This window comes from Tachyglossus aculeatus, chromosome Y4 (assembly GCF_015852505.1).
Source record: "Tachyglossus aculeatus isolate mTacAcu1 chromosome Y4, mTacAcu1.pri, whole genome shotgun sequence".
Lineage (NCBI taxonomy): Eukaryota > Metazoa > Chordata > Mammalia > Monotremata > Tachyglossidae > Tachyglossus > Tachyglossus aculeatus.
Window position 1 is genome coordinate 10211712 of NC_052096.1, and position 69442 is coordinate 10281153.

At 54.6% G+C, this 69442-nt stretch overlaps 4 protein-coding genes across 5 annotated transcripts in view; 1 reads left to right on the forward strand and 3 right to left on the reverse strand.

The window, feature by feature from the left end:
• Positions 1-475: 475 nt before the first annotated feature.
• Positions 476-26833, reverse strand: CELF3 (CUGBP Elav-like family member 3). Of its 2 annotated transcripts, none has more exons than XM_038768556.1 (12): positions 26658-26833; positions 26094-26176; positions 21082-21130; positions 20680-20805; positions 14111-14190; positions 13832-13975; positions 8372-8501; positions 8091-8240; positions 6713-6778; positions 6228-6374; positions 1131-1274; positions 476-1021 (listed from the first exon to the last, which is right to left on the reverse strand). In XM_038768556.1, exons 1-12 carry the CDS (start codon positions 26800-26802, stop codon positions 894-896), a joined length of 1392 nt encoding a protein of 463 aa, XP_038624484.1. In that variant the 5' UTR covers positions 26803-26833; the 3' UTR covers positions 476-893. The 2 variants fall into 2 exon arrangements, with proteins under 2 accessions (XP_038624484.1, XP_038624483.1); XM_038768555.1 differs by having other exon boundaries at positions 20680-20808.
• Positions 26834-37024: 10191 nt separating this feature from the next.
• On the forward strand, positions 37025-42457 carry RIIAD1 (regulatory subunit of type II PKA R-subunit domain containing 1). The gene is made up of 4 exons (XM_038769063.1): positions 37025-37131; positions 38379-38455; positions 41512-41558; positions 41715-42457. The coding sequence occupies exons 1-4, from the start codon at positions 37054-37056 to the stop codon at positions 41786-41788; spliced, it is 276 nt and encodes a 91-aa protein (XP_038624991.1). The 5' UTR covers positions 37025-37053; the 3' UTR covers positions 41789-42457.
• On the reverse strand, positions 41199-45787 carry MRPL9 (mitochondrial ribosomal protein L9). The gene is made up of 7 exons (XM_038769064.1): positions 45686-45787; positions 44292-44451; positions 42716-42840; positions 42581-42631; positions 42277-42378; positions 42108-42191; positions 41199-42017 (listed from the first exon to the last, which is right to left on the reverse strand). Exons 1-7 carry the CDS (start codon positions 45785-45787, stop codon positions 41853-41855), a joined length of 789 nt encoding a protein of 262 aa, XP_038624992.1. The 3' UTR covers positions 41199-41852.
• Positions 45788-67112: 21325 nt separating this feature from the next.
• Positions 67113-69442, reverse strand: part of TDRKH (tudor and KH domain containing) — a 15571-nt gene continuing 13241 nt past the window's right edge. The window contains exons 9-12 of the mRNA XM_038768823.1: positions 68876-69027; positions 67503-67583; positions 67314-67410; positions 67113-67217 (exon numbers count right to left, since the gene is read on the reverse strand). Of these exons, the coding sequence (XP_038624751.1) occupies positions 67183-67217; positions 67314-67410; positions 67503-67583; positions 68876-69027 (365 nt within the window). The 3' untranslated portion in view covers positions 67113-67182. The remainder of the gene's footprint in view (positions 67218-67313; positions 67411-67502; positions 67584-68875; positions 69028-69442) is intronic.

Sequence of the window (69442 nt, forward strand, 5' to 3'; positions counted from 1 at the left end):
ACGACTGAATGGACGAATGTGTGTCCCGCCCCCCAACAAGACATCACTCCTTGGACGTGTTTGCATTTTTCGGTGGGTTGTTTTTTTCTTTTTTTTTTTCCATCTTTTATTCGGACAGAAAAACCAACTTAATAAAACGCAATAAATAAATAAGTTAAAGCGCCGCGGTTCCCCGCCCCCTTAGCCCTCCCCTCTGCCCCCTACGCCCCCTCCCCACCCCCCCCACCTTCCTCTACAACCTCTTCCTAAAGAAAACGTTGGGGTAATAAATCCCTGGCCCCTTCCCCCCCCCCACCCCACCCCCCCAAATCCCCAGGACCCTCCCTCCCCACCCGCCCCTTCCCCATCGCCACAGAGAGGACGGACGGACGGACGGACGGACGTGGTATTTACAAGGAAAGCGACTGTAAACATTATTTAAGGGTAAGGGGGGCTTCTCCTCGGGGGTCGGGGGGTGGTGATGGGGGGCTGGGGGAGGAGCAGCCCGGGGTGGGGGGGGTTAGAGGCAGTGAGTGGGGCCCCGGGGTGGGCCGGGGAAGGGACGGTTGGGACCCCCAGTCCCAGGCAGCCCGACTGGGGGAGGAGGGAGAGGGGGGCCCAGCCTCTTGGCTGGAGTTTTGGGTGGGGGGACCCTCTCCCCCATTTAGAGCCGACGTTGGCGAGTGGAGGGTTGGGGGTCCCTGGGGGGGGGTCCCTCCTCCTCCTCCTCCTCCTCCTTCTTCTCCTCCTCCTCCTCCTCCGCACGTTGGGCCTTCGAGGGGGCGGGCAGGGCCCAGTGGGCATCGCCCCCCGAAGCTAGGCCTCACCCCCCCGCCCCCCGGCGTCCTCGGGGGCCCGAAGAGGTGGGCTTGGAGGGGCGGGGGGCGTCCCGCCGGACCCCCCCCCCCCAGCTCTCAGTAGGGCCGGTTGGCGTCCTTGGGTCGCTTGAGCTGAACTTTGAGCCGCTTGGTGCCGATCTGAAAGCCGTTCATGGCCTGGATGGCCGCCTGGGCGCTGCCCGGATTGTCGAAACTCACGAAACCTGGGGGAGGGGGCGGGATGGAGCCGGGCCCGGGGGGTCCCAACCGTGACCCCAACCGCCACCTCCTCCGGGGCGCCCTCCGGGCTGGGTGGGTGGGTGGGGGGCTCACCGAAACATTTGCTCTGGTTAGTGGCCCGGTCGACGAAGACCTTGGCAGAAATGACGTGCCCGAAGGGGACGAACATCTGGAGGATCTCCGAGTCCGTGAACTCCTGGGGCAGGTGGTAGATGAAGATGTTGCAGCCTTCGGGGCCTGCGGAGGGGCGGGAAGGAGATGATAAGGGGCCGGGGGACGGATGGGCCGGGGGACGGACGGACGGACGGACGGACAGAGGGGGAGGGGGAGTAGGAAAGGAGATGGAGGGAGGGAGGGAGGGAGGGATGGAGGAAGAGAGTAGGAAGGGAGATGGAGGGAGGGAGATGGAGAGAGGTAGAGGAAGAGAGATGGACGGAGAGAGGGAGAGTAGGGAGGGAGATGGAGGGAGGGAGGTGGAGAGATGGAGGAGGAGAGATGGAGGAAGAGAGATGGAGGGAGGGAGGTGGAGAGATGGAGGAGGAGAGATGGAGGAAGAGAGATGGAGGGAGGGAGGGAGGGAGGGAGAGAAGGAAGGGAGATGGAGGGAGAGAAGGAAGGGAGATGGAGAGGAGGAAGGGAGATGGAGGGAGAGTTGGAAGGGAGATGGAGGGAGAGTTGGAAGGGAGATGGAGGGAGGGAGATGGAGAGAAGGAAGGGAGATGGAGGGAGAGAGAGATGGAGGAAGAGAGATGGAGGGGGGAGAGAAGGAAGGGAGATGGAGGGAAGGAAGGGAGATGGAGGAAGGGAGAGGGAGAGAAGGAAGGGAGATGGAGGGAGAGAAGGAAGGGAGATGGAGAGAAGGAAGGGAGATGGAGGGAGAGTTGGAAGGGAGATGGAGGGAGAGTTGGAAGGGAGATGGAGAGAAGGAAGGGAGATGGAGGGAGAGTTGGAAGGGAGATGGAGGGAGGGAGATGGAGAGAAGGAAGGGAGGTGGAGGGAGAGAGAGATGGAGGAAGAGAGATGGGGAGAGAAGGAAGGGAGAGGGAGAGAAGGAAGGGAGATGGAGAGAGAGATGGAAGAAGGGAGATGGAGGAAGAGAGGGAGAGTAGGAAGGGAGATGGAGGGGGGAGGGAGAGATGGAGGGGCGGAGGGAGAGAGGGAGAGAAGGAAGGGAGATGGAGGGAGAGTAGGAAGGGAGATGGGAGAGAGAGATGGAGGAGGGGAGGGAGAGACGGAGGGAGGGAGGGAGAGACGGAGGGAGGGAGGGAGAGAAGGAAGGGAGATGGAGGGAGAGTAGGAAGGGAGATGGGAGAGAGAGATGGAGGAGGGGAGGGAGAGACGGAGGGAGGGAGGGAGAGACGGAGGGAGGGAGGGAGAGAAGGAAGGGAGATGGAGGGAGAGAGAGATGGAGGAAGGGAGAGACGGAGGGAGCAGGCACTGTTCTAAGCCCTGGGGTCGATACAAGACAATCAGGTTGGGCACAGTCCCGTGTGTGTATATATGCATATATTGTGTATATATGTATTTATCTGTAATTCTGTTTACTTATATTGATGCTATTGATGCCTGTTTACTTGTTTTGATGTCTGTCTCCCCCCTTCTAGACTGTCAGCCCGTTGTGGGCAAGGATTGTCTCTGTTGCTAAACTGTGCTTTCCAAGCGCTTAGTACAGTGCTCTGCACACAGTAAGTGCAAAGTAAATACGAATGAATGAATGAATGAATGAATGAATGAATGGGAGGAGGGAGAGGAACAGCGTGGCTTAGTGGAAAGAGCACGGGCTTGGAAGTCAGAGGTCGTGGGTTCTAATCCTGACCCCGCCCCTTGTCCGCTGTGTGACTTTGGGCAAGTCACTTAACTTCTCTGGGCCTCAGTTACTTCATCTGTAAATGGGGATTAAGACTGTGAGTCCCACGTGGGACAACCCGATTACCTCGTAGCTACCCCAGCGCTTAGAACAGTGCTTGGCACATAGTAAGCGCTTAACAAATACCATTATTATTATTATAAGGAGAGGGAGAGAGATGCAGAGAGGGAGAGAGAGAAGGAGTAAAATAGAGGAGCAGTGTGGCTCAGTGGAGAAGAGCATGGGCTTGGAGTCAGAGGTCATGGGTTCGAATCCCGGCTCCGCCACATGTCTGCTGTGTGACCTTGGGCAAGTCACTTAACTTCTCTGAGCCTCAGTTCCCTCATCTGTAAAATGGGGATTAAGACTGTGAGCCCCATGTGGGGCAACTTGATCACCTTGTATCCACCCCCAGCGCTTAGAACAGTGCTCTGCACATAGTAAGCGCTTAACAAATGCCGTTATTATTATTATTATTATTATTATTAAAATGGAGGGAGAGAGATGGAAGGAAGGAGGGACAGGGAGGGAGATGGATGGAGGGAGAGAAAGGGGAAGAGAGGGAGAGTGCGAGGGAGGAAGGCAGAGGAAGAGACCCGCAGAGATACACAGAGGCTGAGAGACCCGCAGAGATGGAGAGACAGAGACTAAGGAGGATAGAGGGAGGAGACAAACCCCCGGAGGCAGGACAGGGGGAGGACGAGACGGCCTCGCACCCATTTTTCAATCGATCAGTGGTATTTAGTGAGCGCTAAATGCGGAGGACTGTACTAAGCGCCCGGGAGAGTCCGCCAGAAGGGACTGGTCGACACGACCCGTGGCCTGGAGGAGCCGACAGTCCCCTCCTGCTGGAGCGAGGCCGGGTGTGGGACCCCCGGGCCCTTAGGGAAGCAGCATGGCTCAGTGGAAAGAGCCCGGGCTTTGGAGGCAGAGGGCATGGGTTCAAATCCCGGCTCCGCCAATTGGCAGCTGGGTGACTTTGGGCAAGTCACTGCACTTCTCTGCGCCTCAGTTCCCTCACCTGTAAAATGGGGATTAAGACTGTGAGCTTCCCCCTCCCGCCTTACCTCCTTCCCCTCCCCACAGGACATGGATGTATGTTTGTCTATTTATTTATTTTATTTGTACATATTTATTTTATTTTGTTAATATGTTTTGTTTTGATGTCTGTCTCCCCCTTTTAGACTGTGAGCCCGCTGTTGGGTAGGGACCGTCTCTAGACGTTGCCAACTTGGACTTCCCAAGCGCTTAGTCCAGTGCTCTGCACACAGTTAGCGCTCAATAAATACGAATGAATGAATGAATGTGAGCCCCCCGTGGGACAACCTGATCACCCTGTAACCTCCCCAGCGCTTAGAACAGTGCTTTGCACACAGTAAGCGCCCAATAAATACGATTGGATGGATGAACGAATGAATGTGAGCCCCCCGTGGGACAACCTGATCACCCTGTAACCTCCCCAGCGCTTAGAACAGCGCTTTGCACACAGTAAGCACTCAATAAATACTAATGGATGAATGAATGGATGAATGTGAGCCCCCCGTGGGACAACCTGATCAATCAATCAATCGTATTTATTGAGCACTTACTGTGTGCAGAGCAGTGGACTACGTGCTTGGGAAGTACAAGTTGGCAACATATAGAGACAGTCCCTACCCAACAGTGGGCTAACCTCCCCAGCGCTTAGAACAGTGCTTTGCACACTGTATGCGCTCAATAAATACGATTGGATGGATAGATGAATGAATGAATGTGAGCCCCCCGTGGGACAACCTGATCACCCTGTCACCTCCCCAGCGCTTAGAACAGTGCTTTGCACATAGTAAGAGCTTAATAAACGTTATCACTGTTATTATTATTCCCTGCCCTCCCCTGCCCCCCCGGCACACAGTAAGCGCTCAATAAATACGGTTGGATGGATGAATGAATGAATGTGAGCTCCCCGTGGGGACAACCTGATCACCCTGTCACCTCCCCAGCGCTTAGAACAGTGCCTTGCACATAGTAAGAGCTTAATAAACGTTATCACTGTTATTATTATTCCCTGCGCCCCGGCACACAGTAAGCGCTCAATAAATCCGAATGGATGGACGGATGAATGAATGCGAGCCCCCCGTGGGACAACCTGATCACCCTGTCACCTCCCCAGCGCTTAGAACAGTGCTTTGCACATAGTAAGAGCTTAATAAACGTTATCACTGTTATTATTATTCCCTGCCCTCCCCTGCCCCCTGGCACACAGTAAGCGCTCAATAAATCCGAATGGATGGACGAATGAATGAATGGGAGCCCCCCGTGGGACAACCTGATCACCCTGTCAGCTCCCCAGCGCTTAGAACAGTGCTTTGCACACAGTAAGTGTTCAATAAATACGATTGGATGGATAGATGAATGAATGAATGCGAGCCCCCCGTGGGACAACCTGATCACCCTGTCACCTCCCCAGCGCTTAGAACAGTGCCTTGCACATAGTAAGAGCTTAATAAACGTTATCACTGTTATTATTATTCCCTGCCCTCCCCTGCCCCCCGGCACACAGTAAGCGCTCAAGAAATACGATTGGATGAACGAATGAATGAATGTGAGCCCCCCGTGAGACAACCTGATCACCCTGTCACCTCCCCAGCACTTCGAACAGTGCTTTGCACACAGTAAGCGCTCAATAAATGCGATTGGATGGATGAATGAATGAATGTGAGCCCCCCATGGGACAACCTGATCAAATCAATCAATCAATCAATTGTATTTATTGAGCACTTACTGTGTGCAGAGCACTGGACTAAGCGCTTGGGAAGTACAAGTTGGCAACATAGAGAGACGGTCCCTACCCAACAGTGGGCTAACCTCCCCAGCGCTTAGAATAGTGCTTTGCACACAGTAAGCGCTCAATAAATACGATTGGATGGATGAATGAATGAATGTGAGCCCCCTGTGGGACAACCTGATCACCCTGTCACCTCCCCAGCGCTTAGAACAGTGCTTGGCACAGAGTAAGTGCTCAATAAATACGAATGAATGAATGAATGAATGAATGAATGTGAACCCCCGTGGGACAACCTGATCACCCTGTCACCTCCCCAGCGCTTAGAACAGTGCTTGGCACATAGTAAGCGCTTAATAAACGTTATCACTGTTATTATTATTCCCTGCCCTCCCCTGCCCCCCGGCACACGGTAAGCGCTCAATAAATACGATTGGATGAACGAATGAATGAATGGGAGCCCCCCGTGGGACAACCTGATCACCCTGTCACCTCCCCAGCACTTAGAACAGTGCTTGGCATAGGGTAAGAGCTTAATAAGTGTTATCACTGTTATTATTGGGCCCGGCCCTCCGGTCCTTACCTTCTCGCTGCTGCTGTTGCTGCTGCGGCTGCGGCTGTGGCGGCGGGGGCGGGGGCTGGGGCAGGGGCGGCGGGGGCTGTTGGGCGACCAGGGTGGGCGGCTGGGGGAAGGCGGGGCTCACCAGCCCGTAGGCCGTGGGGTAGGCCGCTGTGGGGGGCAGCGGGGGTAGTGAGAGAGCCAGAGGATGGGACCAGGGCCCGCCCCATCCCCAGCTCTGTCCCAGGCCCGTCGGGGGCTCGGGGGTGGCTGCTGTCTAACCTGGTGTCCTTCCGACTGCAGCTGCCACCCCCTCCCCGGTGTGACAATAATAATGATGGCATTTGTGCAGCGCTGACTATGTGCCAAGCACTGTTCTAAGCACTGTAGTGCTGTGGGCCTGCTGGAGGGGGTCCACGGGGCGGCTGCCGTCTAACCTGGGGTCCTTCCTACTGCCGCTCCCGCCCCCTCCCACCCACGTCCCGTCCCGTCCCGTCCCGTCCCCTCACCGGTGTAGTGCTGCATGCCGGCGTAGGCCTGCTGGAGGGGGTCCACGGGGGCGGCCGGGCTCTGGGCTGCCGGGACAAATTGAGGGGAGGGGGCGTCGGCGCCCAGCTCCCCTGGGAGGCTTCCCAGGGGGAAGGGGAGGAGACCCGGGGCCGGGGGCTCTGGGGCAGAAGGGGGCCGGGGGTAAGGGAGGAAACCCTGGGCCCTGGGCCGGGGGCAGGGAGGAGACCCTGGGCCCTGGGCCGGGGGCAGGGAGGAGACCCTGGGCCCTGGGCCCGGGGCAGGAAGGAGATCCTGGGCCTTGGGCGGGGGGCAGGGAGGAGCCCCTGGGCCTTGGGCGGGGGGCAGGGAGGAGACCCTGGGCCAGGGGCTCTGGGGCAGAAGGGGGCCGGGGGCAGGGAGGAGACCCTGGGCCCGGGGGCAGGGAGGAGACCCTGGGCCCTGGGCCGGGGGCTCTGGGGCAGAAGGGGGCCGGGGGGCAGGGAGGAGCCCCTGGGCCCTGGGCCGGGGGCAGGGAGGAGACCCTGGGCCCTGGGCCGGGGGCTCTGGGGCAGAAGGGGGCCAGGGGCAGGGAGGAGACCCTGGGCCTTGGGCCAGGAGCAGGGAGGAGACCCTGGGCCCTGGGCCGGGGGTTGGGAGGAGACCCTGGGCCCTGGGCCGGGGGCAGGGAGGAGCCCCTGGGCCCTGGGCCGGGGGCAGGGAGGAGCCCCTGGGCCCTGGGCCGGGGGCAGGGAGGAGCCCCTGGGCCCTGGGCCGGGGGCAGGGAGGAGCCCCTGGGCCCTGGGCCGGGGGCAGGGAGGAGACCCTGGGCCCGGGGCCGGGGGCTCTGGGGCAGAAGGGGGCTGGGGCAGGGAGGAGACCCTGGGCCTTGGGCCAGGAGCAGGGAGGAGACCCTGGGCCCTGGGCCGGGGGCTCTGGGGCAGACGGGGGCCGGGGGCCGGGAGGAGACCCTGGGCGGGGGGCAGGGAGGAGACCCTGGGCCCGGGGCCGGGGGCAGGGAGGAGGCCCTGGGCCCGGGGCCGGGGGCAGGGAGGAGACCCTGGGCCTTGGGCCAGGGGCAGGGAGGAGCCCCTGGGCCCTGGGCCGGGGGCAGGGAGGAGCCCCTGGGCCCTGGGCCGGGGGGTAGGGAGGAGACCCTGGGCCCTGGGCCGGGGGCAGGGAGGAGACCCTGGGCCTTGGGCCGGGGGCAGGGAGGAGCCCCTGGGCCCTGGGCCGGGGGCAGGGAGGAGCCCCTGGGCCCTGGGCCGGGGGTAGGGAGGAGACCCTGGGCCCTGGGCCGGGGGCAGGGAGGAGCCCCTGGGCCCTGGGCCGGGGGCCCCGGGGCGGAGGGTCCGGGGTGGGCAGGACCGGAGGGTCTCAGGGTCGGGGAGGGACGCTGACCGGGGTAAGGGTGGACGCCGTTGGTGTAGAGGGCATCGGAGCCGGGCTGTCCGGCGGGGGGCTGCGTGGGCACCGGGCTAAAGCTGTTGACGCCCAGCGCGGGGATGGCGGACACGGGCGTGGCGGGGATGGCTGGGGGCGTGCTGGTTCCTGAGGCCCGGGCCAGCGGCCAGGCACGGACAGAGACAGCCGGGGGGGCACGGTGAGACGCTGCGTCTCCGACCCGGTGCCCCCCGTGCCCACCCCCTCCACCCCCGGGTGCCCGCCCGGTGCGACGGTACCTGAGGACGGGGTGATGGGGGTGGCGATGAGCCCGTTGGAAGTGAGGCCGGCCAGCTGCACGGCCGCCATGGGCACCGGGTTGAGGTAGGCGCTGTGGGCAGCCACCAGAGCCGCCTGCTGCTGCATCAGCTGGGCACGGAGAGGGAGCCGGGGTCAAAGGTCAAGCTCCCAAGCCCCCCAACCCCTCCGGTCTCGCCCCCCGGTGATGTGTACCTAGCAGGACTGATGCACCTAGAATGATAACTAATAATACATGATTGTGGTATTGAGCGCTCACTGTGCGCCGGGCACTAAGCGCTGGGGTGCCCTGCCGGAGCTCCAGTCCTTCCTTCTAATAATAATAATAATAATAGTGGTATTTGTTAAACGCTTACTATTGTCCCAGCCACTGCTCTAAGTACGATGGCTCAGTGGAAAAAGCACGGGCTTTGGAGTCAGCGGTCATGGGTTCGAATCCCGGCTCAGCCACATGTCTGCTGGGTGACCTTGGGCGAGTCACTTCACTTCTCTGAGCCTCAGTTACCTCATCTGTAAAATGGGGATTAAGATTGTGAGCCCCATGGGGGACAACTTGATCACCTTGTATCCCCCCCAGCGCTTAGAACAGTGCCCTGCACATAGTAAGCACTTAACAAATGTTATCATTATTATTATTATTAATAATACATGATTGTGGTATTGAGCGCTCACTGTGCGCCAGGCACTAAGCGCTGGGGTGCCCTGCCGGAGCTCCAGTCCTTCCTTCTAATAATAATAATAGTGGTATTTGTTAAACGCTTACTACGTCCCAGCCACTGTGCTGAGTGCGATAACTAATAATACATGATTGTGGTATTGAGCGCTCACTGTGCGCCAGGCACTAAGCGCTGGGGCGCCCTGCCGGAGCTCCAGTCCTTCCCTCTAATAATAATAATAGTGATATTTGTTAAACGCTTACTATGTCCCAGCCACTGCGCTAAGTAAGATGGCTCAGTGGCAAAAGCACGGGCTTTGGAGTCAGCGGTCATGGGTTCGAATCCCGACTCAGCCACATGTCTGCTGGGTGACCTTGGGCAAGTCACTTCACTTCTCTGAGCCTCAGTTACCTCATCTGTAAAATGGGGATTAAGATTGTGAGCCCCATGTGGGACAACTTGATCACCTTGTATCCCCCCCAGCGCTTAGAACAGTGCTCTGCACATAGTAAGCACTTAACAAATGCTATCATTATTATTATTATTAATAATAATACATGATTGTGGTATTGAGCGCTCACTGTGCGCCAGGCACTAAGCGCTGGGGTGCCCTGCCGGAGCTCCAGTCCTTCTAATAATAATAATAATAATAGTGGTATTTGTTAAACGCTTACTACGTCCCAGCCACTGTGCTAAGTGCGATAACTAATAATACATGATTGTGGTATTGAGCGCTCACTATGTGCCAGGCACTAAGCGCTGGGGCGCCCTGCCGGAGCTCCAGTCCTTCCTTCTAATAATAATAATAATAATAGTGGTATTTGTTAAACGCTTACTATGTCCCAGGCACTGTGCTGAGTGCTGGGGTGGACACAAGTCACTTAACTTCTCTGGGCCCCAGTTCCCTCATCTGGAAAATGGGGATTAAAACCGTGAGCCCACCGTGGGACAACCTGATCACCCTGTAACCTCCCCAGCGCTTAGAACAGTGCTTTGAACATAGTAAGCACTTAACAAATACCGTCATCATCATCATCATCACAAGCAAATCGGGTTGAAACAGTCGCTGGTCCCACTTGGGGCTCCGAGTTTCAATCCCCATTTTACAGACATGGAAACTGAGGCCCAGAGAAGTGAAGCGGCTGACCCAAGGTCACGCGGCAAACAAGTGGCAGAGCCGGGATTTGATATCTTAATTCATCTATCTGATTTATTTGTAATGTATTTGTTAATTTCTATTAATGTCTCTGTCCTCTTCTAGGCTGTCAGCTCGTTGTGGGTGGAGAATGTGTCTGTTTATTGTTCTAGGCTCCTCTCCCAAGCGCTTAGTACAGTGCTGGGCACACTATAAGCGCTCAATAAATAGTGATGGCATTTGTTAAGCGCTATGGGTTAGGCATTGTACTAAGCGCTGGGATGGATACAAGCAAATCGTGTTGGGCACCGTCCCAGTCCCGTGTGGGGCTCCCAGTTTCAATCCCCATTTTACAGATGAGGTAACTGAGGCTCGGAGAAGTGAAGTGACCAAGACGTCAGAGGACGTGGTTCCAATCCCGCCTCCGCCACTTGTCTGCTGTGGGACCTTGGGCAAGTCACTTCACTTCTCTGTGCCTCAGTTACCTCATCTGTAAAATGGGGATTTAAGACGGTAAGCCCCACGAGGGACAACCGATTACCTGGTAGCCGCCCCAGCGCTTAGAACAGTGCCTGGCACACAGTAAGTGCTTAACAAATACCATCATTATTATTATCACACAGCAGACAAGTGGAGGAGTCGCAGGATTAGAACCCATGACCTGCCTCCCAAGCCCGGGCTCTCTTCACTACACCATATTGCTTCTCAACTAAAATACAATAAAATAATAATAATAATAGTAATAATAATAATAATAATAATGGCATTTGTTAAGCGCTTACTCTGTGCCAAGCACTGTTTGAGATACAAGGTAATCAGGTGGTCCCAGAGGGGCTCACAGCCTTAATCCCCATTTTACAGATGAGGCGACAGAGGCCCAGAGACGAGAAGTGGCTTGCCCAAAGTCACACAGCAGACAAGCGGCGGAGCCGGGATTAGATGATGATGATGATATTTGTTAAGCGCTTACTATGTGCAAAGCACTGTTCTAAGCGCTGGAGAGGTTACAAGGTGATCAGGTTGTCCCGCGGGGGGGCTCACGGTTTTAATCCCCATTTTACAGATGAGGTAACTGAGGCCCAGAGAAGTTAAGTGACTTGCCCGAAGTCACACAGCTGACAATTGGCAGAGCGGGATTTGAACCCATGACCTCTGACTCCAAAGCCGGTGCTCTTTCCACTGAACCACGCCGCTAATTGTGGTATTTGTTAAGCGCTTACTATGTGCCAAGCACTAGGGTAGATACAAGGTAATCAGTGGGACACGGTCCCTGTCCCATCTGTCCTAGTCTGAATCTCCATTTTACAGATGATGATGAGGATGAGCGCTTAGTACAGTGCTCTGCACACAGTAAGCGCTCAATAAATACGATTGATGATGATGATGACGGTATTTGTTAAGCGCTTACTATGTGCAAAGCACTGTTCCAAGTGCCGGGGAGGTTACAAGGTGACCAGGTTGTCCTGCGGGGGGGTTCACAGTTTTAATCCCCATTTTCCAGATGAGGTCACTGAGGCCCAGAGAAGGGAAGTGACTTGCCCAAAGCCACACAGCTGACAACTGGCGGAGCCAGGATTGGAACCCATGACCTCTGACTCCAAAGCCGGTGCTCTTTCCACTGAACCATGCCGCTAATTGTGGTATTTGTTAAGCGCTTACTATGTGCCAAGCACTAGGGTAGATACAAGGTAATCAGTGGGACACGGTCCCTGTCCCATCTGTCCTAGTCTGAATCTCCATTTTACAGATGATGATGAGGATGAGCGCTTAGTCCAGTGCTCTGCACACAGTAAGTGCTCAATAAATACGATCGATGATGACGATAACGGTATTTGTTAAGTGCTTTCTACGTGCAAAGCACTGTTCCAAGCGCTGGGGAGGTTACAAGGTGACCAGGTTGTCCCGCGGCGGGGCTCACAGTTTTAATCCCCATTTTCCAGATGAGGTCACTGAGGCCCAGAGAAGGGAAGTGACTTGCCCGAAGTCACCCAGCTGACAGTTGGCGGAGCCGGGATTTGACCCCGTGACCTCTGACTCCAAAGCCCGGGCTTTTTCCACCGGGTCACCGAGGTCCAGAGAAGCCAAGTGACTTGCCCGAAGTCACACAGCTGACAGTTGGCGGAGCCGGGATTTGAACCTGTGACCTCTGACTCCAAAGCCCGGGCTTTTTCCACCGGGTCACGGAGGTCCAGGGAAGCCAAGTGACCAGCAGAGACGCGGCGGAGTCGGGATTAGTTCCAGGCCTGTGCTCTTTCCGCTAGGCCGTGCGACGGTAACGGCGGGGTGCTTACTACATGCCACGCAACCCATGACCTCTGACCCCCAAGCCCGGGCCCTCGCCACCGAGCCACTAAGCTTCTCTAAACTGAATCCGACTGAACGAGTCCCAGCGCGGCCCCCCGGGGCCCGGGGCTGAGGGGGTCCCGGGCACCAAGCCACTAAGCTTCTCTAAAATGAATCCGACTGAATAATTCCCAGCGCGGCCCCCCAGGGCCCGGGGCTGAGGGGGTCCCGGACACCGAGCCACTAAGCTTCTCTAAAATGAATCCGACTGAACGAGTCCCAGCGCGGCCCCCCGGGGCCCGGGGCTGAGGGGGTCCCGGGCACCGAGCCACTAAACTTCTCTAAACTGAATCCGACTGAACGAGTCCCAGCGCGGCCCCCCGGGGCTGAGGGGGTCCCGGGCACCAAGCCACTAAACTTCTCTAAACTGAATCCGACTGAATGAGTCCCAGCGTGGCCCCCGGGGCCCGGGGCTGAGGGGGTCCCGGGCACCAAGCCACTAAACTTCTCTAAACTGAATCTGACTGAACGAGTCCCAGCGCGGCCCCCCCGGGGCCCGGGGCTGAGGGGGTCCCGGGCACCGAGCTGCTAAGCTTCTCTAAACTGAATCCGACCGAACGAGTCCCAGAGCGGCCCCCCGGGGCCCGGGGCTGAGGGGGTCCCGGGCACCGAGCCACTAAGCTTCTCTAAAATGAATCCGACCGAACGAGTCCCAGAGCGGCCCCCCGGGGCTGAGGGGGTCCCGGGCACCGAGCCGCTAAGCTTCTCTAAACCGAATCCGACTGAACGAGTCCCAGCGCGGCCCCCCAGGGCTCGGGGCTGAGGGGGTCCCGGGCACCAAGCCACTAAACTTCTCTAAACTGAATCTGACTGAACGAGTCCCAGCGCGGCCCCCCGGGGCCCGGGGCTGAGGGGGTCCCGGGCACCGAGCTGCTAAGCTTCTCTAAACTGAATCCGACCGAACGAGTCCCAGAGCGGCCCCCCGGGGCCCGGGGCTGAGGGGGTCCCGGGCACCGAGCCACTATACTTCTCTAAACTGAATCCGACTGAACGAGTCCCAGCGCGGCCCCCCGGGGCTCGGGGCTGAGGGGGTCCCGGGTACCGAGCCACTAAGCTTCTCTAAACCGAATCCGACCGAACGAGTCCCAGCGCGGTCCCCGGGGCCCGGGGCTGAGGGGGTCCCGGACACCGAGCCACTAAGCTTCTCTAAAATGAATCCAACTGAATGAGTCCCAGCGCGGCCCCCCGGGGCCCGGGGCTGAGGGGGTCCCGGGCACCGAGCCACTAAGCTTCTCTAAACCGAATCCGACCGAACGAGTCCCAGCGCGGCCCCCCGGGGCCCGGGGCTGAGGGGGTCCCGGGCTCACCGCTTGGGTGTAGGCGCTGTAGGCCCCGAACTGGAGGGCGATGGGGCTGAACAGCCCCCACTGGTTTGCCACCTGCTGCATCCGCCGCAGCCCCCGCTCCTTCTCCGTGTCCGCGAACTTCACCACCAGGCTGGACGACGCGCCCTGCAAGGACGACGACGGGGCTGGACGACGGGGCCCGGGGGGCGATTGGAGGGGAAGGAGCCCCTCACCTGCCACCTGGGACCCGAGGGGTGGGGGTGGGGGTCGCCGGAGTGGGGAGGAGGCTGAGGGTCTCACCGGGAGGGTCCGGCTGCCGTGAAGGGTGTTGATGGCGGCCTGGGCCTCCACGTGGGTCTGGAACTTCACAAAGGCACAGCCTGGAAGAAGGAGGAAGGAGGAGCCTTTAACTGGAGGCCCCTCTCCTCCAAGAAGCCTTCCCTGCCTAAGCGCTCCTTTCCCCTCCTCCGTCGCCCTGACTCGCTCCCTTTATCCAGCCCCACACCACTGTACGTATTTATTCTATTTATTTTATTTGGTTTATCTATTTTGTTGTTCGTCTCCCCTTTCTAGACTGTGAGCCCGCTGTTGGGTAGGGACCGTCTCTAGATGTTGCCAACTTGGACTTCCCAAGTGCTCTGCACACGGTAAGCGCTCAATAAATGCGATTGAATGAATCTGTCATGTGCACAGCACTGTACTAAGCGCTTGGGAAGTACAAGTTGGCAACATATAGAGACCGTCCCTACCCCACAGTGGGCTCACAGTCTCGCTCCCTTTATCCAGCCCCACGCCACTTCCGTCCACGTCTGTCATTTATTTATTTCTAGTCACGTCTGCCAACTCCTCTAGACTGTAAACGCGGTGTGGGCAGGGAATGGGGCCGTTTTAATGTTGTATTGCACTCCCATTCATTCATTCAATAGTATTTATTGAGTGCTTACCGTGTGCAGATCGCTGGACTAAGCGCTTAATAATAATAAATAATAATAATGATAAACTCGTTGTGGGCAGGGAATGGGGTCGTTTTAATGTGGTATTGCACTCCCATTCATTCATTCAATCGTATTTATTGAGCGCTTACCGTGTGCAGAGCACTGGACTAAGCGCTTAATAATAAATAATAATAATGATGGCGTTTATTAGGCCCTTACTATGTGCAAAGCACTGTTCTAAGCGCTGGGGGAAACAAGGTGATACAAGGTGATCAGGTTGTCCCACGGGGGGCTGACAGTCAACCCCCATTTTACAGATGAGGTAACTGAGGCCCACTGGGGGGGATACAAGGTGATCAGGTTGTCCCACGGGGGGCTCACAGTCAACCCCCATTTTCCAGATGAGGTAACTGAGGCCCAGAGAAGTTAAGTGACTTGTCCAAGGTCACCCAGCTGACATTGAACCCATGACCACTGACTCCAAAGCCCGGCTCTTTCCACTTCGCCACGGTGTTGGCAACATATAGAGACGGTCCCTACCCAACAACGGGCTCGCCCAAGCGTTTAGTCCAGCGCTCTGCACACAGTAAGCGCTCAATAAATACGATTGAATGAATGAGGGGCATGAGCGTCAGGACCCTGGAGACCCCCTCCCTCCAAATCCCCGCCCTCTGGGAGAGGGAAAGAGGGAGAGAGCAGGACTGTGAGCCCACTGCTGGGTAGGGACTGTCTCTCTATGTTGCCAACTTGTACTTCCCAAGCGCTTAGTACAGTGCTCTGCACACAGTAAGTGCTCAATAAATACGATTGATGATGATGACGATGATGACGGGGGCAGGGAGAAGACTGGGCCAATCCCGGGGAGCAAGGATGGAGGGTGGAGCCAACGGAGGAGGAGTTAAAGGCTGTCTTCCCACCTGCAATTATTATTATTATTATTATTAATAAATGCCGTCGAGTCGTTTCCCATTCATAGCGACTCCCTGGATAGGCTTTTTCCGGAACGTCCTGTCCTCTGCTATAATCCGCAACTTTTCTAATGGTTCTTCCGTTCCCGTTGTTAAGGCCTCTATCCCTCTAGCTGCCGCTCTGCCTCTTCCATGTTTTCCCTGGACATTTCCTTGCATTCGTGTCTTCTCCAGAGAATTAGTCCTCCTGATTATATTTCCAAAATATGCTCATCTAAGTCGAGTCATTTGGCCATCCAAAGACCACTTTGGCCTAATTGGCTACGTCCCCCCCCCGCCAAAAAAATCACATCTCCTCCAAGAGGCCTTCCCGGACTAAGCCCTATTTGCCCCTATTCGCCTACAATTCTGTGTCGCCTATTGATCAACGGTATTTACTGAGCGCTGGCTGGGAGCAGAGCGCTGTACTAAGCGTTTGGGAGAGTGCAATGCAATAGAATTGGTAGTCACAATCCCCTCCCTCAAGTTCACTTTCATTCATTCATTCATTCAATCGTATTTATTGAGCGCTGGCTGGGGGCAGAGCGCTGTACTAAGCGTTTGGGAGAGTACAATGCAATAGAATTGGTAGTCACAATCCCCTCCCGCAAGTTCACTTTCATTCATTCATTCATTCAATCGTATTTATTGAGCGCTGGCTGGGGGCAGAGCACTGTACTAAGCGTTTGGGAGAGTGCAATGCAACAGAATTGGTAGTCACAATCCCCTCCCGCAGGTTCACTTTCATTCATTCATTCATTCAATTGTATTCATTGAGCGCTGGCTGGGGGCAGAGCGCTGTACTAAGCGTTTGGGAGAGTGCAATGCAATAGAATTGGTAGTCACAATCCCCCCCTGCAAGTTCACTTTCATTCATTCATTCATTCATTCAATCGTATTTACTGAGCGCTGGCTGGGGGCAGAGCGCTGTACTAAGCGTTTGGGAGAGTACAATGCAGTAGAATTGGTAGTCACAATCCCTTCCCGCAAGTTCACTTTCATTCATTCATTCAATCATATTTATTGAGCGCTGGCTGGGGGCAGAGCGCTGTACTAAACGTTTGGGAGAGTACAGTGCAATAGAATTGGTAGTCACAATCCCCTCCCGCAAGTTCACTTTCATTCATTCATTCATTCATTCAATCGTATTTACTGAGCGCTGGCTGGGGGCAGAGCGCTGTACTAAGCGTTTGGGAGAGTACAATGCAATAGAATTGGTAGTCACAATCCCCTCCCGCAAGTTCACTTTCATTCATTCATTCATTCATTCAATCGTATTTATTGAGCGCTGGCTGGGGGCAGAGCGCTGTAGTAAGCGTTTGGGAGAGTACAGTGCAATAGAATTGGTAGTCACAATCCCCTCCCGCAAGTTCACTTTCATTCATTCATTCAATCAATCGTATTTATTGAGCGCTGGCTGGGGGCAGAGCGCTGTACTAAGCGTTTGGGAGAGTACAATGCAATATAATTGGTAATCACAATCCCCTCCCGCAAGTTCACTTTCATTCATTCATTCAATCGTATTTATTGAGCGCTGGCTGGGGGCAGAGCACTGTACTAAGCGTTTGGGAGAGTGCAATGCAATAGAATTGGTAGTCACAATCCCCTCCCGCAAGTTCACTTTCATTCATTCATTCAATCAATCGTATTTATTGAGCGCTGGCTGGGGGCAGAGCGCTGTACTAAGCGTTTGGGAGAGTACAATGCAATATAATTGGTAATCACAATCCCCTCCCGCAAGTTCACTTTCATACATATCTATTCTATTTATTTTATTTTGCTAGTATGTTTGGTTTTGTTCTCTGTCTCCCCCTTTTAGACTGTGAGCCCACTGTTGGGTAGGGACTGTCTCTATATGTTGCCAATTTGTACTTCCCAAGCGCTTAGTACAGTGCTCTGCACATGGTAAGCGCTCAATAAATACGATTGATGATGATGATGATGATGAGTCATTCATTCAATCGTATTTATTGAGCGCTGGCTGGGGGCAGAGCGCTGTACTAAGTGTTTGGGAGAGTACAGTGCAATAGAATTGGTGGTCACAATTCCCTCCCGCAAGTTCACTTTAATTCATTCAATTGTATTTATTGAGCGCTTACTGTGTGCAGAGCACTGTACGAAGCGCTTGGGAAGTCCAAGTTGGCAACATATAGAGTTCACGGTCTCTGTCTAAGCACTTGATATCCGTGTCACCCCCACCCCCACAGCACTTCTGCACATTAATAATAATAGCATTTATTAAGCGCTTACTCTATGCAAAGCACTGTTCTAAGCGCTGGGGAGGTTACAAGGTGATCAGGTTGTCCCACGGGGGGCTCACGGTCTTCATCCCCATTTTACAGATGAGGGAACTGAGGCCCAGAGAAGTGACTTGCCCAAAGTCACCCAGCTGACAAGTGGCGGAGCCGGGATTTGAACCCCTGACCTCTGACTCCAAAGCCCGGGCTCTTTCCACTGAGCCACGCTGCTTCTCCAATAATGATGATGTTGGCATTTATTAAGCGCTTACTTTGTGCAAAGCACTGTTCTAGCCCGGGCTCTTTCCACTGAGCCACGCTGCTTCTCCAATAATGATGATGTTGGCATTTATTAAGCGCTTACTTTGTGCAAAGCACTGTTCTAGCCCGGGCTCTTTCCACTGAGCCACACTGCTTCTCCAATAATGATGATGTTGGCAGTTATTAAGCGCTTACTTTGTGCAAAGCACTGTTCTATCCCCATATACTGTCATTTCCCGGATCTGTCATTTATTTATATTAAAAACGATGGCATTTTTTAAGCGCTTACTATGCGTCTGTCAAGCACTGTATCAATGTCTGTCTCCCCTTCTTGACCGCAAGCTCCTTGTGAGCAGGGATCGTCTCCACCAACTCCACTGCATTGCACTGTATTCTCCCCAGCGCTCTGCGCAGTGCTCTGCACATAGCGAGCGCTCAGCAAATAGCATTGATCGATTAATTGGCAGGAAAGGGGGGTGGCCGGGATGGGAGGGCACGGTCACATTCACGGCCTACCAGGGAAGGGTCGTGGCTCAGTGGAAAGAGCCCGGGCTTGGGAGTCAGAGGTCGTGGGTTCTAATCCCGACTCCGCCGCTTGTCGGCTGTGTGACTCTGGGCAAGTCACTTAACTTCTCTGTGTCTCGGTTCCCTCCTCTGTCAAATGGCGATTAAGACCGTGAGCCCCACGTGGGACAATCTGATGACCTTGTATCCCCCCCCCGCCCCGTCCCCAGTGCTTGGCACATAGTAAGCAGTGTAGCTCAGTGGAAAGAGCCAACGTTGCCAATTTGTACTTCCCAAGCGCTTAGTACAGTGCTCAGCACACAGTAAGCGCTCAATAAATATGATTGATGATGATGATGATGATGAAAGAGCCCGGGCTTTGGAGTCAGAGGTCATGGGTTCGAATCCCGGCTCCGCCACTTGTCAGCTGTGTGATTTGGGGCAAGTCACTTAACTTCTCTGTGCCTCACTTCCCTCATCTGCAAAATGGGGATTAAGATTGTGAGCCCCCTGTGGGACAACCTGATTGCCTTGTAACCTGAACAGTGCTTTGCACATAGTAAGCGCTTAATAAATGCTATCATTATAGTAAGCGCTTAGCAAAAGCCATCGTCATTATTATTATTCCGGAGGTGGTAATGGTGGGTGTGGCGCGGCCACGTACCCCAGGTATGGTCCTAATAATTATGGTATGTGGTAAGCGCTTCCTGTGTGCCGAGCACTGTGCTAAGCGCTGGTAAAGGTGGGTGCGGCCAGCGGAGGGGGGGGCGGGGTCACTTTCAAATACGGTCGTCATCATCAATCGTATTTATTGAGCGCTTACTATGTGCAGAGCACTGTACTGAGCACTTGGGAAGTACAAATTGGCAACATATAGAGACAGTCCCTACCCAACAGTGGGCTCCCGGTCTAAAAGATAATAATGGCATTTATAAAGCGCTTACGATGTGCAAAGCGCTGGGGAGGTCACAAGGGGCTCCCAGTCTTCATCCCCATTTTACAGATGAGGTCACCGAGGCCCAGAGAAGTGAAATGGCTTCCCCAAAGTCACACAACTGACAGGTGGCGGAGCCGGGATTTGAACCCATGACCTCTGACTCCAAAGCCCGGGCTCTTTCCACTGAGCCACGCTCGTCATCGTGGGTGCGGTGAAGCGGGGCGGATTTCGGGCCTGCTAATCGCGGGTGTAGCCAGTCGTGAGGACCGGTCCGGGGGTGGGGGGTGGGTGCAGAGCACTGTGCTAAGCGCTGGTAAAGGTGGGTGCGGCCAGCGGGGGGGGCGGGGTCACTTTCAAATACGGTCATCATCATCAATCGTATTTATTGAGCGCTTACTATGTGCAGAGCACTGTACTGAGCACTTGGGAAGTACAAACTGGCAACATATAGAGACAGTCCCTACCCAACAGTGGGCTCACAGTCTAAAAGATAATAATGGCATTTATAAAGCGCTTACGATGTGCAAAGCGCTGGGGAGGTCATCATCATCATCATCATCAATCGTATTTATTGAGTGCTTACTATGTGCAGAGCACTGTACTAAGCGCTTGGGAAGTACAAATTGGCGACATATAGAGACAGTCCCTACCCAACTCACAGTCTAAAAGATAATAATGACATTTATAAAGCGCTTACGATGTGCAAAGCGCTGGGGAGGTCACAAGGGGCTCCCAGTCTTCATCCCCATTTTACAGACGAGGTCACCGAGGCCCAGAGAAGTGAAATGGCTTCCCCAAAGTCACACAGCTGACAAGTGGCGGAGCCGGGATTTGAACCCATGACCTCTGACTCCAAAGCCCGGGCTCTTTCCACTGAGCCACGCTCGTCATCGTGGGTGCGGTGAAGCGGGGCGGATTTCGGGCCTGCTAATCGCGGGTGTAGCCAGTCGTGAAGACCGGTCCGGGGGTGGGGGGCGGGGGGGCGTGTTCCAGGTGGGATCATGGTGGGTATCGGGGGGCGGGGGGGGGGGGAGGGTCCGGTGGTCACCTTTGCTGGTGCCGTCGGGGCCCCGGAGGACCGTGCACTCGTCGATGTTCCCGAACGGCTCAAACATCTTCCGGACGTCGTCGTCCGTCTGCTGCTTCCCTAGCATCCCCACGAACAGCTTCCGGTCTTCTGGAGGGGAGGGGGCGGCCGAGCGGTGGAGAAGGGGCGGCGAAGGGGGAGAGGGGGTCGCCTGAGTCCTTCGGGCCCCCTCCCCGGGTCCCCCCGAGCCCCCCGGGGCCTCCTGCCTCCCGCGCTGTGTGTCCCCAGGCGGGTGGCGCAACCTCTCGGAGACCCACCGGGGGCCCCTTCAGCCCATCCCCTCCCTTCCTCCGCTCCGACTTTTCCGCGGCCGGAGGAGGGGGATGGGGGTGGGGTGGGGGGGATGGGGGTGTGTGTTTGTACCTCCACGGCTCTCGCTGTCTGCCGGCTTCACCTGGATCGGCCGGTTCATCTGGGGAGGGAGGGAAAGACAGGGGGGTGCTGACACCCCCTCCGCGACCCCCGCAAACCCACGAGCGTCTCTCCGGGACTGGGGAAATGATGGGGGTGGGGGGAGGCCCCCCCGCCCCACCCCCACCATCCACTCCACGCAGGGCTCCGCCCCCCCCCCGCCCCCCCGGGGAAGTGAGGCAGGGAAAGAGGGAAAAGGCCCGGTCCGCGGGGGAAGGACGCTGAAGACCAGTTCCGTGTCCAGGTGTCTAGGCTAGAAAAAGCCCGGGGGGGGGGGGGGAATAGGGGGGTGGGGCCGGGTGTCACGGCTCGGACGACCCCCCCCCCCCTCCCCGCCCGCCTTGGATCCCCGTGACCCGGCAGGGGGGAGGGGAAGGGGCGGGAGGGGGGGGGGGGGGAGAAGACGGCGCTCAAGCTGCACAAAGGGAGCAGATGCCCGGTCGCCGTGGCAACCGGAGAATGCTCTCCATGGCAACCGCCCACTCAGCCTGATTTATCCTGCCCCGTCGCCCCGGCGACCGCGGTGACGTCACCGGCTTTGGCGCTCTACGCGCGGCCCGGGGAGGGGATGGGGGGGCTGGGAGAGGCCCGGGAAAATCGCCGCGCGTGGGCGTGGGCCCGGCCTCTACCCTCCCCATCCTGGGCCCCCCGCGCTCCCGTCTTCCTCCCCCCCCCGGACCCCCCCAGGACCCCGACCGGTGGGCAGAAACCCCGCCCCACTAATCCCCCTCCCCTCCCTCCCCTCGGCTTTCCCTCCCGACAATCCGGGATTATCCGCTCCGAATTAAAGCTCTTTAACGGGGGGGGGGGGGGGGGCTGGGTCCTTCCTTTCCCCGCCCTAGGGAGGGTCTCGGCCAAGCCCCTTCCCCACCCCCCCGCTCGGGGCGGGCTCACCCTCTGCCACACGTGCGCGGATACACACGGGCGCTCCCCCCCCCGCCCCCCCCCGGGCACACTCCTCCTCGATCCCCCCCGCCCCCACTGTGGTCACGCACCACACACACACACTCCGGTCGCCGCTACACAATCCACACGCACACACACACACACACACACGGAGAACCTGGAGACACTCAATCCCCGCAACAAATGCCCCCGTCCGTCCCCAGCCTCCGGCCCCCACCCGGGATGTCCCCACGACGTGTCCCCACAACGACTACAAATGCAGACAGGAACAGAGCCCCGCGGCTCCCCTGCCCCGCCCTCGGCCCCGGGTCGCGCGGTCCTTACACACACACACACACACACACACACACAGAGCAAGCAGAGGATGCGATGATGCCTGGTGCATTCACACAGAGGTAACCACACACACACTCACATGTTCACACACTCCCAAGCACATACAACGCCCCCCCCAGACACACACACACACACACACACAGACACACAGACTGCAAGCAGAGGATGCGATGCCTGGTGCATTCACCCAGACGTCACCACACACACATGTTCACACACTCCCAAGCACATACAACGCCCCCCCCGACACACACGCACACACACACACACACACAGAGCAAGCAGAGGATGCGAGGATGCCTGGTGCATTCACACAGAGGTCACCACACACACACACACACACACACGCACATGTTCACACACTCCCCAAGCACATACAACGCCCCCCCCAGACACACGCATACACACGCACACATGCACACACAGAGACACACAGACTGCAAGCAGAGGATGCGATGCCTGGTGCATTCACCCAGACGTCACCACACACACATGTTCACACACTCCCAAGCACATACAACGCCCCCCCCAGACACACACGCACACACACACACACACACACACAGAGCAAGCAGAGGATGCGAGGATGCCTGGTGCATTCACACAGAGGTCACCACACACACACACACACACGCACATGTTCACACACTCCCCAAGCACATACAACGCCCCCCCCGACACACGCATACACACACACACACACATATACACACACAGAGACACACAGACTGCAAGCAGAGGATGCGATGCCTGGTGCATTCACCCAGACGTCACCACACACACATGTGCACACACTCCCAAGCACATACAACGCCCCCCCCAGACACACACGCACACACACACACACACACACACAGAGCAAGCAGAGGATGCGAGGATGCCTGGTGCATTCACACAGAGGTCACCACACACACACACACGCACATGTTCACACACTCCCCAAGCACATACAACGCCCCCCCAGACACACGGATACACACACAGACACACAGACTGCAAGCAGAGGATGCGATGCCTGGTGCATTCACCCAGACGTCACCACGCACACACACACACACACACACACACACGCACATGTTCACACACTCCCCAAGCACATACAACGCCCCCCCCAGACACACGCCTACACACACGCACACATACAGAGACACACAGACTGCAAGCAGAGGATGCGAGGATGCCTGGTGCATTCACACAGAGGTCACCACACACACACACACACACGCACATGTTCACACACTCCCCAAGCACATACAACGCCCCCCCGACACACGCATACACACACACACACACATATACACACACAGAGACACACAGACTGCAAGCAGAGGATGCGATGCCTGGTGCATTCACCCAGACGTCACCACACACACATATGTGCACACACTCCCAAGCACATACAACGCCCCCCCCCAGACACACACGCACACACACACACACACACACACACAGACTGCAAGCAGAGGATGCGAGGATGCCTGGTGCATTCACACAGAGGTCACCACACACACACACACGCACATGTTCACACACTCCCCAAGCACATACAACGCCCCCCCCAGACACACGGATACACACACAGACACACAGACTGCAAGCAGAGGATGCGATGCCTGGTGCATTCACCCAGACGTCACCACGCGCACACACACACACACACACACACGCACACGTTCACACACTCCCCAAGCACATACAACGCCCCCCCCAGACACACGCCTACACACACGCACACATACAGAGACACACAGACTGCAACCAGAGGATGCGATGATGCCTGGTGCATTCACCCAGACGTCATCACACACTCCCAAGCACATACATCGCCCCCCCCGACACACACACACACACACACATACACAGACAGAGGCCTGGCCTTAGGACCGGTCCAGGACCCCCCCAGGCTCCTCCCCGCCCTCCGTGCTCCTGCTCCTCGGGCCACAGGCGCACCTGGCATCCCCCCCCCCCGGGGCCGCCGGGCCCGGTTTCCCTGGCAACCAGTGCCCAGGGCGACGCCCCGGCCCTCCCTGCCAGCCCCCGGCTACGGGGGTCCTGGCTGCGGCCTAGCCCAGTGCCACACTCGCCATCCCCCTCCCAGCCCCCCAGCCCCGTCCTTCCCATCAAAACGCCATCCCACCCCCCCACCCACCCAGCCCTCGGTCCCCTAGGGATCACGAGCCCCCTTCCCCGGCCGGGCACCCGCTGGGAGCATCGCCCGCCGGATCCTGGAGGGGGGTGGGGGACGGACCTCGTCGTCGTCGTCGTCGTCGTCCCCCGCCCCCTCTCCCGGGCCCGGACCCCTCCATCGCACACACGCCCGCACACGGACACGGACACCCGCCCACCCCCGCGCAGAGGCTGTCAGAAGGATAAACAATGAAAGCATCCGCGGAAGCAGGTGGTGCCGAAAAGACCCGGGGGGGAGGGGACCGGGGGCACCGGGGACGGGGCAGGCGGACAAAGCCCTCAGACATCTGCTCCCCCGGCCCCCGGCTCACGGGGTAGGGGTCACCCCGCGGAGCCCCCCCCCGTCCCTCACCCCACACCCAACCGAACACCCTCCCGGCCCCCGGCCTGAGCATGGGGTCACAACCGTCCCTGGACCGGACCCTCTCCTGTGCCCCCACCCTCCTCCCCGGGATCATCATCAATCGTACTGATTGAGCGCTTACTGCGTGCAGAGCACTGTACTAAGCGCTTGGGAAGTACAAATTGGCAACATACAGAGGCAGTCCCTACCCAACAGTGGGCTCACGGGGCTGGTCTGGCAGCAGAAGAGGACCAGAGACCCAGAGACAGGCAGAGACCCAGAGACAGGCAGAGACCCGGAGATGGGAGAGACAGGAAGGCCCGGAGAGAGAGGCAGGCCTGGGACCCCACAGAGAGAGAGAGAGACAGAAATGGAGGAGCAGAGACCGGGCCAGAGAGGAAGAGAGAGCAAGAGATGGGGGAAAGCGAGACCCCTCCCCTCTGATCGACTGGCTCTGTGACATAACCCTCTCCCCCCACCTTTTCTGCAGCCACCCCCGATTAACCGGGCCAAAGATGTTGTCGGGAGGGGGAAGAAGGCCGACCCCGAGAGAACCCCCTCCCCACCCCCCAACTCCGACAGACCCACGTGCGGAAACGACAGCAGTTCCCACGGTTAACCCGAGCGCGACCCCTCCTCCACTTGAGTCATCTCTTCCTGACCTTTGACCCTTAGGGGTGTGGAGAGTGGTGTTCCTCCCCCCCCCCACCACCCCACACACACCTTCAAGTTATCCCTCACGGATGCTGAAGAGGGGCGGGTCGGAGAGGGGCCACCGGCTTGAAGCAAGCCCTCCAGAGAAGGGATTAGGGGGGGATGCAGCAGGAGGGACCATGGTTAGGCCTCGGGGAGAACTTCCTGGCTATCGGGGGGAGTGGGAGGGGCTGAGGGAGGCTGGGCCGCCCCTCGGAGGGGGAGAGACCCCTCTCCTGGGCGAGACACGGAGGCAGGAGGAGGATCAGCCAGACTCCAGGTGGTCCTGGGTCGCCTAGGAGTCTCTCCACCAGCCCGGGCCTGTAACTCTCTGCAAGGTTGGCCGAGGAGTTGAGACAAAGACGGGAAGGGACGGGGATCGGCGGAGGGGTGGGCCTGGGCCTACTGAGGCTTCGGACGCCCCCTTCCTCGGTTTCCCGGGAGCCCGCCCGCCGTCGCCCACCCCCCCCCGTTCACCCCTCGAGGGGCAGGGACTCACCCCCGGCAGTGTCTTCTGCTCGTGTAGAGCACTCTGGGCCTTCAGAGCTGAGTCTCGGGCACAGTAGGTGAGGAAGGCACATCCTAGAGGTGGAAAGGAATGGGGGGGGAGGGCGGGGCGGGCTCGCTCTCCCAGCCTCTCCTCCCGCCCCCCAATTCTGGCCTTCCCGCTCTGCTTGGGCTGGGTGGGGACAGAGCTGGGGGGCCAGGGATGGTCCCAGGGGTTCTGGGGAGGTTGAGCCCTCTCCCCTCTCCTCCAGCTCCAGGATGGGACGGTGCGGAGGGGAGGAGGAGGAGGAGGTTATCCGGGAGAGGCCGAGGGAGACCAGGTGTGTGGGAGGCCGGAGAAGGGGGGGGGCCACCGGGGACAGGTGTGAGCGTCGTGTCGACTTCCCTCCGGCCCTGCCCCTCCTTCCCCGTCTCCCCCTCCCCCGGCGGAGGGTGACCAGGGCATGAGATTCGGGGAGGGGAGGGGACGGGGGAGGTGGGTGTGTGTATGTGTGTGGGGTTTTTTTGGGGGGGGGTCGGGTCCCTCCCCCTCCCTGTCGGCCCCCGCCCCCCTCACCCTTGTGCACGCCGGTGAATTTATCCTTGATGACGGTCAGCTCGAAGATGCGGCCGAACTGCTCGAAAATGGGCTTCAGGTCCTTCTCGTCCAGGTGCCGCGGGATCTGCCCCACGAACAGTTTGATGGCGTCCGGCTGCTTCATCGGGGCGACGAGAGGAGCTGGGCGGGGGGGCTGGGGGTGGTCAGGGGCTGGTCAGCGGGCCGGGGGGCATCGCCGCTGGCTTTCCCCCCCTCCCCCCCCCCGCCCCCCGGACGACTCCGGCCAAAGTCCGTTGGCGTCGTGGGGGGGAGGGGAACGGGGGGGCCGCCCCCGGCTGCCGGGCCCTGACCGGATTTGGGGGAGCAAGAGGGACCCCCCCCTTTCCCCGCCCCCTTCCCGGGGCAGAATTGGGGCCCGAGGGGCTTTCTGAGGGGTGATGCGTGGTCCTCGCCGGCCGCTCCTCCGGCCCGGCCGCCCCCCGCCCCCTCCCCAGGTCCGGCCCTGCTCCTCCTGCTCCTGCTCCTGCTCCTCCTGCTCCTCCTGCTCCTCCTCCTCCTCCTCCTCCTCCTCCTGCTGCTCCTCGTCCGCCCCCCTCTCGGGCCTGGGCAGGGGGCAGGGGGGCGGTGGGGGCTCCTGGGGCTCCTGGGGCGGGCCGGCCTCTCCCGAGCTGCGCTCCCCGGACCCTCGAGCCTCAACAAAAACGCCCCCCGCCCACCCCCTCCTTCCTCCTCCTCCTCCTCCTCCTCCTCCTCTTCCCCCCGCCCCCATGGCAGCGGTGATGTCAGCCCCGGGGGCCGAATGAAAATTGCCAACCCTGGAGAGGGGCGCAGCGTGGAGGGCTGCCTTGCCCCGCCCCCCCCCACCCCCACCCCTCTCTTCAGGGCCGGCTGCTCGCCCCCCGACCTTCGACCCCCCCAAGCACGCGCTTTCTCCTTCGCGCTCGTGCCCGGGGTGTCCGGCCTCGGCCGGGGAATTTTTAGACGAGCCCTAAACGAAGGAGGCCTATTGTTGCGGGGGGCGGGAGGGGGAGGCTGGAGCTGTCCCCGGTGCTGTTGCCCCCTGCCCCTGGAGGAGGAGGAGGAGGAGGAAAGAGGAGGAGGAGGAAAGAGGAGGAAGTAGAGGAGAAGCAGGAGGAGGAAGAGAGGAGAAAGAGGAGAAGCTGGAGGAGGAGGAAGAAGAGGAGGAGGAGGAGGAAGAGGAGGTGGAGGAAGAAGAGGAGGAGGAAGAGGAGGTGGTGCTGGAGGAGAAGCGAGAGGAGGGGATGCAGGAGGAGGAGGAGGAGGAGAAGCAGGAGAAGCAGGAGGAGGAAGAGAAGGAGGAGGAGGAGGAAGAGGAGGAAGTAGAGGAGAAGCAGGAGGAGGAAGAGAGGAGAAAGAGGAGAAGCTGGAGGAGGAGGAAGAAGAGGAAGTGGAGGAGAAGCAGGAGGAGGAGGAAGAAGAGGGGGATAAAGAGGAGAAGCAGGAGGAGGAGGAGGAAGAGGAGGAGGAAGAGGAGGAGGAAGTAGAGGAGAAGCAGGAGGAGGAAGAGGAGGTGGAGGAGAAGCAGGAGGAAGAAGAGGTGGAGGAGAAGCAGGAGGAAGAAGAGGAGGAGGAAGAGGAGGTGGTGCTGGAGGAGAAGCAAGGGGAGGGGATAGAGGAGGAGGAGAAGCAGGAGAAGCAGGAGGAGGAAGAGAAGGAGGAGGAGGAAGAGGAGGAAGTAGAGGAGAAGCAGGAGGAGGAAGAGAGGAGAAAGAGGAGAAGCTGGAGGAAGACGAAGAGGAGGAGAAGCAGGAGCAGGAAGAGGAGGAGGAAGAGGGGGAGAAAGAGGAGAAGCAGGAAGAGGAAGAGGAGGAGGAGGAAGAGAAAGTGGAGGAGAAGCAGGAGGAGGAGGAAGAGGGGGAGGAAGAGGAGAAGCAGGAAGAGGAAGAGAAGGAGGAGGAAGTAGAGGAGAAGCAGGAGGAGGAAGAGAGGAGAAAGAGGAGAAGCAGGAGGAGGAGGAAGAAGAGGAAGTGGAGGAGAAGCAGGAGGAGGAGGAAGAGGAGGAGGACGCGGGGGAGAAAGAGGAGAAGCAGGAAGAGGAAGAGGAGGAGGAGGAGGAAGAGGAGGAAGTAGAGGAGAAGCAGGAGGAGGAAGAGAGGAGAAAGAGGAGAAGCTGGAGGAGGAGGAAGAAGAGGAAGTGGAGGAGAAGCAGGAGGAGGAGGAAGAAGAGGAAGTGGAGGAGAAGCAGGAGGAGGAGGAAGAGGGGGAGGAAAAGGAGAAGTAGGAGGAGGAGGAAGAGGGGGAGAAGGAAGAGGAGGAAGAGGAGGAGGAAGTAGAGGAGAAGCTAGAGGAGGAAGAGGAGGTGGAGGAGAAGCAGGAGGAAGAAGAAGTGGAGGAGAAGCAGGAGGAAGAAGAGGAGGAGGAAGAGGAGGTGGTGCTGGAGGAGAAGCAAGGGGAGGGGATAGAGGAGGAGAAGCAGGAGGAGGAAGAGAAGGCGGAGGAGGAGGAAGAGGAGGAAGTAGAGGAGAAGCAGGAGGAAGAAGAGAGGAGAAAGAGGAAAAGCTGGAGGAGGAGGAAGAAGAGGAGGTGGAGGAGAAGCAGGAGGAGGAGGAAGAAGAGGTGGAGGAGAAGGAGAAGGAGAAAGAGAAGGAGGAAGAGGGGGAGAAAGGAGAAGCAGGAGGAGGAGGAAGAAGAGGAGGAGGAGGAGAAGCAGGAGGAGGAAGAGCAGGAGGAGGAAGAGAGGAGAAAGAGGAGAAGCAGGAGGAGGAGGAAGAAGAGGAAGTGGAGGAGAAGCAGGAGGAGGAGGAAGACGGGGAGGAAAAGGAGAAGCAGGAGGAGGAGGAAGAGGGGGAGGAAAAGGAGAAGCAGGAGGAGGAGGAAGAAGAGGAGGAGGAGGAGAAGCAGGAGGAGGAAGAGCAGGAGGAGGAAGAGAGGAGAAAGAGGAGAAGCAGGAGGAGGAGGAAGAAGAGGAAGTGGAGGAGAAGCAGGAGGAGGAGGAAGACGGGGAGGAAAAGGAGAAGCAGGAGGAGGAGGAAGAGGGGGAGGAAAAGGAGAAGCAGGAGGAGGAGGAAGAAGAGGAGAAGGAAGAAGAGGAAGAGGAAGTAGAGGAGAAGCTAGAGGAGGAAGAGGAGGTGGAGGAGAAGCAGGAGGAAGAAGAGGAGGAGGAAGAGGAGGTGGTGCTGGAGGAGAAGCAAGGGGAGGGGATAGAGGAGGAGAAGCAGGAGGAGGAAGAGAAGGCGGAGGAGGAGGAAGAGGAGGAAGTAGAGGAGAAGCAGGAGGAAGAAGAGAGGAGAAAGAGGAAAAGCTGGAGGAGGAGGAAGAAGAGGAGGTGGAGGAGAAGCAGGAGGAGGAGGAAGAAGAGGTGGAGGAGAAGGAGAAGGAGAAAGAGAAGGAGGAAGAGGGGGAGAAAGGAGAAGCAGGAGGAGGAGGAAGAAGAGGAGGAGGAGGAGAAGCAGGAGGAGGAGGAAGAAGAGGTGGAGGAGGAGGAGGAAGTAGAGGAGAAGCAGGAGGAGGAAGAGGAAGGAGAGGAGGTGCAGGACAAGCAGGAGGAGGAAGAGGAGGAGGGAGAGGAGGAGGAGGAAGAGGAGGTGGAAGAGAAGCAGGAGGAAGAAGAGGAGGAGGAAGAGGAGGTGGTGCTGGAGGAGAAGCAAGGGGAGGGGATGCAGGAGAAGGAAGAGGAGGAGGAGGAAGAGGAGAAGCAGGAAGGGGAGGAGAAAAGAGGAGAAGCAGGAAGAGGAGGAGGAAGAGGAGAAGCAGGAGGAAGAGGAGGAGCAGGAGGAATAATAATGACATTTGTTAAGCGTTTACTCTGTGCAAAGCACTGTTCTAAGAGCTGGGGTAGATACAAGGTAATCAGGTTGTCCCAGGTGGGGCTTACAGTCCAAATCCCCATTTTACAGATGAGGTAACTGAGGCCCAGAGAAGTTTGGTGGCTTGCCCAAGGCCAAACAACAGACAAGTGGTGGAGCCGGGGTGAGAACCCATGGCCTCTGACTCTCAAACCCGGGCATTTTCCACTAAGCCACGCTGCTTAGTGGAATAGGAAGGCGTGCGAGGGGGGAGGAAGGGCAGAAAGGATAGGAAGAGGAGGAGGAGGAGCAGGAGGAGGAGGAGGAAGAAGAGAGGGAGGAGGAGGAAGAAGAGAAGGAGGAGGTGGAGGAGACCCCTGGAGAAGAGAAGGAGGGAGAGAAGGGGCGGTGGGTAGGGGGAAGGGGAGGGGCGTGGATTGGGGAAAGGGAGGGGACAGGGATGGGGAGATGAGGAGAAGGGAGGAATCGGAGGGATAGGGTGGATTGGGGAAAGGGAGGGGACAGGGATGGGGAGATGAGGAGAAGGGAGGAATCGGAGGGATAGGATGGCCGGGGAAGGGGGGCCTTGGAGGAAGAGAGGTAGAGGCCGGTGTGGGGGAGAGGGAGGGGGAAGAAGGGGATGAGCTGGGAAGGGGGAGGGTCGACGGACGAGGGAGGACGGGGGTCAGGCAGGGGAGGGATTGAGGAGGGGTGGGATGGAGGTGGGAGAGATTTAGGGTACGGGAGAGGGGAGCAGGAGGGTTAGGGTGAATTGATGAAGACGGCGGGCAGACTCACTGTGGGAAGAAACGTACCCCAAATTTCCATTTATCTTCTTTCCCAGGGATTCCCCCAATTTTCCCCAAACGAAGGCCTAGTCCAGACAACCCCCCACTTCCCCAAATCCCCTCTAGATGAGTCCTGTCCCCTGCCCCGCCTCATGCAGACCCCTGCAGCGTGGCTCAGTGGAAAGAGCCCGGGCTTGGGAGTCAGAGGTCATGGGTTCAAATCCCGGCTCCGCCAAGCGTCAGCTGTGTGACTTTGGGCAAGTCACTTCACTTCCCTGGGCCTCAGTTACCTCATTTGTAAAAGGGGGATTAAGACTGTTAGCCCCCCGTGGGGCAACCCGATCACCTTGTAACCTCCCCAGGGCTTGGAACAGTGCTTTGTATATAGTAAGCACTTAATAAATGTCATCATTATTATTATTTATTATCCAGGTGGGGTACGAGGAGATTTTGATTCCCGTCAGAGATGGATGGCAGGTGGAGGTGGGGGAGGGGGTAAGGGGAGGAGATGGGGGGGGTGCAGGCTGGGCTGGTGGGAGGAACGGGATGGGGATGAGAAGAAAAAGTGAGAGTGCCCCCACCCCCCTCCCAGATACTTTCCCCTCCCGCCTGTGGACCACCCACCTACCCCCCTCTTTCCCACTCTCCCCCTAATCGGATCTTCGTATTTAAGGAGCTGCTAAACCGGATCATCTGGGATAGGGGAAGAAGGGGGAGAAGTGTCAGGCTGGGGTCCAGGCCTGGGAAGACTTCCTGGAGGAGGAGCAGAAGGAGGAAAGAAGGGGCAGGGCAGGCAGCTAATCTGTTATTAAGGATTTGACTAGCTCAGAAAGCAGCCTTGGGGGAGGGAATTTGGGGAAGGAAGAAGTGGATGGCTTTTCCCGGTCTGTCTCCCGATTGGCCCAGGAATCCCTGTGATTGACAGCTGATGCCTGGTCTGGGGGATTTATTCATTCAATCATATTTATTGAGCGCTTACTGTGTGCAGAGCACTGCACTAAGCGCTTGGGAAGTCCAAGTTGGCAACATATAGAGATGGTACCTACCCAACAGTGGGCTCACAGTCTAGAAGGGGGAGACAGAGTACAAAACAAAACGTATTAACAAAATAAAATAAATAGAATAAATATGTACAAATAAAATAGAGTAATAAATACGTACAAACATATATACAGGTGCTGTGGGGAGGGGAAGGAGGTAAGGCGGGGGGGAGGGAAAGAGGAAGGAGGGGGCTCAGTGTGGGAAGGCCTCCTGGAGGAGGTGAGCTCTCAGTAGGGCCTTGAAGAGAGGAAGAGAGCTGGATGTGGGAAGGGAGGGCATTCCAGGCCAGGGGGAGGACGTGGGCCGGGGGTCGATGGCGGGACAGGCGAGAACGAGGAATAGTGAGGAGATTAGCGACAGAGGAGTGGAGGGTGTGGGCTGGGCTGGAGAAGGAGAGAAGGGAGGTGAGGTAGGAGGGGGGTGAGGTGATGGACAGCCTTGAAGCCCAGGGTGAGGAGTTTCTGCCTGATGCGCAGATTGATTGGTAGCCACTGGAGATTATTGAGGAGGGGAGTAACATGCCCAGAGCGTTTCTGGACAAAGATAATCCGGGCAGCAGCATGAAGTATGGATTGAAGTGGGGAGAGACACGAGGATGGGAGATCAGAGAGAAGGCTGATACAGTAATCCAGACGGGATAGGATGAGAGCTTGAACGAGCAGGGTAGCGGTTTGGATGGAGAGGAAAGGGCGGATCTTGGCGATGTTGCGGAGGTGAGACCGGCAGGTTTTGGGGACGGCTTGGATGTGAGGGGTGAACGAGAGAGCGGAGTCGAGGATGACACCAAGGTTGCGGGCTTGGGAGACGGGAAGGATGGTAGTGCCGTCAACAGTGATGAGAAAGCCAGGGAGAGGGAGGGAAGACAAGGAGTTCAGTCTTGATGATGATGGCATTTATTAATAAGCGCTTACTATGTGCAAAGCACTGTTCTAAGCGCTGGGGAGGTCACAAGGTGATCAGGTTGTCCCACGGGGGGCTCACCGTCTTAATCCCCATTTTACAGATGAGGTAACTGAGGAACAGAGAAGTTAAGTCACTGGCCCAAAGCCACAGAGCTGGCAAGTGGCGAAGCTGGGATAGTAAGCGCTTAATAAATGCCGTCATTATTATTATTTTTAGACTGTGAGCCCACTGTTGGATAGGGACTGTCCCTATATGTTGCCAATTTGTACTTCCCAAGCGCTTAGTACAGTGCTCTGCACACAGTAAGCGCTCAATAAATACGATCGATGATGATGATGTCACCTCCCCAGCGCTTAGAACAGTGCTTTGCACATAGGAAGCGCTTAATAAATGCCATCATTATTATTATTATACCGTCATCGTTATTATGATTACGAGGTTTATGGCCGTGGCAGGGCGGGGCGAAGTGAGACGGGTGGGCAACGGACCGCCCCGGGAAAGCAGTCGTCCATGAGCTGACTTCATGGGATTGAGGGATTTGTTAAGCGCTTACTGTATGCCAGGCACTGTACTGAGCTCTGAGGTGCAGACAAGCGAATCGGGTTGGACACGATCCTTGTCATCACCACCATCAATCGTATTTATTGAGCGCTTACTATGTGCAGAGCACTGGACTAAGCGCTTGGGAAGTCCAAATTGGCAACGTATAGAGACAGTCCCTACCCGACAGTGGGCTCACAGTCTAAAAGGGGGAGACGGAGAACAAAACCAAACATACTAACAAAATAAAATAAATAGGATAGCTATGTACAAGTAAAATAAATAAATAGAGTAATAAATATGTACAAACGTATATCCAGGTGCTGTGGGGAAGGGAAGGAGGTAAGATGGGGGGGATGCAGAGGGGGCCGAGGGGGAGAGGAAGGAAGGGGCTCAGTCTGGGAAGGCCTCCACCACTTTTCAGCTGTGTGTCTTTGGGCAAGTCACTTAACTTCTCTGGGCCTCATCTGTAAAATGGGGATGAAGACTGTGAGACCCCCCTGACCACCTTGCTAACCTCCCCGGGGCTTAGAACAGTGCTTGGCACGTAGTAAGCGCTTAATAAATGCTATCATTATCATAAATGGCACAGCCGGGATTAGAACCCAGATCCTTCTGAATCCCGGGCCCGTGCTCTATCCACTGTGCCACGCTGCTCCTGGGACCATTGTAAATCCTAATGGCCTTGCCATTTTAAGTGTGATCTCCTCCTGCTTTTTCCGGAGGGTTCTGTTTTAGGGTTTGGCCCTGCAGTCATTAATTGTAGACCACCTCTTATGACAGCACTTTAAGATAGCACTTGTATATATTTGTACATATTTATTCTACTTGTACAGATTTACTACTCTGCTTTATTAATGATGTGCATATAGCTACAATTCTATTTATTCTAACTTTTGACACCTGTCTACATGTTTTATTTTGTTGTCTCTCTCCCCCTTCTAGACAGCACTGTAAGCTAGCACTTGTATATATTTGTACATATGTATTACTCTATTTATTAAACTTGTACATATTTACTACTCTATTTTGTTAATGATGTGCATATAGCTACAATTCTATTTATTCTAACTCTTGACACCTGTCTACATGTTTTGTTTTGTTGTCTGTCTCCCCCTTCTAGACAGCACTGTAAGCTAGCACTTGTATATATTTGTACATATTTATTACTCTATTTATTCTACTTGTACATATTTACTACTCTGCTTTATTAATGATGTGCATATAGGTACAATTCTATTTATTCTAACTTTTGACACCTGTCTACATGTTTTGTTTTGTTGTCTGCCTCCCCCTTCTAGACAGCACTGTAAGATAGCACTTGTATATATTTGTACATATGTATTACTCTATTTATTCTACTTGTACAGATTTACTACTCTGTTTTATTAATGATGTGCATATAGGTACAATTCTATTTATTCTAACTTTTGACACCTATCTACATGTTTTGTTTTGTTGTCCGCCTCCCCCTTCTAGACAGCACTGTAAGCTAGCACTTGTATATATTTGTACATATGTATTACTCTATTTATTCTACTTGTACATATTTACTACTCTTATTAATGATGTGCATATAGCTATAATTCTATTTATTCTAACTTTTGACACCTGTCTACATGTTTTGTTTTGTTGTCTGCCTCCCCCTTCTAGACAGCACTGTAAGCTAGCACTTGTATATATTTGTACATATGTATTACTCTATTTATTCTACTTGTACATATTTACTACTCTTGTTTTATTAATGATGTGCATATAGGTACAATTCTATTTATTCTAACTTTTGATACCTGTCTACATGTTTTGTTTTGTTGTCTGTCTTCTCCTCCTTCTAGACTGTGACCCCGTTGTTGGGTAAGGACCGTCTATATATATTGCCGACTTTTACTTCCCAAGCGCTTAGTACAGTGCTCTGCACACAGTAAGCGCTCAATAAATACGGTTGAATGAATGAATGAAGTTTGTGGGCGTGGCTAAACGATCGGGGGCGGGGAGAATAATAATAACAATAATGGTGGTATTTGTTAAGCGCTTACTATGTGCCAAGCACTGTTCTAAGCGCTGGGGGAGATACAAGGTCATCAGGTTGTCCCACATGGAGGTTCACAGTCTTCATCCGCATTTGACAGATGAGGGAACTGAGGCCCAGAGAAGTGAAGTGACTTGCCCAAGGTCACACAGCAGACAAGTGTTGGAGCGGGATTCGAACCAGCGACCTCTGACTCCCAAGCGCGGGCTCTTGCCACAGGGGCGGGGCTGTGGAGACGAAGTAACGTGGCTCAGTGGAAAAGAGCCCGGGTTTTGGAGTCAGGGGTCATGGGTTCAAATCCCAGCTCCGCCAATTGTCAGCTGGGTGACTTTGGGCCATTCACTTCACTGCTCTGGGCCTCAGTTCCCTCATCTGGAAAATGGGGATTAAGACTGTAAGCCCCCACCCCACCCCCAACCGTGGGACAACCTGATCATCTTGTAACCTCCCCATAGTTTAGAACAGTGCTTTGAACATAGTAAGCGCTTAATAAATGCCATCATTGTAAGTTTTCCCCTTCTAGACTGTGAGCCCGTTGTTGGGTAGGGACCGTCTCTATATGTTAATAATAATAATAATAATGGCATTTATTAAGCGCTTACTATGTGCAAAGCACTGTTCTAAGCACTTAGCCAACTTGTACTGCCAACTTGTATTTCCCAAGCGCTTAGTACAGTGCTCTGCACACAGTAAGCGCTCAAAGCCTCCTCCTCCCCCTCCCCCTCCTCCCCCTTTCCACCCCCACGCCTTACCTCCTTCCCTTCCCCACAGCACCTGTATGTATGTATATATGTTTGTACGTATTTATTACTATTTATTTATTTATTTTACTTGTACATATTTATTCTATTTTATTCTGTTAATACGTTTTGTTTTGTCGCCTGCCTCCCCCTTCTAGACTGTGAGCCCGCTGTTGGGTAGGGACTGTCTCTAGATGTTGCCAAGTTGGACTTCCCAAGCACTTCGTCCGGTGCTCTGCACACAGTAAGCGCTCAATAAATACGATTGAATGAATGAATGAATGTATTTATTTTACTTGTACATATTTATTCTACTTATTTTATTAATATGTTTTGTTTTGTCGTCTGTCTCCCCCTTCTAGACTGTGAGCCCGCTGTTGGGTAGGGACCGTCTCTAGATGTTGCCCACTTGGACTTCCCAAGCGCTTAGTCCGGTGCTCTGCACGCAGTAAGCGCTCGATAAACACGATTGATTGATTGATTGATTGAATGAATGAATGAATGGGGGCGGGCCTGAGGAGGCGGGTGGAAGGCAGTGATGGAGAGAGGGAGGGAGGGATGGAGGAGACGGGGTTCTGAGGGCGGGGCCGTCGCTGCGCGACCGTTGCCCCGGGCGACGGCGAGAAGATGGCGACGGCCCCAGTGTTGGGGTCGGATCCGGGGGCTCTGAGCGCGGAGCAGCAACAGGAGCTGAGGAACTTCAAGGTGGGAACCAGCCCCCCCCGGCCCCGTACCCCCCCGATGGGGTCTGAGCCCTCCAGAGACCGAGGGGGGCCGTCCCCCGCCCCCCCACCCCAACACAAAGAGGCCTAGGCCTGGACCTCCCAATAATGATAGCATTTATTAAGCGCTTACTACGTGCCAAGCACTGCTCTAAGCCCTGGGGAGGTTAGCAAGGTGATCAGGTTGCCCCACGGGGGGGGGCTCACAGTCTTCATCCCCATTTTACAGATGAGGCCCAGAGAAGTTAAGTGACTTGCCCAAAGACACACAGCTGAAAAGTGGTGGAGGCCTTCCCAGACTGAGCCCCTTCCTTCCTCTCCCCCTCTCCACCCCACCATCTTACCTCCTCCTCTTCCCCACAGCACCTGTATATATGTATATATGTTTGTACAGATTTGTTACTCTATTTTTATTTATTTTACTTGTACATATCTATTCTATTTATTTTATTTTGTTAGTATGTTTGGTTTTGTTCTCTGTCTCCCCCTTTTAGACTGTGAGCCTACTGTTGGGTAGGGACTGTCTCCATATGTTGCCAGCTTGTACTTCCCAAGCGCTTAGTGAGGGTGACCCCCTCACCCCAGTGTCCCTCCATCGAAGGGATGATGGTTTGGGGGTCCCCCTCCCCCAGCATATTCCCCTTCCCTGGGGCAGGGTCCAATTCGTACTTGGAGAGGTGACCCGCTGTTGTGTAGGGACCGTCTCTAGATGTTGCCAATTTGCACTTCCCAAGCGCTTAGTACAGTGCTCTGCACACAGTAAGCGCTCAACCTGTCCACATGTTTTGTTTTGTTGTCTGTCTCCCCCTTCTCGACTGTGAGCCCACTGTTGGGTAGGGGCCGTCTCTATACGTTGCCAACTTGGACTTCCCAAGCGCTTAGTAGAGTGCTCTGCACACATTAAGTGCTCAATAAATACGATTGAATGAATGAATACGATTGAGTGAATGAATAAATACGATTGAATGACTGAATGAGCGCGACCCCCGCTCCGCTGGCTTTGGAGTCAGAGGTCGTGGGTTCGAATCCCGCTCCACCACGTGTCTGCTGTGTGACCTTGGGCAAGCCACTTAACTTCTGAGCCTCAGTTCCCTCATCTGTAAAATGGGGATGAAGACTGTGAGCCCCACGTGGGGCAACTTGATCACCTTGGATCGCCCCCAGCGCTTAGAACAGTGCTTTGCACATAGTAAGCGCTTAACAAATGCCATTATTATTATTAATTATTAGATCAGCACACGGATCGCCAACGAGCGCTACCTACGGACTCACCGGGACGTGGCGCTGCTCATCGGCGGCTTCCTCAGGTGAGAGACGACCGCCCCCTGGTGGCCGGTCCGAGGGCGACCACCATCCTCCGCCCCCTGGTGGCCGGCCCAGGGGCGGCAGCCGTCCACCGCCCCCTGGTGGCCGGTCCAGGGGCGACAGCCGTTCACTGCTCCCCGGTGGCCGGCCCAGGGGCGACCACCATCCTCCGCCCCCTGGTGGCCGGCCCAGGGGCGACAGCCGTCCACTGCCCCCTGGTGGCCGGCCCAGGGGCGACCACCATCCTCCGCCCCCTTAGTGGCCGGCCCAGCGGCGGCAGCCGTCCACCGCCCCCTGCTGGCCGGCCCAGGGGCGACAGCCGTTCACTGCTCCCCGGTGGCCACCCCATGCACTGCCCCCTGGTGGCCGGCCCAAGGGCGACCACCATCCTCCGCCCCCTAGTGGCCGGCCCAAGGGCGACAGCCGTTCGCTGCTTCCCGGTGGCCACCCCATCCACCGCCCCCTGGTGGCCGGCCCAAGGGCGACCACCATCCTCCGCCCCCTAATGGCCGGCCCAGGGGCGACAGCCGTTCACTGCTCCCCGGTGGCCACCCCAAGGCCCGTCCTCTGCCCCCTGGTGGCCGGCCCAGGGGCGACAGCCGTTTACTGCCCCCTGGTGGCCGGCCCAGGGGCGACCACCATCCTCCGCCCCCTTAGTGGCCGGCCCCAGCGGCGGCAGCCGTCCACCGCCCCCTGCTGGCCGGCCCAGGGGCGACAGCCGTTCACTGCTCCCCGGTGGCCACCCCATGCACTGCCCCCTGGTGGCCGGCCCAAGGGCGACCACCATCCTCCGCCCCCTAATGGCCGGTCCAAGAGCGACAGCCGTTCACAGCTTCCCTGTGGCCACCCCAAGGGCGACCGCCGTCCTCTGCCCCCTGGTGGCCGGCCCAGGGGCGACAGCCGTTCACCGCCCCCTGGTGACCGGCCCAGGGGCAACCACCATCCTCCGCCCCCTGGTGGCCGGCCCAAGGGCGACCACCATCCTCCGCCCACTAGTGGCCGGCCCAAGGGCGACCGCCGTCCTCTGCCCCCTGGTGGCCGGCCCAGGGGAGACAGCCGTTCACCGCCCCCTGGTGGCCGGCCCAGGGGCGACCACCATCCTCTGCCCCCCAGTGGCCGGCCCAGGGTCGACAGCCGCCCTCTGTCCCCTGGCAACAGCTGTTCACTGCTCCCCGGTGGCTTCCGGCTGCCGCCCCCTGCTGGCCAGACCAGCTGCGACCACACACCGCCGCCCCCTGCAGGCCGGCTCAGGAGCGACCGCCGTCCACCGCCCCCTGCTGGCCGGCCCAGGGGCGACAGCCATCCACCGTTCCCTGGTGGCCACCCCATCCCCCACCCCCTTGTGGCCGGCCCAAGGACGACCACCGTCCTCCCTCCCCTGGTGTCTGGCCCAGGGGCGACAGCCATCCACCGCCCCCCGGTGTCCGGCCCAGGGGCGACAGCCATTCACTGCTCCCCAGTGGCCACCCCCTCCCCCTTGTGGCCGGCCCAAAGGCGACCACCCTCCTCCGGTGACTGGCCCAGGGGCAACCGCCGTTCACTGCTTCCCGGTGGCCACCCCATCCCCTGCTCCCTTGTGGCCGGCCCAGGGGCGACCGCCGTCCATCCTGTCCTGGTGGCCCAGCCGTTCACTGCACCCAGGTGGCGTCCGGCTGCCGCCCCCTGCTGGCCGGCCCAGTGGCGACCGCCGACCACCGCCCCCTGCTGGCCGGCCCAGGGGCAACCGCCGTCCTTCACCCCCTGGTGGCTGGCCCAGCGGCGACCTCTGCCCCCTGGTGGCCGGCTCAGGAGTGACAGCCGCTCACAGATCCCTGGTGGCCACCCCATTCACCGCCCCCTGGTGGCCGGCCCAGGGGTGACCCCTGTGTTCTGCCCCCTTGTAAGCATAGTAATGATGGCATTTGTTAAGCGCTTACTATGTGCCAAGCACTGTTCTAAGCGCCAGGGAGATGCAAGGTAATCAGGTTGCCCCACATGGGGCTCACAGTCTTAATCCCCATTTTACAGATGAGGTGACTGAGGCCCAGAGAAGTGACTTGCCCAAAGTCACCCAGCTGACAAGTGGCAGAGCTGGGATTAGAACCCACGACCTGTGACTCCCAAGCTCGCGTTCTTCCCACTGAGCCATGCTGCTTCTCATGGCAGACCCTCGCTGGGGGCGAGCAGGTCTTGACGCCAGACCTCCTGTGGACCTGATCCGTAGATCTCAAAGTCAGGCAGAAGCCCTCGGCCCGGCGTCCTCACCCACCCTCCACAGTGGGGGTGACGCCAGCCAGAGAGCCCGGGGCGACGGACTTGAGCCACGGGGCCCAGGGAGGGGCAGAAACCCAGATCAGCCCAGGGGAGGGGAACTTAATCTACTTGGGGAAAGGGTTCACGGCTATTTACTGAATACCTACTGTGTAGAACATCTCACAGACTGGAGAGAGCCCAGATGTAAGGAGAGAATTGGCAAGGGGCTTTGATGCCAGCGGGGGGAAGAGGACCCGCTCAATGGGGAAGGAAAAGGAATCCACTAGAGGAATGGTCTGGGGATGGATGATGAAGAGTTTCGTTTGAGACATTAAGAACCGAGCACTGAAAAACAGCAAGGCGTAGTTGATAAAGCACGGGCCTGGGAGACAGGTCATAGGTTCTAATCCCAGCTCTGACGCTGCATCTCAATAAATACCATATATACCATACAATAAATGCCAAAACCAAACAACCCCCCCCACCCCCAACTGAAACAGAGTGAGAAGGAGAGACCAGAGAACCAAGCTTTTACTGTGCCAGTCCGACAGAGGTTATTTGGTTCCATTCTTTGCCAGCTTGCGGGCAAGAAACTACCTAGCTTAGGGAGGACGGACAACTGACCTGTCCTCTGGGGTGCCCAGACGCCGTGAGGCCTCCAGAGCTAGTGGTTCTGCCGGTCCGAAAGTCCTGCCTTGTATCCGACTGCACTCCCTCCTGCTGCCGCGGGCCGCCCACCCGCCCTGAGTAGCAGCACACGCATGTGTACACACGGACACACGCATAGGGACTGATCCCATTCCTTTCCTTTCCCCTCCCCATCCAGGGCCATCCTGCTGAAGAGGCCAGAAAACGTCCCGGAGTTTGCCGCAGGTGAGGGGGTGAGGGGCTGCGGGTGTGCCCCCCATGCCATGACGGCATCTGGGAAGTCCCGGTACCTGGGTTCTGTCCTGCCCGGGCGGGTGGGTGGATGTGTGTGCGTGCCCTGATCTTAATGTGTCCCCTCTGTCACCCCACCACCGGTCACAGACTACTTCACGGACCCCGAGCTCCCCGGGCGGCTGCAGGCCCAGCTGGCCCTGAGAGAGGGACGGGCCCAGTAGGGGACACGACAGCGTCCCGGCCCGGAAGACCGACGTCCCCTCCCCGGTGGGGACAGAGCGCCGTTTATTGGGGGCTGGGCTGGGCGGGCGCAGGAGGGGAGGGGGACGGAGAGGCCGGGCCCTCCAGCAGGGCCTGCTGCCGGGCCAGCCACTGCTTGCGCCTCTTGGTCTTGGGCCGCTCAAAGTTCACCACGGACATGGGCACCCGGACGGTGTCGAGGCCATTCACCTGCGGGCCGGACGGCACCGAGACACGTGGGAGGGGGTCCCCGGCCGTCCCCCTCCCCAGCCTCGCCCCGCGGCTACCCGGGGTACTGACCGTCACTTCGCACCAGTACTCGCCCCAGCGCGTGATCTTCTCCTCTGGAAGGCGAAGCGTGTGCGGCGCCACCACCACGCCGAGCTGCGAGGGGGCCGAGTCGGTGGTCGTGGGGGGGGACCCCACCCGCGCCCCTCCCCGGGACCCCTCCGCACCCCCCGGAGCTCACGTTCTTGAAGAATTGGCGGCAGACGATCTCGGGACTCAGCTCCCACACCACGTTGTTCTTCATGCCCACCTCGAGGCGGGCGCTCTTCAGAAATTTCACCGTCTGTAGGGGCATGGTGGGGGGGGCGTGAGACCGTCTGCTCCCCCCACCCACCCCGCTCAAGAAAACCATTCGAAACCTCTCTGGGTGTCCCTGCGTCCCGCCGGGAGCGCCGTGGGGATGGAGGATGGGCCATCGGGCAGCAGCCTCGGACCCCCCCCGGACCCCCCACACCCACCGACCGCGGGGCCCCTCACCCACTCACCAACTCGCCCACTTTGGTCTGGATCTTCTCCAGTTTCCCCTCCTGCCGCAGCTGTAGGGGGACGGATGAAGAGACGTGGGAATGGGGAAGGGGTAACACCCACCCCCCACTCTGCCTCCTCCGGCGCCCGCTCACCCGGTTCTCCTCCTCAAAGATGCGCTTGTTCTCAGGGGAGGGGTACACAGCCAGGCCCTGGGGAAGCAAATGATTGCGCCCCAGGGACTTCTTCACAAAGACCGTGTCACCCCGGACGCCCAGCTCTGGGGGAAGGAGACAGAGGTGCCATTCATTGTCCGGTGGGTGCTCACCCTGTGCCGAGCGTCGTACTAAGCGCCGGGGTAGACACAACCCCATCGGGGTTGGGATCCCAACTGGCATCGTCCCATCCCAAATGGGGCTCGCGGTCTAAGTAGGAGGAAGAACAGGTATCGAACCCCCGGTTTGGACATGAGGAAAATGATGGTACTCGTTCAGCGCTTACGACGAGTCGAGCACTGTCCTAAGCGCTGTGGAGATATGATCTGATCAGGTTGGACCGAAGCAGACAGAAGTGAAGCGACAGGCGGGGATGAGAACCCGGGTCCCCACTCCCAGGCCTGGGCGCTTTCCGCTGGGCCACGTTAGCCCACGCCTACGTCAACACGGGCTTGGGAGTCAGAGGTCACGGGTTCTAATCCCGGCTCCGCCGCTTGTCGGCCGTGTGACCTCGGGCAAGCCGCTTCTCTGTGCCTCAGTGACATCACTGTCAAATGGGGATTAAGACTGTGAGCCCCTCGTGGGACAACCTGATTACCTTGTATCTACCCCAGCACTCAGCACAGTGCTTGGCACATAGTAAATAATAATAATAATAATAATGGCATTTATTAAGAACTTACTATGGGGAAAGCACTGTCCTAAGTGCTGGGGGAGGTTACAAGATGATCAGGTCATCCCACGGGGGGCTCACAGTTTTAATCCCCATTTTACAGACGAGGGAACTGAGGCATAGAGAGGTGAAGTGACTTGCCCAAAGTCACACAGCTGACAACTGGCGGGGCTTCTGCTTCTCTATAATGTTGGTATTTGGAAGCAGCGTGGCTCCGTGGAAAGAGCATGGGTTTGGGAGTCCGAGGTCATGGGTTCTAATCCTGGCTCTGCCAACTGTCAGCTGGGTGGCTTTGGGCAAGTCACTTCACTTCTCTGGACCTCAGTTGCCTCGTCTGTAAAATTGGGATTAAGACTGTGAACCCCATGGGGAACAACCTGATTTCCTTGTATCCCCCCCCAGTGCTTAGAACAGTGCTTGGCACACAGTAAGCGCTTAACAAAAGCCACCGTTATTATTATTATCATCAAGTGCGCAGCAAGAGACAGAAGTGAGACACCATCTAACTGTGAGATAAAGCAGCAAGGCGGGGACGATGGGGCGCCCATCCCCGGAGGGCAGCGTGGCTCGGTGGCAAGAGCCCGGGCTTGGGAGTCAGAGGTTGTGGGTTCTAATCCCGCCTCCGCCACTTGTCTGCTGTGTGACTTTGGGCAAGCCACTTCTCTGTGCCTCATCTGTCAAATGGGGATTAAGACTGTGAGCCCCTCGTGGGCCAACCCGATTACCTTGCAACTACCCCAGCGACTGGAAGAGTGCTTGGCACGGAGTAAGCGCTTAACAAATACCGCCATGACCATCATGGCCCGGGATGACCACTGGGCCCTCGCCCCGGCCCTGGCTCACCTTCCACGGACCGGGTGAGGATGAGCTCCATCTCGCCCGCGGGCGGGTGGGTGGGGACGCCTTCCACCAGCCGGTAGATCCGATGCCGCCGCTTCAGGTGCGGCTTCCGGCCCTCGGCCGCCAGCGGGACCTGCCACCAACGCTCCACCACCACCGTGCCCTGTGCCACGGGGAGAAGAACAACAACAGCAATTATTATAATCATATAGTATAATAATATTATTATTATGGTATTCCTTAAGCGCTTACGACGAACCAGGCACTATACTAAGCGCTGGGATGGGTACAAACATTGTGGCTCATCATCATCATCAATCGTATTTATTGAGCGCTTACGATGTGCAGAGCACTGTACTAAGCGCTTGGGAAATTGGCAACATCTAGAGACAGTCCCTACCCAACAGTGGGCTCACAGTCTAAAAGGGGGAGGCAGAGAACAAAACCAAACATACTAACAAAATAAAATAAATCATCATCATCATCAATCGTATTTATTGAGCGCTTACTATGTGCAGAGCACTGGACTAAGCGCTTGGGAAGTCCAAATTGGCAACATCTAGAGACAGTCCCCTACCCAACAGTGGGCCCACAGTCTAAAAGGGGGAGGCAGAGAACAAAACCAAACATACTAACAAAATAAAATAAATCATCATCATCATCAATCGTATTTATTGAGCGATTACTATGTGCAGAGCACTGGACTAAGCGCTTGGGAAGTCCAAATTGGCAACATCTAGAGACAGTCCCTACCCAACAGTGGGCCCACAGTCTAAAAGGGGGAGGCAGAGAACAAAACCAAACATACTAACAAAATAAAATAAATCATCATCATCATCAATCGTATTTATTGAGCGCTTACTATGTGCAGAGCACTGGACTAAGCGCTTGGGAAGTCCAAATTGGCAACATCTAGAGACAGTCCCTACCCAACAGTGGGCTCACAGTCTAAAAGGGGGAGGCAGAGAACAAAACCAAACATACTAGCAAAATAAAATAAATCATCATCATCATCAATCGTATTTATTGAGCGCTTACTATGTGCAGAGCACTGGACTAAGAGCTTGGGAAGTCCAAATTGGCAACATCTAGAGACAGTCCCTACCCAACAGTGGGCCCACTGTCTAAAAGGGGAGACAGAGAACAAAACCAAACGTAGTAACAAAATAAAATAAATAGGATAGATAGGTACAAGTAAAATAAACAGAGTAATAAATATGTACAAATGTATATACATCTATACAGGTGCTGTGGGGAAGGGAAGGAGGTAAGATGGGGGGGATGGAGAGGGAGAGGAAGGAGGGGGCTCAGTCTGGGAAGGCCTCCTGGAGGAGGTGAGCGCTCAGTAGGGCCTTGAAGGGAGGCCCTTCAATCAGTCGTATTTATTGAGCGCTTACCAGGGTCGGGGAGCGTTGTAGGCCCCGCTCCGGGACGGCGGCGATGGCGGTCGGCCCCCGCCTCAGCCCCCTCACCACACGCTCCACGCCCGCCCGCAGCATCCTCCTTCCCTCCCGCCCGCGCCGCGCGCCCCGGAAGGACCCCGCCGACCGGAAGCCAGGAAGGACCCCCGCCCCCGGGCTGCCCGCCGCGCGCCGGACCCAGAGAGCGCCCTCACCGCTCCTCCTCAGGGCTGCCCGACGCGCGCCTGCGCCAGATTGGGACACCAGCGCCCCCCATCTCGGGGAGGCCCGCAATCAATCAATCAATCAATCAATCGTATTTATTGAGCGCTTACTATGTGCAGAGCACTGTACTAAGCGCTTGGGAAGTACAAATTGGCATCACATAGAGACAGTCCCTACCCAACAGTGGGCTCACAGTCTAAAAGGGGGAGACAGAGAACAGAACCAAACATACCAACAAAATAAAATAAGTAGGATAGAAATGTACAAGTAAAATAAATAAATAAATAAATAAATAGAGTAATAAATATGTACAACCATATATACATATATACAGGTGCTGTGGGGAAGGGAAGGAGGTAAGACGGGGGGATGGAGAGGGGGACGAGGGGGAGAGGAAAGAAGGGGCTCAGTCTGGGAAGGCCTCCTGGAGGAGGTGAGCTCTTAGCAGGGCCTTGAAGGGAGGAAGAGAGCTAGCTTGGCGGATGGGCAGAGGGATTGGGGGCATTCCAGGCCCGGGGGATGACGTGGGCCGGGGGTCGATGGCGGGACAGGCGAGAGCGAGGTACAGTGAGGAGATTAGCGGTGGAGGAGCGGAGGGTGCGGGCTGGGCAGTAGAAGGAGAGAAGGGAGGTGAGGTAGGAGGGGGCGAGGTGATGGACAGCCTTGAAGCCCAGGGTGAGGAGTTTCTGCCTGATGCGCAGATTGATCGGTAGCCATTGGAGGTTTTTGAGGAGGGGAGTAATATGCCCAGAGCGTTTCTGGACAAAGATAATCCGGGCAGCAGCATGAAGTATGGACTGAAGTGGAGAGAGACACGAGGATGGGAGATCAGAGAGAAGGCTAGTGCAGTAGTCCAGACGGGATAGGATGAGAGCTTGAATGAGCAGGGTAGCGGTTTGGATGGAGAGGAAAGGGCGGATCTTGGCAATGTTGCGGAGCTGAGACCGGCAGGTTTTGGTGACGGCTTGGATGTGAGGGGTGAATGAGAGAGCAGAGTCGAGGATGACACCAAGGTTGCGGGCTTGTGAGACGGGAAGGATGGTAGTGCCGTCAACAGAGATGGGAAAGTCAGGGAGAGGACAAGGTTTGGGAGGGAAGACAAGGAGCTCAGTCTTCGACATGTTGAGCTTTAGGTGGCGGGTGGACATCCAGATGGAGATGTCCTGAAGGCAGGAGGAGATGCGAGCCTGGAGGGAGGGGGAGAGAGCAGGGGCAGAGATGTAGATCTGGGTGTCATCAGCGTAGAGATGATAGTTGAAGCCGTGGGAGCGAATGAGGTCACCAAGGGAGTGAGTGTATAGGGACCAAGCACTGAACCTTGGGGAACCCCCACCGTAAGAGGATGGGAGGGGGAGGGGGAGGAGGAGCCTGCAAAACAGACTGCAAAACGCCTGCGCCAGATTGGGACACCAGCACCTCTCCTCTGGGTTGCCCGCAGCGCGCCTGCGCCAGATTGGGACCCCCCCCCCCACCCCGGACCCCTCCCTTGGGTTGCCTGCAGCACGCATGCGCCAGATTGGGACACCAGGACCCCTCCCTTGGGGAGGTCTGCAGCGCGCTTGCGCCAGATTGGGACACCAGCACCTCTCCTCTGGGTTGCCTGCAGCGCGCCTGCGCCAGATTGGGACAACAGGACCCTTCCCTTGGGTTGCCTGCAGCGCGCATGCGCCATATTGGGACACCAGCACCTCTCATCTGGGTTGCCCGCAGTGCGCCTGCGCCAGATTGCGACACCGTGACCCCTCCCTTGGGTTGCCTGCAGCGCGCATGCGCCCTATTGGGACACCAGCACCCCTCCCCAGGGTTGCCCGCAGCGCGCTTGCGCCAGATTGGGACACCAGCACCTCTCCTCTGGGTTGCCTGCAGCGCGCCTGCGCCAGATTGGGACACCAGCCGCCCCCCCCGCCCGGGGAGGCCCGCAGCGCGCTTGCGCCAGATTGGGACACCAGCACCCCTCCTCTGGGTTGCCCGCAGCGCGCCTGCGCCAGATTGGGACACCAGGACCCCTCCCTTGGGTTGCCTGCAGCGCGCATGCGCCGTATTGGGACGCCAGCACCCCTCCCCTGCGTTGCCTGCAGCGCGCCTGCGCCATATTGGGACACCAGCGCCCCCCTCCTCGGGGCAGCCCGCAGCGCGCCTGCGCTAGATTGGGACACCAGGACCCCTCCCTTGGGTTGCCTGCAGCGCGCATGCGCCGGATTGGAACACCAGCACCCCTCCTCTGGGTTGCCCGCAGCGCGCCTGCGCCAGATTGGGACACCAATCAATCAATCAATCGTATTTATTGAGCGCTTACTATGTGCAGAGCACTGGACTAAGCGCTTGGGAAGTACATATTGGCAACATATAGAGACGGGCCCTACTCGACAGTGGGCTCACAGTCTAAAAGGGGGAGACAGAGAACAAAACCAAACATACTAACAAAATAAAATAAATAGAATAGATGTGTACAAGTAAAATAAATAAATAAATAAATGGAGTAATAAATATGTACAAACATATATACAGGTGCTATGGGGAAGGGAAGGAGGTAAGATGGGGGGATGGAGAGGGGGACGAGGGGGAGATCAATCAATCAATCAATCAATCGTATTTATTGAGCGCTTACTGTGTGCAGAGCACTGGACTAAGCGCTTGGGAAGTACAAGTTGGCAACAACTAAATGCACATCATTAACAAAATAAATAGAATAGTAAATGATCTTCTCACCAAATCCGAGGGCCTCTACTCCCTCCTAATCCTCCTTGACCTCTCATTCATTCATTCATTCGTATTTATTGAGACTGTGAGCCCACTGTTGGGTAGGGACTGTCTCTATATGTTGCCAATTTGTCCTTCCCAAGCGCTTAGTCCAGTGCTCTGCACACAGTAAGCGCTCAATAAATACGATTGATGATGATGATGATGATTGAGCACTTACTGTGTGCAGAGAGCACTGTACTAAGCGCGTGCCTTCGCCGCTGCCAGCCACCTCATCTCCTTGAAACTTTATCCAACCTTGGCTTCCTGTCCCTGTCCTCTCCTGGTTCTCCTTCTACCTCTCTGTCTGCTTCTTCCCAGTTTCTTTTTCTGGCTCCTCCTCTGCCTCCCACCCTCTGACCGAGCCCTCAAGGCTCAGTTCTGCTCCTTCCCTTCCCCACAGCATCATCATCATCAATCGTATTTATTGAGCGCTTACTATGTGCAGAGCACTGTACTAAGCGCTTGGGAAGTACGAATTGGCAACACATAGAGACAGTCCCTGCCCAACAGTGGGCTCACAGTCTAAAAGGGGGAGACAGAGAACAAAACCAAACATACCAACAAAATAAAATAAACAGGATAGATATGTACAAGTAAAATAAAAAAATAAATAGAGTAATAAATATGTACAACCATATATACATATATACAGGTGCTGTGGGGAAGGGAAGGAGGTAGGATGGGGGGATGGAGAGGGGGAAGAGGGGGAGAGGAAGGAAAGGGCTCAGTCTGGGAAGGCCTCCTGGAGGCCTATATACAGCACCTGTATATATGTATATATACCTGTATATATGTATATATGTTTGTACATATTTATTACTCTATTTATTTATTATTTTACTTGTACATATCTATTCTATTTATTTTATTTTGTTAGTATGTTTGGTTTTGTTCTCTGTCTCCCCCTTTTAGACTGTGAGCCCACTGTTGGGTAGGGACTGTCTCTATATGTTGCCAATTTGTACTTCCCAAGCACTTAGTCCAGTGCTCTGCACATAGTAAGAGCTCAATAAATACGATTGATGATGATGATGATGATGATCCCCTTCTATTCTCCATCTACGCTCACTCCCTTGGAGAACTCATTTTCTCCCCTGGACTCAACTACCATCTCTATGCATATCTCAACTATATCTCTATGCGCTGGGGAGGTTACAAGGTGATCAGGTTGTCCCACAGGGTGCCCACAGTCTTAATCCCCATTTTCCAGATGAGGTAACAGAGGCACAGAGAAGTTAAGAGACTTGCCCAAAGTCACACAGCTAATTGGCAGAGCCAGGATTCGAACCCATGACCTCTGACTCCAAAGCCCGGGCTCTTTCCACTGAGCCACGCTGCTTCAGTGCCGGGCACATAGTAAGCCCTTACTGTGAGCCCCGAGTGGGACAACCTGATCCCCTTGTATCTCATACCATCATTATTATAGAGAAGCAGCGTGGCTCAGTGGGAAAGAGCCCGGGCTTTGGAGTCAGAGGTCATGGGTTCGAATCCCGGCTCTGCCAATTGTCAGCTGTGTGACTTTGGGCAAGTCACTTAACTTCTCTAGGCCTCAGTGACCTCATCTGGAAAATGGGGATTAAGACTGTGAGCCCCCGTGGGACAACCTGATCACCTTGTAACCTCCCCAGCGCTTAGAACAGTGCTTTGCACATAGTAAGCGTGTAATAAATGCCATTATTATTATTGTTATTATTACCCCAGCGCTTAGAACAGTGCATGGCACATAGTAAGCGCTTAACAAATACCATAATTATTAAATACCATAATTGTTTCGCCCCTGTCTGCCCGGAGGCAGGGGAGGGATGGGATTCATTCATTCATTCAATTGTATTTATTCATTCATTCATTCATTCAATCGTATTTATTGAGCGCTTAATCAATCAATCAATCGTATTTATTGAGCGCTTACTGTGTGCAAAGCACTGTACTAAGCGCTTGGGAAGTCCAAGTTGGCAACATACAGAGACGGTCCCTACCCACCAGTGGGCTCACAGTCTAGAAATTTATTGAGCGCTTCCTGTGTGCACAGCACTGTACTAAGCGCTTGGGAAGTCCAAGTTGGCAACCTACAGAGACGGTCCCTGCCCAATAGTGGGCTCACAGGCTAGAAGACTGGGAACTTGGGAACTTGTACTTCCCAAGCGCTTAGTACAGTGCTCTGCACACAGTAAGCGCTCCATAAATACGATTGAATGAATGAATAGAAGGGGGAGACAGACAACAAAACATATTAACAAGATAAAATAAATAGAATAAATATGTACAAACATATATACATATATACAGGTGCTGTGGGGAGGGGAAGGAGGTAAGGTGGGGAAGGGGGAGGGGGAGGGATGGAGGGGGGCGATTATGCAGGGGGAGAGGGGAAGGAGGTAAGGTGGGGAAGGGGGAGGGGGAGGGATGGAGGGGGGCGATTATGCAGGGGGAGAGGGGAGTGCTACATTGCCATGGCAACCACGGGCCCTCTATCCATTCAATCGTATCTATTGAGCGCTTACTGTGTGCAGAGCACTGTACTAAGCGCTTGGGAAGTCCAAGTTGGCAACATACAGAGACGGTCCCTACCCAACAGTGGGCTCACAGCCTAGAAGAATAATAATGGCATTTATTAAGCGCTTACTATGTGCAAGGCACTGTTCTAAGGTGATCAGGTTGTCCCACGGGGGGCTCACAGTCTTCATCCCCATTTGACAGATGAGGTGACTGAGGCCCAGAGAATCAATCAATCAATCATATTTATTGAGCGCTTACAGTGTGCAGAGCATTGTACTAAGCGCTTGGGAAGTCCAAGTTGGCAACATATAGAGACAGTCTGTCCCCCTCTCCATCCCCCCATCTTACCTCCTTCCCTTCCCCACAGCACCTGTATAGATGTATATATGTTTGTACATATTTATTACTCTATTTATTTATTTATTTTACTTGTACACATCTATTCTATTTATTTTATTTTGTTAGTATGTTTGGTTTGGTTCTCTGTCTCCCCCTTTTAGACTGTGAGCCCACGGTTGGGTAGGGACTGTCTTTAGAAGTTGCCAACTTGTACTTCCCAAGCGCTTAGTCCAGTGCTCTGCACACAGTAAGCGCTCAATAAATACGATTGATTGACTGATAGAAGGGGGAGACAGAGAACAAAACCAAACATACTAACACAATAAAATAAATAGAATAGATATGTTCAAGTAAGATAAATAAATAGAGTAATAAATCTGTACAAACATATATACATATATACAGGTGCTGTGGGGAAGGGAAGGAGGTAAGATGGGGGGGACGAGGGGGAGAGGAAGGTAGGGGCTCAGTCTGCCCAAACGCAGGGATTCGAACCCATACCTGAGGCACAGAGAAGTTGGGTGACTTGCCCAAAGTCCCACAGCTGACAGTTGGCAGAGATGGGATCTCTTCTTCTCCCCCTCCTCCCCATACCCCCTGCCTTACCTCATCATCATCATCAATCGTATTTATTGAGCACTTACTATGTGCAGAGCACTAAGCGCTTGGGAAGTACAAATTGGTAACATATAGAGACAGTCCCTACCCAACAGTCTAAAAGGGGGAGACAGAGAACAAAAACCAAACATACTAACAAAATAAAATAAATAGAATAGATATGTACAAATAAAATAAATAAATAGAGTAATAAATATGTACAAACATATATACATATATACCTCCTTCCCCTCCCCACAGCACGTGTAGATATGTATATATGTTTGTACACATTTATTACTCCATTTTATTGTTTATTTTATTTATTTATTTTATTTTATTTGTGCATATTTATTCTATTGATTTTATTTTGTTAATATGTTTTGTTTTGTCGTCGGTCTCCCCCTTCTAGACTGTGAGCCCGCTGTTGGGTAGGGCCCCTCTTTGTGTGTGGCCAATTTGTCCTTCCCAAGCGCTTAGCCCAGTGCTCAGCACACAGTAAGCGCTCAATAAATACGATGAATGAATGAACGACTGACCTCTGACAGCGCTTAGTCCAGTGCTCTGCACACAGTAAGGGCTCAATAAATACGATTGATTGATTGATTGATGGATGGATTGACTCCAAAGGCCGGGCTCTTTCCACTGAGCCACGCTGCCTCTAAGGTGGGTGGGTGGAGGAGGGGGGAGGCTGTCCCCACGTCACAGGGCAGGGAATGGGTGGGAAATAGGGGCCGGCCGGGTCACAATGGGGTGGGGGCGTGGGTCCTTTGGGTGCCCACACTCGCCCAGGTTGGCAAGGAGAGCGCCCAGGCGGTGGCCGTGCCCCTCACCACTCTTGCCAGGAGAGAGCCAAGTTGCCCCAGGGCATCCCCCTCCCCATCCCCAGCTTCATCCCCGGCCAGGACAAGATGCTTTCCGCAGACAGGAGAAGGTACCCAATGCCCCGGGCCTGCTGCCCACCTCCTTGCAGCAGGAGGGATCGGGGGCAGACTGCAGGGCCTTTCCCTTCAAGGCCCTACTGAGAGCTCAGCTCCTCCAGGAGGCCTTCCCAGACTGAGCCCCCTCCTTCCTCTCCCTCCCCATCCCCCCCATCTTACCTCCTTCCCTTCCCCACAGCACCTGTATATATGTATATATGTTTGTACAGATTTATTACCCTATTTATTCATTTTACTTGTACATATCTATTCTATTTATTTTATTTTGTTGGTATGTTTGGTTTTGTTCTCTGTCTCCCCCTTTTAGACTGTGAGCCCACTGTTGGGTAGGGACTGTCTCTATGTGTTGCCAATTTGTACTTCCCAAGCGCTTAGTACAGTGCTCTGCACATAGTAAGCGCTCAATAAATACGATTGATTGATTGATTGATTGATTGATTCAAGGCCCTACTTAGAGCTCAGCTCCTCCAGGAGGCCTTCCCAGACTGAGCCCCCTCCTTCCTCTCCCTCTCCATCCCCCCATCTTACCTCCTTCCCTTCCCCACAGCACCTGTATATATTTATATATGTTTGTACAGATTTATTACTCTATTTATTTTACTTGTACCTATCTATTCTATTTATTTTATTTTGTTAGTATGTTTGGTTTTGTTCTCTGTCTCCCCCTTTTAGACTGTGAGCCCAATGTTGGGTAGGGACTGTCTCTATATGTTGCCAATTTGTACTTCCCAAGCGCTTAGTACAGTGCTCTGCACATAGTAAGCGCTCAATAAATACGATTGATTGATTGATTGATTGATTGATTCAAGGCCCTACTGAGAGCTCAGCTCCTCCAGGAGGCCTTCCCAGACTGAGCCCCCTCCTTCCTCTCCCTCTCCATCCCCCCATCTTACCTCCTTCCCTTCCCCACAGCACCTGTATATATTTATATATGTTTGTACAGATTTATTACTCTATTTATTTTACTTGTACCTATCTATTCTATTTATTTTATTTTGTTAGTATGTTTGGTTTTGTTCTCTGTCTCCCCCTTTTAGACTGTGAGCCCAATGTTGGGTAGGGACTGTCTCTATATGTTGCCAATTTGTACTTCCCAAGCGCTTAGTACAGTGCTCTGCACATAGTAAGCGCTCAATAAATATGATTGATTGATTGATGTATATATGTTTGTACAGATTTATTACTCTATTTATTTATTTTACTTGTACCTATCTATTCTACTTATTTTATTTTGTTAGTATGTTTGGTTTTGTTCTCTGTCTCCCCCGTTTAGACAGTGAGCCCAATGTTGGGTAGGGACTGTCTCTATATGTTGCCAATTTGTACTTCCCAAGCGCCTAGTACAGTGCTCTGCACAGAGTAAGCGCTCAATAAATATGATTGATTGATTGATTGCAAAGGGCAGTTTCCCTGGGGAGGGGGGAGGCCGATGAAGCCCCCCTTCCCTCGAGGTCTCGGTTGGTGGGGGGCCTCACGGGGCCCCTCCCCTCATTCATTCATTCACTCTTTTAGACTGTGAGCCCACTGTTGGGTAGGGACTGTCTCTATATGTTGCCAATTTGTACTTCCCAAGCGCCTAGTACAGTGCTCTGCACAGAGTAAGCGCTCAATAAATACGATTGATGATGATGATGATGATTCAATCGTATTTATTGAGCGCTTACTGTGTGCAGAGCACTGTACTAAGCGCTTGGAAAGCACAGTACAGCCACAAATAAAGGCAATCCCTGCCCTTAACGGGTTCACAGTCTAGAAGTGGGGAGACAGGCATCAAAACAAGCAAACAGGCATCAATATAAATAAAAATTATAGATGCACATCATTAATATAAATAAATCAGAGCCCCCTTTTAGACTGTGAGCCCACTGTTGGGTAGGGACTGTCTCTATATGTTGCCAATTTGTACTTCCCAAGCGCTTAGTCCAGTGCTCTGCACATAGTAAGCGCTCAATAAATACGATTGATGATGATGATGGGTTGAAAGGCTTTAGGGAGATGGGAGGGATTGGTCCAGATTGATTTTTTAGTGGTATTCTTTAAACGCTTACTATGTGTTAGGCACTGCACTAAGCGCTAGAGTAGATACAAGCTAATCAGGTTTTTTTAAGGGTATTTGTTAAGCGCTTACTATTTGGCAGGCATTGTACTAAACTCTAGGGTAGATACAAGATAATCAGTTTTTTTTAATGGTATTTGTTAAGCGCTTACTATGTGCCAGGCACTGTACTAAGCGCTGGGGTAGAGAAGCAGCGTAAGCAGCGTGGCTCGGTGGGAAAGAGCCCAGGCTTTGGAGGCAGAGGTCGTGGGTTCAAATCTCGGCTCCGCCACTTGTCAGCTGGGTGACTTTGGGCAAGTCGCTTCACTTCTCTGGGCCTCGGTTCCCTCATCTGGAAAATGGGGATGAAGACTGGGAGCCCCCCGTGGGACAACCTGATCACCTTGTGACCTCCCCAGCGCTTAGAACAGTGCCTTGCAGCGTGGCTCAGTGGAAAGAGCCCGGGTTTGGGGGTCAGAGGTCATGGGTTCGAATCCCGGCTCTCTGTGTGACCTTGGGTGAGTCACTTAACTTCTCTGAGCCTCAGTTACCTCATCTGTAAAATGGGGATTAAGACTGTGAGCCCCACGTGGGACAACCTGATCACTTTGTATCCCCCCAAGAGCTTAGAACAGTGCTTTGCACATAGTAAGCGCTTAACAAATGCCAACATTATTATTATTATTATTTGCACAGAGTAAGCACTTAATAAATGCCATTATTATATCATTATTATCCTTCCTCTCCCCAGCGCTGCCCAGAGGGAGCTGAGCCTCCGGCCCCGGCCCTGCCTCCAGTGTTCCTGAGCCTCCCCCCGGGGGACCCCCGGACCCCACGCCCCTCCAGGAGGTTTACAAGGTCAGTGGCTCATTCATTCACTCAACGGTATTTATTGAGCGCCTACTGTGTGCAGAGCACTGTACCAAGCGCTTGGGAATAAGAACAATAATGATGGCATTTGTTAAGCGCTTTACTATGTGCCAAGCACTGTTCTAAGCGCTGGGGAGGTTACAAAGTGATCAGGTTGTCCCACGGGGGGCTCACAGTCTGGTTACAAGGTGATAAGCCACGGGGGGCTCCCAGTTTTCATCCCCATTTTCCAGATGAGGGAACTGAGGCCCAGAGAAGTGAATAATAATAATAATAATAATAGGCATTTGTTAAGCGCTTACTATGTGCCAAGCACTGTTCTAAGCGCTGGGGAGGATACAGGGTGATCAGGTTGTCCCACGGGGGGGCTCACAGTCTTAATCCCCATTTTACAGATGAGGGAACTGAGGCCCAGAGAAGTGAAGTGACTTGCCCAAGATCACACAGCAGACATGTGGCAGAGTCGGGATTCGAACCCATGACCTCTGACTCCAAAGCCCGGGCTCTTTCCACTGAGCCACGCGGCTTCTCTGAAGTGACTTGCCCAAAGTCACGCAGCAAAAGTGGTGGAGTGGGAATTTGAACCCATAACCTCGGATTCCAAAGCTCGTGCTCCTTCCACTGAGCCACGCTGCTTCTCCATCCATTCATTCAATCGTATTTATTGAGCGCTTACTGTGTGCAGAGCACTGTACCAAGCGCTTGGGAATCATAATAATAATGGTGGCATTTGGTAAGCGCTTTACTATGTGCCAAGCACTGTTCTAAGTGCCGGGGAGGTTCCAAGGTGATCAGCCACGGGGAGCTCACAGTCTTCATCCCCATTTTACAGATGAGGGAACTGAGCCCACTGTTGGGTAGGGACTGTCTCTATATGTTGCCAACTTGTACTTCCCAAGCGCTTAGTACAGTGCTCTGCACACAGTAAGCGCTCAATAAATACGATTGATGATGATGATGAGGCCCAGAGAAGTGAAGTGTTAAGCGCTTTACTATGTGCCAAGCACTGTTCTAAGCGCCGGGGAGGTTACAAGGTAATCAGCCAACGGGGGGCTCACAGTCTTCATCCCCATTTTCCAGATGAGGGAACTGAGGCCCAGAGAAGTGAAGTGACTTGCCCAAAGTCACGCAGCTCCAAGTGGCGGAGGCGGGATTTGAACCCATGACCTCGGACTCCAAAGCTCGTGCTCCTTCCACTGAGCCACGCTGCTTCTCCATTCATTCATTCATTCATTCATTCAATCGTATTTATTGAGCGCTTACTGTGTGCAGAGCACTGTACCAAGCGCTTGGGAATAATAATAATAATGATGGCATTTGTTAAGCGAGCCCCACAGGGGACAATTTACCTTGTATCCCCCCCCCCGACCCCCCAGCGCTTAGAACGGTGCCTTGGCCCGTAGTAAGCGCTTAACAAATACCACTATTATTATTATTATTCCAGTGTGCAGAGCACTGGACTAAGCGCTGGGGAGAGGATGAGCACATTGTGGTTAAGGATTCTCTCTCTTTATTGCTGTATTGTACTTTCCAAGTGCTTAGTACAGTGCTCTGCACACAGTAAGCACTCAATAAACTCCCCGTTCTAGACTGGGAGCCCACTGTTGGGTAGGGACCGTCTCTATCTGTTGCCAACTTGGACTTCCCAAGCGCTTAGTCCAGTGCTCTGCACACAGTAAGCGCTCAATAAATACGATTGATGATGATGATGATGAAGACTGGGCCCGTCTTGGGGGGTGTGGGGGTGAGGGGGTGAGGGGGTGAGGGGCTGTTTTTTATTTTATTTTATTTTATTTTTATTTTATTTTATTTTATTTAATTTAATTTTAATTTTATATTTTATTTTATTATTTTATTTTATATTTATATTTTATATTTATATTTTATTTATTTTATTTTGTTTTATTATTTTATTTTATTTTATTATTTTATTTTATTTTATTATTATTTTATTTTATTTTATTATCATTTTATTTTATTTTATTTATTTTATTTTATTTTATTTTATTCTGTCAGTTTGGTTTTGTGCTCTGTCTCCCCCTTCTAGACTGTGAGCCCACTGTTGGGTAGGGACCGTCTCTAGATGTTGCCAACCTGGACTTCCCAAGCGCTTAGTCCAGTGCTCTGCACACAGTAAGCGCTCAATAAATACGATTGATGATGATGATGATGAAGACTGGGCCCGTCTTGGGGGGTGTGGGGGTGAGGGGGTGAGGGGCTGTTTTTTATTTTATTTTATTTTTATTTTATTTATTTTATTTTTATTTTATTTTTATTTTATTTTATTGTTATTTTATTTTATTAGTATGTTTGGTTTTGTTCTCTGTCTCCCCCTTCTAGACTGTGAGCCCACTGTTGGGTAGGGACCGTCTCTAGATGTTGCCAACCTGGACTTCCCAAGCGCTTAGTCCAGTGCTCTGCACACAGTAAGCGCTCAATAAATACGATCGATGATGATGATGATGATGATGACCTGGGGTCTTCACCCCCCAAAACGTTTGTCTGCAGGCGGGGAAGCTGACTGTACTGGCCGCGGAGCCCCTTGTTGCCCCCCACCCGGTGCAGGTGGACTTTCACTTCCGCCTGGGCCCGCAGGCGTCCGCCCACTGGCACGGTGTCCTGGGCCACCACCGGCTCTTCCTCGACACCCCGCACCTCGCCCTGCACCGCGAGACCCACGAAAGGTGAGCTAGGCCCCGGCCTTGGCCGAGTTGGGGGACGAGGAGGAGGGGAGGAAGGGCCCACCGCCTCCCCTGAGGCTTTTAATCCCGGGTCCGCCACTTAATAATAATAATAATGGCATTTATTAAGCGCTTACTATGTGCCAAGCACTGTTCTAAGCGCTGGGGTGGATACAAGGTAATCAGGTTGCCCCATGTGAGGCTCACAGTCTTAATCCTCATTTTACAGATGAGGAACTGGGGCACAGAGAATAATAATAATAATAATGATGTTGGTATTTGTTGAGCGCTTACTATGTGCCAAGCACTGTTCTAAGCGCTGGGGAAGTTACAAGGTGATCAGGTTGTCCCACGGCGGAGGGGCTCACAGTCTACAAGGTAATCAGGTTGCCCCATGTGAGGCTCACAGTCTTAATCCTCATATTACAGATGAGGGAACTGGGGCACAGAGAATAATAATAATAATAATAATAATCATGTTGGTATTTGTTAAGCGCTTACTATGTGCCAAGCACTGTTCTAAGCGCCGGGGTGGATACAAGGTAATCAGGTTGCCCCACGTGAGGCTCACAGTCTTAATCCTCATTTTACAGATGAGGGAACTGGGGCCCAGAGATGTGAAGTGACTGGCCCCAAGTCACACAGCTGACAAGTGGCGGAGCCGGGATTGGAACCCATAATAATAATAATAATAATGATGGCATTTATTAAGCGCTTACTATGTGCCAAGCACTGTTCTAAGCGCTGGGGTGGATACAAGGTAATCAGGTTGCCCCACATGGGGCTCACAGTCTTAATCCCCATTTTACAGATGAGGGAACTGGGGCACAGAGAATAATAATAATAATAATAATAATAATAATAATGTTGGTATTTGTTAAGCGCTTACTATATGCCAAGCACTGTTCTAAGCACTGGGGAAGTTACAAGGTGATCAGGTTGTCCCACGGCGGAGGGGCTCACAGTCTACAAGGTAATCAGGTTGCCCCACGTGAGGCTCACAGTCTTAATCCTCATATTACAGATGAGGGAACTGGGGCACAGAGAATAATAATAATAATAATAATAATGTTGGTATTTGTTAAGCGCTTACTATGTGCCAAGCACTGTTCTAAGCGCCGGGGTGGATACAAGGTAATCAGGTTGCCCCACGTGAGGCTCACAGTCTTAATCCTCATTTTACAGATGAGGGAACTGGGGCCCAGAGATGTGAAGTGACTGGCCCCAAGTCACACAGCTGACAAGTGGCGGAGCCGGGATTGGAACCCATAATAATAATAATAATAATAATAATAATAATAATAATAATAATAATAATGGCATTTATTAAGCGCTTACTATGTGCCAAGCACTGTTCTAAGCGCTGGGGTGGATACAAGGTAATCAGGTTGCCCCGTGTGAGGCTCACAGTCTTAATCCTCATTTTACAGATGAGGGAACTGGGGCACAAGGAATAATAATAATGTTGGTATTTGTTAAGCGCTTACTATGTGCCAAGCACTGTTCTAAGCACTGGGGTGGATACAAGGTAATCAGGTTGCCCCATGTGAGGCTCACAGTCTTAATCCTCATTTTACAGATGAGGGAACTGGGGCACAGAGAATAATAATAATAATGATAATAAAAATGTTGGTATTTGTTAAGCGCTTACTATGTGCCAAGCACTGTTCTAAGCGCTGGGGTGGATACAAGGTAATCAGGTTGCCCCATGTGAAGCTCACAGTCTTAATCCTCATTTTACAGATGAGGGAACTGGGGCACAGAGAATAATAATAATAATAATAATAATAATAATGTTGGTATTTGTTAAGCGCTTACTATATGCCAAGCACTGTTCTAAGCGCTGGGGAAGTTACAAGGTGATCAGGTTGTCCCACGGGGGACGGGGGGCTCACAGTCTTACTCCCCATTTTACAGATGAGGGAACTGGGGCACAGAGAATAATAATAATAATAATAATAATAATGTTGGTATTTGTTAAGCGCTTACTATGTGCCAAGCACTGTTCTAAGCGCCGGGGTGGATACAAGGTAATCAGGTTGCCCCACGTGAGGCTCACAGTCTTAATCCTCATTTTACAGATGAGGGAACTGGGGCCCAGAGATGTGAAGTGACTGGCCCCAAGTCACACAGCTGACAAGTGGCGGAGCCGGGATTGGAACCCATAATAATAATAATAATAATAATGATGGCATTTATTAAGCGCTTACTATGTGCCAAGCACTGTTCTAAGCGCTGGGGTGGATACAAGGTAATCAGGTTGCCCCATGTGAGGCTCACAGTCTTAATCCTCATTTTACAGATGAGGGAACTGGGGCACAGAGAATAATAATAATAATAATAATAATAATAATAATAATGTTGGTATTTGTTAAGCGCTTACTATATGCCAAGCACTGTTCTAAGCACTGGGGAAGTTACAAGGTGATCAGGTTGTCCCACGGCGGAGGGGCTCACAGTCTACAAGGTGATCAGGTTGCCCCACGTGAGGCTCACAGTCTTAATCCTCATTTTACAGATGAGGGAACTGGGGCACAGAGAATAATAATAATAATAATAATAATGTTGGTATTTGTTAAGCGCTTACTATGTGCCAAGCACTGTTCTAAGCGCTGGGGAAGTTACAAGGTGATCAGGTTGTCCCACGGCGGAGGGGCTCACAGTCTACAAGGTGATCAGGTTGCCCCACGTGAGGCTCACAGTCTTAATCCTCATTTTACAGATGAGGGAACTGGGGCCCAGAGATGTGAAGTGACTGGCCCGAAGTCACACAGCTGACAAGTGGCGGAGCCGGGATTGGAACCCATAATAATAATAATAATAATAATGATGGCATTCATTAAGCGCTTACTATGTGCCAAGCACTGTTCTAAGCACTGGGGTGGATACAAGGTAATCAGGTTGCCCCACGTGAGGCTCACAGTCTTAATCCTCATTTTACAGATGAGGGAACTGGGGCACAGAGAATAATAATAATAATAATAATAATAATAATAATAATGTTGGTATTTGTTAAGCGCTTACTATATGCCAAGCACTGTTCTAAGCACTGGGGAAGTTACAAGGTGATCAGGTTGTCCCACGGCGGAGGGGCTCACAGTCTACAAGGTGATCAGGTTGCCCCACGTGAGGCTCACAGTCTTAATCCTCATTTTACAGATGAGGGAACTGGGGCACAGAGAATAATAATAATAATAATAATAATGTTGGTATTTGTTAAGCGCTTACTATGTGCCAAGCACTGTTCTAAGCGCTGGGGAAGTTACAAGGTGATCAGGTTGTCCCACGGCGGAGGGGCTCACAGTCTACAAGGTGATCAGGTTGCCCCACGTGAGGCTCACAGTCTTAATCCTCATTTTACAGATGAGGGAACTGGGGCCCAGAGATGTGAAGTGACTGGCCCGAAGTCACACAGCTGACAAGTGGCGGAGCCGGGATTGGAACCCATAATAATAATAATAATAATAATGATGGCATTCATTAAGCGCTTACTATGTGCCAAGCACTGTTCTAAGCACTGGGGTGGATACAAGGTAATCAGGTTGCCCCACGTGAGGCTCACAGTCTTAATCCTCATTTTACAGATGAGGGAACTGGGGCACAGAGAATAATAATAATAATAATAATAATAATGTTGGTATTTGTTAAGCGCTTACTATGTGCCAAGCACTGTTCTAAGCGCTGGGGAAGTTACAAGGTGATCAGGTTGTCCCACGGCAGGGGGGGAGCTCACAGTCTTCCTCCCCATTTTACAGATGAGGGAACTGGGGCACAGAGAAGTGAAGTGACTGGCCCGAAGTCACACAGCTGACAAGTGGCGGAGCCGGGATTGGAACCCATAATAATAATAATAATGATGGTATTTATTAAGCGCTTACTATGTGCCAAGCACTGTTCTAAGCTCTGGGGAAGTTACAAGGTGATCAGGTTGTCCCACGGCGGGGGGGGCTCACAGTCTTCCTCCCCATTTTACAGATGAGGGAACTGGGGCCCAGAGAAGTGAAGTGACTGGCCCAGAGTCACACAGCTGACAAGTGCGGAGCCGGAATTTGAACCCGTGACCTCAGAATCCAAAGCTCGGGCTCTTTCCACTGCTTCTCATAAGGATGGTATTTATTAAGCGCATACTATGTGCCAAGCGCTGTTCTGAGCACTGGGGGAGATACAAGGTGATCAGGTTGTCCCACGGGGGGCTCACATTCTTAATCCCCATTTTACAGATGAGGTAACAGAGGCACGGATAATAATAATATGTTGCCAACCTGTACTTCCCAAGCGCTTAGTACAGTGCTCTGCACACAGTAAGTGCTCAATAAATACGATTGAATGAATGAATGAATAATAATGACGGCATTTATTAAGCGCTCACTATGTGCAAAGCACTGTTCTAAGCGCTGGGAAGACTGTGAGCCCCCCGTGGGACAACCTGATCACCTTGTATCCTCCCCAGCGCTTAGAAAAAGCTTTGCACATAGTAAGCGCTTAATAAATGCCATCATTATTCAGCGCTTAGAACAGTGCTTTGCACATAGTAAGCGCTTAATAAATGCCATTATTATTCAGCGCTTAGAACAGTGCTTAACAAATGCCATCATTATTATTATTATTATTACGAGATCAGGTTGTCCCACGGGGGGCTCACAGTCTTAATCCCCATTTTACGGATGAGGTAACTGAGGCACAGATAATAATAATAATGATGGCATTTATTAAGTGCTTACCATGTGCAAAGCACTGTTCTGAGCGCTGGGGAGGTTACAAGGTGATCAGGTTGTCCCACGGGGGGCTCACAGTCTTAATCCCCATTTTACAGATGAGGTCACTGAGTCACAGATAAGTGACTTGCCCAAAGTCACACAGCTGATAAGAGGCAGGGCCAGGACTAGAACCCATGACCTCTGACTCCGAAGCCCACGCTCTGCCCTTGTCTGCTGCGTGGCCTCGGGCAAGTCGCTTCACCTCTCTGGGCCTCAGTTCCCTCATCTGGAAAATGGGGACGAAGACTGGGAGCCCCGTGTGGGAAAGGGACTGGGTCCAACCCGATTTGCTTGTCTCCACCTCAGCGCTCAGTACAGAGCCTGGCGTATAGTAAGCGCCTAACAAATATCTGAGCTTCTGGGGCCCTGGGTGACATTGCTGGGGGTGGCAGGGCAGGGATGCCAACTTCTCCCTTAATAATAATAATAATAATAATGGCATTTATTAAGCGCTTACTATGTGCAAAGCACTGTTCTAAGCGCTGGGGAGGTTACAAGGTGATCAGGTTGCCACCTCTTGTCTGTCGTGCGGCCTCAGGCAAGTCACTTCGCCTCTCTGAGCCTCAGTTACCTCATCTGGAAAATGGGGATCAAGATGGGGAGGCCCACGTGGGACAGGGACTGCGTTCAACCCGATTAGCTTGTATCTAGAGAAGCAGCGTGGCTCAGTGGAAAGAGCCCGGGCTTTGGAGTCAGAGGTCACGGGTTCAAATCCCCACTCCGCCAATTGTCATTCATTCAATCGTATTTATTGAGCGCTTACTGTGTGCAGAGCACTGTACTAAGCGCTTGGGAAGTACAAGTTGTCAACATGTAGAGACGGTCATCATCATCAATCGTATTTATTGAGCGCTTACTGTGTGCAGAGCACTGTACTAAGCGCTTGGGAAGTACAAGTTGGCTACATATAGAGACGGTCCCTACCCAACAATGGGCTCACAGTCTAGAAGCTGTGTGACTTTGAGCAAATCACAACTTCTCTGGGCCTCAGTTACCTCATCTGTAAAACGGGGATTAAGACCGTGAGCCCCCCATGGGACAACCTGATGACCTTGTAACCTCCCCGGTGCTTAGAATGGTGCTTTGCACATAGTTAGCGCTTAATAAATGCCACCACTATTATTACTATTCTCCACCCCAGCGTGTGGCACATAGTAAGCGCTTCACAAAATGCCGTTGTCCGCCCCCCGACCCCTGGGCCTTCTGCCTCGAGTTGCCGGGGGGAGCCACGTTCCCTCTGCCCACCCCAAAGGGGTCATCATCATCATCAGTCGTATTTATTGAGCGCTTACTATGTGCAGAGCACTGTACTAAGCGCTTGGGAAGTCCAAATTGGCAACACCTAGAGACAGTCCCTACCCAACAATCAATCAATCAATCAATCGTATTTATTGAGCGCTTACTATGTGCAGAGCACTGTACTAAGCGCTTGGGAAGTACAAATTGGCATCACATAGAGACAGTCCCGACCCAACAGTGGGCTCACAGTCTAAAAGGGGGAGACAGAGAACAGAACCAAACATACCAACAAAATAAAATAAGTAGGATAGAAATGTACAAGTAAAATAAATAAATAAATAAATAAATAAATACATAGAGTAATAAATATGTACAACCATATATACATATATACAGGTGCTGTGGGGAAGGGAAGGAGGTAAGACGGGGGGATGGAGAGGGGGACGAGGGGGAGAGGAAAGAAGGGGCTCAGTCTGGGAAGGCCTCCTGGAGGAGGTGAGCTCTCAACAGTGGGCTCACAGTCTACAAGGGGGAGACAGGGAACAAAACCAAACATACTAACAAAATAAAATAAATAGGATAGATATGTATAAGTAAAATAGAGTAATAAATATGTACAAACATATATACATATATCCTCACCGCCCCCCGCTCTCCCCGGCCCTCAGCCTGACCCAGACCTTGGAGTTCGCCGAGGAGAAGATGGACGTGGAGGCCGTGTTTGTCAACTTCCACGCGGGCCGCAGCGACCGAGGTAAGGGGGTCCCCGTGGGGCCGTCTCCCCTGCCCCCTCACACGCCCGGGGGATGGGTGCTCTGGTCATGGGGCAAGCTGGCGGTGGAGTTGGGGGGAAGGAGGAGAGGGTGACTCCACCGACCCCTGCGTCCGTCTGACTCGGTGGCCAGTCTCCCAGCTTGTTCCCCTCCATCTTCCCTGCCAACCCTGCGGTCCACGTGTCCCCGTCTCTCCTCACCCACCCGTCTCTTCCCCTCCGACCAACCCCCCCGCCACCCGTCCCTCCCCACCACCTGCCTGTGTCCGTCCCCAGCTGCCCTGCTGCGAGCCTTCAGCTACCTGGGATTTGAGCTGGTGCCGCCGGGCCACCCCGCGCTCCCTCCCTGGGACGATGCCATCTTCATGGTCTACCAGCTGGACCGGGCGCCCTCTGACCTCCCCTAGCCCTCCCCGCCTGACCGGCGAGGCCAGGCGGGCTGAAGCCGGGCCTTCCCTCTACATTGTTGTCTCCCCCCTCCTGCCCCAATAAAGACGACAGGATGGGGGCCGAAGGTGGCGGGCCATGAGTGCGGGTTGTTGCGGGGGACCACTCGGTCCGGCCTGTGGCCGTTGCCATGCTTGACGGCCACCAGTGGGGCAAGGGGTGGTCACAGCTGTTCTTTTGAGGGTGGGAGGGTGGTGGGATTGCCTAAACTGGAGGAAACGTCTTCCTGCTATGGGGTAGGGGAAGGGGAAACCCGCTCACCACAGCAGGTTGCGGGATCCGGGGGGCTGAGACTCCCAGAGCGGCGGGAGAGGCAGGGTGGGAGAAGAAAGAGTCGCGGGGGGGGGGTGTTGGACGGTCCGTGCTGGGTCACGGGGGAGAGTCAAGGATGGAGAGCGCTTAGTACAGTGCTCTGCACACAGTAAGCGCTCAATAAACACGATTGATGATGAGAGGGGAGAGTTGGGGTGTCGGATGGTCCCTGCTGGACAGGGGTGTTGGACGGTCCCTGCCGGGTCACGGGAGTCAAGGGTGGAGAGGGGCAGAGTTGGGGTGTTGGATGGTCCCTGCTGGATCACTGAGGGAAGAGTCAGGGATGGAAAGGGGAGAGTCAGGGATAGTAATCATAATGATAATGACGGGATGTGCCAAGCACTGTTCTAAGCGCTGGGGTAGATACAGGGTTATCAGGTTGTCCCACGTGGGGCTCACAGCCTTAATCCCCATTTTACAGATAACTGAGGCACTGAGAAGTTAAGTGACTCGCTTAAAGTCACACAACTGACAAGTAACGGGGCTGGGAGTAGAACCCGTGACCTCTGACTCCCAAACCCGGCCTCGTTCCACTGAGCCATGCGGGGTGTGGGATGGTCCATGCTAGGTCAGTGGGAGAGAGTTAGGGATGGAAAGGGAGAATCAGGCTTGACGGATGGTCATTGGGATTGCGGGGAGTGGGTGGTCCTTTCTCTCCCTAAGGGAGGGATTCATTTATTCAATCGTATTAAGCCCTCACTGTGCGCAGAGCACTGTACTAAGAGCTTGGGAAAGTCCAACACAACAATAAAACACCAGCCCAGGGCTTTGGGGACACCCCCCACCCCTTCCCACGCAGCACAGCCTGACCCTCTTCAACCAGAATTTTATTTGGATCACAATCTCCAACACCCTCAGACCCGGGCCCTCCCCTCGTCCCTTCACAACCCCAGCCCCCCACCCCAGTGGAGGGCCGATTCCTGAGACAGTGGGGGTTAGGAGGCCCCCTTCCCACCCCCCGAGACCCTCCCCAACCCTCTTCACCAACAGCACCCCTGGACCCCCGTCGGTCCGGAAGCGGGCAGCCGTCCGTCCCGCCCGTCACACCACGTCAGCGTCCGACAGGGAGGCCGCTTCTGGGCAGGGGTAGAGGGGAGAGGTGGGAATGACCACGGGACCACCCCCCCTACCCCCTCCTGACCGTCGCCCCGCGGGACCCCCTCTCTGGCTACCTGATAGGCTGCGGCAGGAGAGGGAGTGCGGCGTGGCCGCGGGGGTCTTCCAGCTCCCGGACCCCGGGCTCTCCTGGGAGGCGTCCACTTCGGGGGCCTGGGCGGGGGGTCGGGGGAGAAGCAGATGGAGGTGGGGCACGGGAACCTGGACGGTGGGGCCGTGGGGAGGGGAGGGGGCGTCTCACCCACCAGCGGCTCGGGGTCATCCGGTTCTCGAGGGACCACGACGGCGTGGCCCCGGCGGACCAGCTCCAGCCCGATATCGAGGTTCTGAGCGCAGAGATCACACACAGAGATGGGGAGAGGTCAGGCACCCGATACGGGGAGACCTGCCCCGGCCCCAGAGACACGTCACAGACACCGACGTCACATAGAGATGGGGAGAGGTCAGGCCCCCGACATGGAGAGATCTAACTCCTTACTCTTGGCTTCAAAGCTGTCCATCCCCTCGCCCCCTCCTACCTCACCTCCCTTCTCTCCTTCTCCGGCCCAGCCCGCACCCTCCGCTCCTCTGCCACCGCTAACCTCCTCACTGGACCTCATTCTCCCCTGTCCCCCCGTCGACCCCCGGCCCACGTCCTCCCCCTGGCCTGAAATGCCCTCCCTCCACACATCCGCCAAACTAGCTCTCTTCCTCCCTTCAAAGCCTGAGAGCTCACCTCCTCCAAAAGGCCTTCCCAGACTGAGCCCCCTTTTCTCCTTTCCTCCTCCCCATCCCCCCGCCCTGCCTCCTTCCCCTCCCCACAGCACCTGTAGATATGGTTGTACAGATTTATTACTCTATTTATTTTACTTTGTATTTCCTATTCTATTTATTTTGTTAATGACGTGCATTTAGCTTTAATTCTTTTTGTTCCGTCCACGTGTTTTGTTTTGTTGCCTGTCTCCCCCTTCTAGACTGTGAGCCCGTTGTGGGGTAGGGACTGTCTCTATATGTTGCCAACTTGGACTTCCCAGGTGCTTAGTACAGTGCTCTGCACACAGTAAGCGCTCAATAAATATGATTGAATGAATGAATGAATCCACCCCGGCCCCAGCGGCACGTCAGACGGTGACGTCTCAGAGGCCGACGTCACAGCGAGCGATGTCCCAGAGAGACGGGGAGACGTCAGGCACCCAATGCAGAGACCTGCCCCGGCCCCGGAGACACGTCACTGAGGCCCGCGTCAATCAATCAATCGTATTTATTGAGCGCTTACTGTGTGCAGAGCACTGGACTAAGTGCTTGGGAAGTCCAAGTTGGCAACATATAGAGACAGTCCCTACTCAACAGTGGGCTCACAGTCTAAAAGGGGGAGACAGAACAAAACCAAACATACTAACAAAATAAATAGAATAGATATGTACAAGTAAAATAGAGTAATAAATATGTACAAACATATATACATCTATACAGGTGCTGTGGGGAAGAGAAGGAGGTAAGATGGGGGGGATGGAGAAGGGGACGAGGGGGAGAGGAAGGAAGGGGGTCCGTCCCAGAGACCGACGCCACAGAGAGTTTGGGGCGGGGGAATCTCCCGGGCTCCTCGTCGCCGGGTGGGGGAACGGGACGGCGATCTCACCTGTCCTTCGCTGGCGTCGAACAGGTGGACGGTGGGCCAGGTGGTGGTGCCGGCCTGGACATAGCTGGAGATCCTGGCCACCAGGGGCTTCCAGTCGGCACAGTGCGTCAGCCGCTCAAACTCGTCCAGGGCCGCTTCTTCCCACTGCCCACCTGGGCCGCCCCCGCACAGAAGGACGAACGGACAGACGGACACGCGCCTTCCCCTTCACATCCGGCAGACCGGCCCGCGCCCCATCTCCCCGGCCCTACTCGTACCGCGCCTCCTCCAGGAAGCCTTCCCTGGCCAGCCTCTCATCACCCCCCATGCCCAAGGAAGCGGCGAGACGATATGGAGACAGCCCAGGCCTGGCAGTCTGAAGGAACTGGGCTCTAATCCCCGTTCCGCCACTCGTCTGCTGTGTGACTTTGGGCAAGTCCCTTCACTTCTCTGGGCCTCAGTGACCTCATCTGGAAAATGGGGATGGAGACTGGGAGCCCCAGGTCAACAACTTGGACACCTGTCCGCATGTTTTGTTTTGTTGTCTGTCTCCCTCATCTAGAGTGTGAGCCCGTTGTTGGGTTGGGG

What these genes read in the sequence shown, in the direction of transcription:
- RIIAD1 (XM_038769063.1), top strand. Translation starts at nt 37,054, where the DNA reads ATGGCGACGGCCCCAGTGTTGGGGTCGGATCCGGGGGCTCTGAGCGCG. An exon ending in AGGAGCTGAGGAACTTCAAG is followed by an intron (nt 37,132 to 38,378) that starts GTGGGAACCAGC and finishes ATTAATTATTAG; the next exon opens with ATCAGCACACGGATCGCCAA. An exon ending in CGTCCCGGAGTTTGCCGCAG is followed by an intron (nt 41,559 to 41,714) that starts GTGAGGGGGTGA and finishes CACCGGTCACAG; the next exon opens with ACTACTTCACGGACCCCGAG.
- CELF3 (XM_038768555.1), bottom strand. Translation starts at nt 26,802, where the DNA reads ATGAAGCAGCCGGACGCCATCAAACTGTTCGTGGGGCAGATCCCGCGG. An exon ending in ACAGCGCCTACACCCAAGCG is followed by an intron (nt 8,502 to 13,831) that starts GTGAGCCCGGGA and finishes CTCCGTGCCCAG; the next exon opens with CTGATGCAGCAGCAGGCGGC. An exon ending in CCCCATCACCCCGTCCTCAG is followed by an intron (nt 8,241 to 8,371) that starts GTACCGTCGCAC and finishes CCCGGGCCTCAG; the next exon opens with GAACCAGCACGCCCCCAGCC.
- MRPL9 (XM_038769064.1), bottom strand. Translation starts at nt 45,787, where the DNA reads ATGCTGCGGGCGGGCGTGGAGCGTGTGGTGAGGGGGCTGAGGCGGGGG. An exon ending in AGACCAAAGTGGGCGAGTTG is followed by an intron (nt 42,379 to 42,580) that starts GTGAGTGGGTGA and finishes ATGCCCCTACAG; the next exon opens with ACGGTGAAATTTCTGAAGAG. An exon ending in GCCGCCAATTCTTCAAGAAC is followed by an intron (nt 42,192 to 42,276) that starts GTGAGCTCCGGG and finishes GCCCCCTCGCAG; the next exon opens with CTCGGCGTGGTGGTGGCGCC.